This window comes from Aethalodelphis obliquidens, unplaced genomic scaffold (genome assembly GCF_003676395.1).
Source record: "Aethalodelphis obliquidens isolate GAN/ISIS:26980383/991018 unplaced genomic scaffold, ASM367639v1 scaffold11, whole genome shotgun sequence".
In the NCBI taxonomy this organism is placed as follows: domain Eukaryota; kingdom Metazoa; phylum Chordata; class Mammalia; order Artiodactyla; family Delphinidae; genus Aethalodelphis; species Aethalodelphis obliquidens.
Genome location: NW_020837955.1, coordinates 17,110,539 through 17,182,627, shown reverse-complemented (window position 1 = coordinate 17,182,627; position 72,089 = coordinate 17,110,539). Strand labels below are relative to the sequence as shown.

Sequence of the window (72,089 nt, the reverse complement as noted above, 5' to 3'; positions counted from 1 at the left end):
AGGCCACAACAGTGAGAGGCCCGCGTACAGCAAAAATTAAAAAAAAAAAAAAAAAAAAGTACCCTCATCCGTGCCCAGATGCCAAATCATCCGGGGAACAATTCTTTGAGAACGCATTGTCTGTGTGAAAAGAAAAACTTCACCGAGAAGTGGGGACCATCCAACTTACGGTGGGTGGAGTTGGGGAAGTCTTGGGTAGGAGCACAATGTGCTGCAACGGAAGCTGAAGCGAGGAGAGAGCTAAGAATGAACCCTGCTGCTTGAACTAAGGGAGAGGCGCAAACTGAACAACTTAACTGGCTTGTGTATTGAATATGCTTCCTGTGATCCTCTTCCTCAGATTAAGGTTCCAGCCCTGGGATTTGCAGGGAGGAAATTCAGTGGAGAGGAAATTAGGTGGGAAAATGGGTGTGCCTGACAATAGCAGAACTGAGTGAAAGGGCGCCACCTGGAGACCTTTTCTGGTGGTGGGAGCAGAAAAGAGGAAACGGGGTGCATCTGGGAAGCGGTCTCAGTCTGAAGAGAGGAAGAAGGTTTTCGCTTGAAACTGCTGTATAAACGGTGTCAGAATAGTGGTGTTCTGGGTTTGTAGAATGAGCTGGAAGACAACTGTGCATGTCTGAACCCTGAAGAGTGTTATTAAGTGGAAGGGGAAAGGCGGCCTTAAGCATGAGGATGGAGGAAGGGGAGAAGCCATTAGACAAATCCCAAGAGTTGGGCTCTTGGGAAGCCCCCTTGGCTGTGGTATTGCCAGTTCTCTGAATGTGCCACGCTCTTTCATACCTCTGGGCCTTTGCCCATGCTGTCTTTTCTGCCAGGAGTACTCTCCCCTCTTCTTGGGCCTGGATGATATGAGGTTTTAAGATGCGGTGGAGAGGCTTCCCTGGTGGCGCAGTGGTTAAGAATCTGCCTGCCAATGCAGGGGACGCTGGTTCGAGCCCTGGTCTGGGAAGAGCCCACATGCCGTGGAGCAACTAAGCCCGTGCACCACAACTACTGAGCCTGCGCTCTAGAGCCCACGAGCCACAACTACTGAAGCCTGCGCGCCTAGAGCCCGTGCTCCGCAATGAGAAGCCCGCGCACTGCAACAAAGAGTAGCCCCCGCTCACCACAACTAGAGAAAGCTCATGCACAGCAACAAAGACCCAACACAGACAAAAAAAAAAAAAAGATTCAGTGGAAGCTTCAGAACCTTCGGGAGTCTTTTACTGATGATTCTCAGTTTGAATTAGGGCCCCCTCTTCTGTGTCCCTTGTAACTTGGGGCTCCCATTGGACATGAGCTCCATTAAGGTAGAGATTGTGTCTGTCTAGCTCACTGTAACACTCCTAGTGCCTAAAACTTGTAAATTGTTAATAAATATCTACCGAATGAGATCTCTCTGTTGTAGCAGTTATCATAGGTATGAAAATTGTGTAGACTTCTCTGTCTCTCCCACCAGACTTTAACTCCCTGAAGGCAGGGACCATGGCCTACTCATCTTGGTATCCCCAGCACAGTAGCTCAGAGCCTGGGAGGGAAACAGAGGATGGTTTACCAATACTTGTTGAATGAATACAAAAGGGGGCAGTCTGGGGGTACATGTAAGCTAATCAGCTAGTTAGTGATTCTAAGTTCTGGCTCACAGTAAGATCACCCGGGGAGCAGTAAAAATACTGCTGCCTAGGCTCCACACCAGACCAATCCAAACAGAATCTCCTGGGTCCAGGCATCGGTATTTTTAAAAAGCTTCATAGGTGAATTAATATTGGGAACCTCTGGTCTAGGCTCTAAGGGAATGTCAGAATCTAAGGCAGCCAAGAGAACATTCCAGAAGAGAGCCCCTTTCTGCTGGAAAGGGAAGGGTTTTAGTTCTCTTCCAAAACTGGGTAGGTACTAGAGCAGAAGAGAATAAAGAAGCCTAGAGTCTATCCTAACACTCAGTGGGTTCTCTATAGGAAAAGAACTGAGGTAGCCAAATGAGCTCTGCTTTTAAGAAATTAGGGCATTTCCAAGGATAATCTTTACCAGAAATCCCAGGGCCAGCAGAATCAGTATTACCTGGGAGCTTATTAGAAATGCAGATTCTCTAGACCCCACCCTCCCAGACCTATGAATCAGAATTGGTATTTGCACAAGATCTCCAGAGGATTTATATGCACACTGAAGTTTAAGAAGCATTGTTCTGAAGTAGGTATTCCCAAAGTGTGGCTGGGGTACCAGCATCATCTGGGGTAAGGGATGGGGTGGAGTCGGGGGGCTTGTGGTTATCACGCTTTAGTTTGCATCAGAATGACCTAAAGGGTTTGATAATCTCATATTGCTGGGACAATTTCCAGTCCAAATGGAAAATAGTAAACCCATAAACCCCCTCATTCAGTAGGTCTGGGTGGGGTATGAGAATTTGCATTTCTAACAATCAACATCATCCCAGGTGATGTTGATAGTGCTGGTCTGGGGACCACACCTTTGGTTATTACAAATAAGCCTGCTATGACCATTCACGTACACGTCTTTGTATGGACATATGCTTTCATTTATTTGGGGTAAATATCTAGGAGCAAAATTGCTGGATCATGCGAGAGTTATGTTTTAATTTTAAAGAAATTACCAAACTATTTTCCAAAGTGGTTGGACCATTTTACATTCCCACAACAGTGGACAAAAGTTCTAGTTCCTCCACATTTTCACCAACCCTTGGTATCATCTGTGTTTGAATTTTAACTATTCTAATAGATACATGGTAGTATTTCATTGTGGTTTTAATTTGCATTTTCTTAATGTCTAATGAAGTTGAGCATCTTTTCATGTGCTTATTTGTCATCTACATGTCCTTGTGGTGAAGTGTCCAGATCTTTTGCCATTTTCTTATTGGATGGGTTAATTGTTTATTATTGGGTTTTTTCTTATTACTAAGTTTTGAGAGTTCTTTATTTTGGATATAAGACTTTTATTATATACATGATTTGCAAATATTTCCTTTCAATTATCATTGTCTTTTCATTCTCTTAGTAGAGTCTTTCAAAGAGCAGAAGTTTTGTTTTTTTTTTGCGGTACACAGGCCTCTCACTGTTGTGGCCTCTCCCGTTGACGAGCACAGGCTCCAGACGCACAGGCTCAGCGGCCATGGCTCACGGGCCCAGCCGCTCCGCGGCATGTGGGATCTTTCCGGACCGGGGCACGAACCTGTGTCCCCTGCATCGGCAGGCGGACTTTCAACCACTGCGCCACCAGGGAAGCCCAGAGCAGAAGTTTTAAATTTTGATAAAGTCCAATTTACCAATTTGGTTTTTTATAGAATGTGCTTTTGGGGTTATATCTAAGAAATCTTTACCTAACCCAGGGTCACAAAGGTTTTCTCCTATGTTTTCTTCTATAAATTTTATAGTTTTAGGTCTTACATTTAAAGCTATGGTCCATTTTTCGTATACAGACCTCCAATTTTATCATCATCATTTGTTGAAAACACAATCTATGTCTTTAATATCTCTCAACATCGCTTTGTAGTTTGCAGAGTATAGTTCTTTCATACCTGTTGTCAGATTTATACCTAAGCATTTTATATCTTTTAATACTCTTGTAAATAGTATTGTTTATTTAAATTTTAATTTCTGATTGCTCATTGCCAGTATGTGGAAATACCATTAATTTTTGCGTATTGATCTGGTATCATGCAACCTTGCTAAACTCATTAGTCCTAGTAGTCCAGACCACATTGTCCTTTCCATATTTCTATAAATATTCTGGAGCTTTGTTCTAGGATTTGGTTAAATCACTTGGGAAGAGCTTAATGTTTTAGGGTCTTGTTTTTAAGATTTGTTATGTAGGACTGGGGCAGTGTTCAGCCTAGGACTAATTAGTCTTTACTACAGAGCGGTATCCTTCTGTGTACTCTTATCCCCCCACCCATGAATCTTGAAGTTTTCAAGTCTGGCTGGTGAGAACAGACACTCTTCTTAGCCCTATGTGAGTGCCAGTCCATTACCTCTAACCTTTTTAGGTGATTCTCTGGCCTCAGAGAGTTTATTTATATGTATGTGCTGATCAGTCCTCAGCTGAGTACTCAAATGAGAACCTTCTGCAAACCTCTAGAACTTCCTGTTTCTGTGCAGTTCTCTCCTAAGAACTCCAGCAGTCTTAGTCTCCTCAGACTCTCAGCTTTGTTTTCTCAACTCATTGAGTTTGCCTGGCTCTGCCTGGGCACCCTCTCTGTGCTATGGCCTGGAAACTCTCTCAAGGCAGTAATCTGGGGCAATTATAGTGGTTTACTTCATTTGTTTCACATCTCTCAGGGATCACTATCCTTCTTTGCCTGATATTCAGTGCCTTTCAAACAACTGTTTCAGATATTCTGTCAATTTTGGGCGTTGTTTCATGTGGGAGAGTAAATCAGCCCTTAATCATGGCCAATAGTTTGCATTTAAAATTTAAAGCATGCTTTTATCCTGAAAAGTATTTATATATTTTATAGAATTAAAAATAATTGGCTTATGTATTTCTCAACTAAAACTATAGTTTTCTTCACCTGAAAACTGTTCCTAAGTGAATTGCCCTTTGCTTTAAAAGCAACCTCACTGCTCACTCCAAGATGTTAGAACAGAGCTGCATGTGAATATAAACCAAGCTGTATTAAATCACTGTGTGTGTATTTCACAATGATTGGCAAAACACAACTGTAGTTCTAGGTACAGCCACTTGAACTAGAGCAGCAGCATTAAATCTTCGCCTCACTCAAGTATGGACATTCTGTGGTTTGCTTTACAGCTGACATGTCAAAGACATTATGAGGAAGAAGATGAAACTCAAAGGTAACATTTATAAACATATGCTCCCTGCTCTTAGATTAAGTGTCCCTGAAGACTTCAACCTAAAGTGAACCTCTGTAAGTCAAAATCCTGATCATGCACATGCTGATGTCTTCTATTTGGATAGCAGTGGGAATTGTTAAGTGACTATGTGACGATAGTTGAAGCACAAGCATTTATTTGAGTGTTGAATAGGGGGAGGTGCAAAATGTGAAGCAGTAACAAACGAAAACTGCCTGTAGACATAGAGGAATGACAGGGATATATTCAGTCATGTATTGAAGTATTAAAATGTAAGTACACTCTAGAAATAACACAGATTCTGAGGCCTGGATTCAAATCCTATTGGTGACAATTATAGCCGTGTAACCTTGGGGAAATCGCTTTACCCTTCCTTAGTTCCCACAGCACTACCTTACAGGGCTGTTGCAAGAATTAAATGAAATAATATGTGCAAAGCACTTATAATAGTGCCTGGACACAATGAGCTCAATCTAAATATTAGTCGTTGGTTCCACCATCATTTTTTTTTTTTCCTTCATATTTTGGCCACCACGCAGCTTGTGGGATTTCAGTTCCCTGACCAGGGATTGAACCCGGGCCATGCCAGTGACAGCGCCTAATCCTAACCACTAGATCACCAGGGAACTCCCATCATTATTATTACTGTTGTTTTGGAAAATTGCATGTGCAAGGGCAGGAAGGAATGTAGAATGTGTAAAGCGCCAACAGGGAAGGTCTCCTTGAGAAGGTGGAATCTGAGCTGGGTTTTGAAATATAGAAAGAACTTATGATGGATATAGGCAGTGATTCTGGGTGTAGGAAACAGAATGAGCCAAAGTTCAAAGAAAGAAAAAAGTTGCAGGTGTGAGGAAGTCGGGCTGGCTTGTATGGTGTTGTTGGGCAGTAGTGATAAGGCAGGAAGGGAAAAAAATTACAGGGTTTGGCAACTGTTTAGATGTGGCAAATGAGGAAGGAGGTATCATGTACAACCCAGATATAAGCTGGACATCACAAGGTTCAGTCTCAAAGCAATGCTGAACTGAAAAACAGTCTAGCAACCAGAACTATTTTAAAACAAATTCAAATTTTTCTTGCCATTTTCTAAGAACACTAAAAAGCATAAATTTTAGGAACAATTCTTAAACTTCACTTTCCTCACCTGATTCTTACATTTCATCAGCTCTGGAGCTCCTCACTGTCTTAACCCCTCACTTTCCATTTCTTCTGTTCTGTCTTTTGTTCATCTCCTCCTTTCCTTCTGCCTCTTCAGTCTTGTCTCTGTTTATCCATTCTCCTTATTTTGAATCACAAAGCCTAGGGACCATCCTGGAAAAGGCAGAACTCTACTTAGAGGGCGGGCTTAGCAAAGCTATCAAAGACAATATTCTCTTCATGGTGGGTGGTAGAGAAGTTTATGTTGTGGCAGAGAGGTTATGTACCAATACTCATGTTAATACATTTTTTAAATCAACAAAGATAACACTAACACTTCAAGTCTTGGTGATAGGCTAATGGGGGTATGTATCATTACACAAATAGGGAAACCAAAGAACAGAACTCAAGATGTTGAGTTTGGAACAGAGCATGTGTTGGAGACACAGCATCATTCCAGAAGTAGGTAGGCAAAAGAAAGCTGGATAAATAGATCAGGAATTACATGGATTTGGATATGATCCTCGAAGAAATGATAGTTCAAGATGTGGGAATGAACGAGAAGAGAAATATAGAGAAAATATAGAGAAAGATGAGAGTTAAGGACAGGACTTTAGAAAATACCTACATTTCAGGATAAGAGTTGACAAGAGGATTCAAGAAAGGAGAGAGTGGTCCTGGTGTCCAGGCCTTACCCAGATGAATTCCATCAGAATCTCTGGAGGTGGAATTCATGCATTAACATTGTCGACACCTTCTCCAGCAATTCCATGTGCAACCAAGGTTGAAAACCATTGTTCTAGTGGTTTATGTGATGATACTTAATGGTTTTTATGGTGGTGGGAGAAAGCAGTTGTTAAGGAATAAAGTCCTAGTTTATTGGATTTAAAAACCAGAAACTCTAACATGAGGAACCTGGGGCTCAAAGAGATTAATTGTGTGACCTTAAGCGAGAAATTTAATGAATTTCCAACCTTGTACTTACCTCTCACGGTCTTAGACACAGACTCCTCTCCCTCGTCCTCTCTCATCCACTCCTCCCCACCCCAGCCCAAGTCCTCCACTACCCTTGCCCTGAGACTCCCAAGGCTGTTCAGTCCTTCTAAAGGCTCTCCATTCAGATTTTAGAACACATTTCTGAAAGGCTGAAGTCTCACCTGAGGTCTCTTCAGCAGCAGCAGACTAAACCACACTGTCAGAGGAAAACCCCTTAAAGGCTGTCTCATAACTTTGTGAGCCTGGGGAGAAGGTTAACCTCTAGAAGAAAATGGGGTGGCGGGGAGCCTGTATTTTGAGGTGCTGGAGGTGGAGAAGCTCTGACTTCTTCCAGCACAGCCCGCTCTGTGCTGTTTATGAATTGGCGTCGAAGTCTGGGCTGTGGTGGCGAGCCTGCCAGAGCTGATGAGGACACAGCATTTGTGGGAATTCTGTGACTCCAGAAGGCGAAAGGTCAGTTTCTTTTCATTGACAGTGTTCTTGCTGCCCGAGGGTTTATCTTTGGGAATCTTGACTGGTTTCCAGGGTTAGGCCTCACCTCTATTGTTATCTGGAAACACAGGAACAGCCCTGTTGTCGTGCCAGACTGGGTTAGACATTGGACCCCATTCCCCACGGCACTGTAATCACGCCCTCCCCCAACGAATGAAGTCCTACAGTCTTCCAAAACAGCTGGAAGAGGATTTTTAAAGATACACAAACCTGCTCATGTTCCTCTCATACATAAACATTCGGGCTTGATTTGTCCTACCCCTGTCTTTCATTTTTTCTCTGGGCTCCACAAGCCCATACCCATGAATATGATCCAACATTGGAATGCACTCTGAAGCTTGAGGACACGCCTGAAATCCCCTGCAAACACTTGTCTTTCACTCATCCTGATACACTGAAAAGATGTGCACATGTAACCCCTGAACTCACACATAACTCCACCAGCTCACAGTCACACTAAAAGTGGGTTCGAGTTACACATGTGCTTGCTTACACCTTGGCTCACACACTCCCACCTGAACGTTCGTGTACACAGGACCTGTTCATTCCTAGCAGAGCCAACATCTGTGTTCATGGCCACATTGAAAACACACCTTCAGGTTCCTAAGAAACAAATGGCAAGAGAGAAGGGAAACAGGGCAGCTGAAAGAACGGCCCTGCTCCTTCTGCTTCTGTCCTGAAGCAAAGCAACCAGCATCTTTTGGGCGAACTTGGTGCGTGGGGCCCCAGTGTAGACTTTTACAACAGGCCCTGATATGACTCCAAGGATGAAAGCAGCAATCTCCTCCCCAGCCACGTCTGCTGGGTTCTTCCAGCTGTCTCCAGGGCAGTTCTCCCTAAATGCAAACTATTAGTATTTCCTGTTAAAACATTTCTAATAAATAAATGAATACATCATCTTCTCAACCCGAAGCAGGTCTGAAAGCAGCCTAGGAGCTACTCTGAGCTAAGGATGGACATGGACCACCCAGCACCAGCCCACTGGCCCAGGGCCAGTGCTGCTTTTGTTTGAATTCCTGTATGAGTAACTGCTCGAGTTGACGCCAGCCAAACTCAGTGAAATATTATTTTTAATATTAAATAAATAGATGGTGGGGTGTGTTGATCTTCTTTTTTTCCCCCAGTAAATTGCAGCATCACAACATTAGAAACTGGCTCTTGTATCCAGATTTCCTCAGATAGCAGAAGGAAGGTTGACATTCTCTTTGACCTTCCTCATGGAGTACTTACCCCCAGGAGACAGAAAAGTCCCAGTTGGTGATGACAGGACCCTATTTGGAGTAGGCTGGGAGTTCAAATGCTAACAAAACTTGCATGGGATCATCAACCACTCTTGCTAATTTTTCTAACTTATCTATTCTTTTCACTGTACAAAAGGCACATGCTCTTTATATAAAAGTCAGAAAGCAGAGATGAACAAGAAGCTGCTGAAATCCTATTACCCAGTAAGAGACAATTACTGCTAAATTTTGGTGACTGTTCTTGCTTTTACATATTTATATGTATGTATAACAGTCAATGAATGTTGATTTTATAAAAATGTACATTGTACATATGTATTTTTTTTACACAGAATTGATCTTGGGCATCTACTTTATGTCAGTAAAATACTCTCCTAAAACTCTACTTGTAAGGACTACATAATACCCCATCACATGAACATGCCACAGTACGCTCAACCACCCTCCCACTCTTGGATATTAAGGTTGTTTCCAAGTTTTTTCTATTATAAACAACACTCCAGGGGGAAAAAAAAATCCTTGTAGCTAAATCTTTGCATACATCCTTAATTATTTTCTTAGGATAAAGTCCCAAAAGTAGAATTCTAAGACTTTGGCTACATATTGTCAAATAGCCCTCTAGAATGATTATACCAATTTACATTGCCACCAGCAGGGAATCAAAATGTTCCCCTGCTTGAAACTCTGCCATGCCGCATATTATTCTTCAAAAACAATCTTTGACAATTTGTTAGGCAAATAAAAGAAAGAAAGAAAAGAAAAGAAAAAAGAACCACCAACCAACCTTAAACATTTAACATGAGAGGTGAGCAATATAGAAGTTTTGCATGTCTGAATCTTTTTGGCAGCATGTCTTTTGCCATGTTGGGCAGTGAAGGGAAGAGACAGAAGAGGAGTCCCTGGCTGTGGTGGCCTTCAGAAAGGCTCAGACAAGCGAGAAGATGCCTTGCCATCAGGTACAACTGGAGGAAGTCAATGCTCTGAAGCTCCAAGGTGAGCCAAGAGGAGAGGCTCTCCCACAGGGGTTCCCCAAATGTATTCTCAATGAGATTCATTTATTTGAAGGGAAAAGACACTGAGGCCAAGGAGTTTGGGGAGCAGTGGGATAAGCCAGGTTAGACCAGTTTCTTCACAGCAGGATTTCTCAGAACGTATGCTAATGGGGGTGCTGAAGCTCCAAGGGGGAAACAGGTATGCAATGTAACCACAGATCCAGCTTTACCTCCTACCCCCCACCTCATCTTTTTTTATTTTCCACAAAGCATCTCATGGACCTGGAGCTTGGTGGAATACACTTTAGGAATTGAAGTCTGATGCCGCAGACTTCTTCACAGAAAGCAGAGGATGGCAGTTAGGACAAAAATGAAGGGATGGGGAAGAGAGAAAGAAGGAGACGAGAAAAAGCAGGAGAACAGAGGGAAATTAGAAAAACAGGGGGATAGTAAAGAAACATAAAGGGGAAAGGAAAGGAGAAAGGGAGGCAAAGAGGGAGGAAACATTTAAGAGAATGAGGATAAGGAAGTGTGGAGCAGGAAAGTACCACCAGAAAGACCCCTTCTTACTAAAACCACCTCCCCATTGCTTTGAGGAGAGACACAGGAGGGGCTGTGTCTTCTCTGTGCTCATCTACCCTACAGACACCCAACACCAGCATGTCACTCTCCACGCCTGGTTTTCTCTGAAGTGTGACCCATCCCACTGTCCCTTCCTCAATGGCTAATTACTTAAAATGCAAAAATTTATTTGCAAAGGAAGCTGAAAACAGTGGGCCCCAAAGTAACCCAGAAAAATAAAATAAGAAATTCCAAAAATATTTAATTACTGCATCTCTTATTATTGTGTGTAGCTTCTTGCAGTGTAAGACATGACCAAAACTAACCAAACATTCTCTACTCAGCCAGGAAGTCTAGTTGCCTGAAGAGCAGATAAAGGCAAACTGACAGCTTTTAAAGCCCAACAGGGCCTTTTACCCAAAAGGGCCTGCTTTCAAGCAAACTGAAAGCACCAAAGTGGTAAAATAAATTCCTAAAAGCTTAAATGCTGTGCATGTACACAGTGCTAAACCCCTTAGAATTCTACAACAAAAAAGATACTTTACTTAATGAAAGCTGTTTGTTATTTTTTAAAAGTCTCAAGTAACACATGCTAAAATAGAAACAGTATTTTGAAATAAACTCTTGGAGTGTTCATCCAATCTGAAACCCCTAGAGTTCTCAGAAATATGGGGTAGGATTTGAAGCAGTTGCATTAAGATTGACACCAGATTTCATTAGAACAGTGATTCCCGACACCCTTAATCACCATGACTCTGTTTTTGTTTTTTGTTTTGGGGTATTTTTTAGTATTATTCCCTGCAGTCGGTCACTTATCTCGGTTTTCCATCTGTATTTATGTCCACAATTGCTCATGGGTTCAATGCTGGACTGTCAGGTTGACCAATAACATCCCCAAATTTTCTGTGATTTCAACAAATGTAGTGACTAGCATAATACACCCTGGGTTAGAGAATGGAGTTGATACTATTCTATCCAAAAGGAAACTTGCCATTTAGTTAACCTATTTAATCCTATCACAGATAAGGAGTTGGCCCTTCATATTATTAAAAATAAGACATAAGCCAATATTACTGACTTTGTAAATGTCCCAGAGGATGAAAATCCTCACATTTGAGATTTTTCTGAAAACCTGCCAGCTTTTAATATTTGCTGCATTTTTTAGAGTTGACTCATCTTAAGCCTCTAAACCAGGGGTGGCCAGTGATGGCACATGTGCTGCTGTTCTCATTTTCTGTGCCTGTGGCAGACATCTCTAATTGACCTCTGCAACCATTCCCACTGAGTGGTTTTCTTAACACAGTGTTCTAAGCAACCAATGGGTCAGAGCTGGTGCTGAAGATGAAACCAGCTTGTCTTTCCTGCTCTACCCTGAATCTTAGGTGATTTGTTCATAAGGCAAGGATAGGGGATACAGGCTCAGTATTCCTCTGAGTAAGAAAGCTTGAGATTCCATATCAAAGATGGAAGATGTAGAAATGAGGGGAACCAAGAGATGTAGAGTCACATGAAAATAAGATCCGACTTCTCCCCCATCCCCTTGACAGCTGATTATAAATAACCCCTCCTCATCCTTTTTGCCTGTGTTCCTCTTCCTAGCACAAGTGCAAGGATCGGACAAAAAGGTATCGGAAAGGTTTGTCCATGAATGGATTAGTCTGGGCTGGGGAAAGTTCCAAAATGGTCTTGAAATAATACTGATACCACCCTACAGGGCGATAGGGTCAGAGTTTCCTGGTCTCCCAAGTCTCTCTCTCTCACATTATCTCCTTGGAGCTTGACAGCCCTGTGAGAAAGGCCAAAGAGATGTCGTCTTCCCTTTTACTCATGAGGAAAGAGAAGCTTAAAGAAGGTGAGTGATTTTGCAAGGTCATATGGCTGTGAAGGGATGGAATTGGAAAAGGAACTCAGATTTTAAAACTGAATCCAGCGCTTTTTTTGATGCACTTGTGCTACTCACATTGGGGTGTAAGCATGCCTGGATAGGTAGGGCAGGGCCAAGAGATCATTTCAAAGACTTGCTATAGGGGCTTCCCTGATGGCACAGTGGTTGAGAGTTCACCTGCCGATGCAGGGGACACAGGTTCCTGCCCCGGTCCGGGAAGCTCCCATATGCCGCGGAGAGGCTGGGCCCATGAGCCATGGCCGCTGAGCCTGTGTGTCTGGAGCCTGTGCTCCGCAACGGGAAAGGCCACAACAGTGAGAGGCCCGCGTACCGCAAAAAAAAAAAAAAAAAAAAAAAGACTTGCTATAGGGAATTCCCTGGCGGTCCAGTGGCTACTCCGTGCTTCCACTGCAGGGGGCAAGGGTTCGACCCCTAGTTGGGGAACTAAGATCCCGCAAGCCTCGCGTCATGGCCAAAAAAAAAAAAAAATTGGTATAAAATGGCACTTTTAGGAAAACATTTTTATATAAAAGAGTAAAGGCACATTATGAAGTAGAATGCAGAATTTGCATGACTTTTTACAATAAAATATAAGATTTCAAAGATATTGGCACACTTTTTCTGGCCATGCCCCCAGGCCTTTGGATGGTGTGCTTTCATTGTTCTCTGCTGTTCTGGTGGAAATGAGTGAGAAGTACTGCTCTTCACCATGTTGCCTCTCACCTTTTCTTTCCTTCCCCTTCTCCTCCTTGTTCTTCTTTGTAATCTTCATTTATTTAGGTGACGATGCCACCCTCAGAGCCCCCCAAAGGCAGCTTGCCTGTGAATCATTTCAGAGGCATGGAGCTGCCACAGTTAGGTTCTGGTGAGGCTCTCTTCCTGGCTACAAACAGCTGCCTTATCACATATGTCCTCACATGGTAGAGAGAGCAAGAGAGGCTTTCTGCCATCTTTTCTTATAAGGGCACTAATCCCATCATGGTGCTCCATCCTCATGACCTCTCTGGATGGGTTGATCCAGAGCCTGAACCCTGTCATCAAGGACTCTGATGTCCATAGCACTGCCTTCATACTGAGACTGATATAGTATGTCTGAGACTTTGTGCTTCCTAGTTCACCTCCAGTGAACATGTCTCGTTAGTTGGAATTATGGCATGGACTCATTCCCAAACCAATCACGATGGCCAGTGTGATGGGCTTTACTGATTCACTCAAACCAAAGTTCATTCCAAGAGCTGAAGGGTCAACCCATCCAAATTCCACAGCTGCTTCATAATCTGGGAAAGAAAGGAGTAGAGATGATGGGATGTGACTATGTTGCCCACTACAATTTCCTCTTTAAAACTATTCACTTTAAACTATTGACTGTGTCTGCTACACGGAAAGTTGTAAGTAAAATGAACTGTCTAGCTGACCATCTGCCTGCTTATTATGAGCTATAGTGAACATCGTAGGAGAGGGTAATAATGGAATAGACCCTTCAGAAAACACAAAGGGAAATGCTGTGAATACTAAGGCCAACACCCCTCTGAACTCTTATGTTGCGGCAACACAAAAGCATTCAAAAAAGGGACAGATGGACTTCCTTGGTGGCACAGTGGTTAAGAATCCGCCTGCCAATGCAGAGGACACGGGTTCGAGCCCTGGTCCGAGAAGATTCCACATGCTGCGGAGCAACTAAGCCCGTGCGCCACAGCTACTGAGCCTGTGCTCTAGAGCCCATGAACCACAACTATTGAGCCCGTGTGCCACAACTACTGAAGCCCACATGCCTAGAGCCCGTGCTCTGAAACAAGAGAAGCCACTGCAGTGAGAAGCCTGCGCACCACAACGAAGACCCAGCGCAGCCAAATAAATAAATTTATTAAAAAAAAAAAAAAAAGAAAGAAAGGAACAGAAGTCCCTAATCCGCAAAACTGCATTTGGGGTTCCACTGGGTCCACATTCTACCTGCATCCACTCCCTCCTCCAGGTCTGGGAAGAGCCATCTTCATTCTTCTTCCATATGGAAATTTACATCACTTTGCAAAAGACTTTGGAACATATATAGTTTAAAAGTTGAGAATCTGTTATGCTAAGTGAAATAAGTCAGTCACAAGAGGAAATATATGGTGTAATTACACTTACATGAGGTACCTAAAGTAGTCAAATTCATAGAGACAGAAAGCAGAACAGTGGTTGCCAGGGCTGGAGGTGGGGCAAATGGGGAGTACTGTTTAATGGGTACAGAGTTTCAGTTTTGCAAGATGAAGAGTTCTGGAGATGGATGGTGGTGATGGTTGCACAACAATGTCAGTGTACTTAATAGGACTGAACTGTATACCTAAAAATGATTACAGTGGTTTATGTGTATTTTACTACAATTAAAAAAATGTTGAGAATCATTTGTGGGATTTCCTTTTCTTAACCTTACTGTCAGCATAATTTTTTTTTAATTTGTATTTTTATTATAAACATCTTACTTGAATAGTCAGCAAAATATTTTTTTTCCCACCTCAGGCACCTGGACTTTTTTTTTTTTTTTTACAGTTAAATTTAGACCTTCTATTGAGCTACTCTAGATTCACAATGTTTGTGGTTTTTTTCATCTAAAATGTTCCTGGGACTTTCCTGGTGGCACAGAGGTTAAGAATCCGCCTGCCAATGCAGGGTACATGGGTTCAAGCCCTGGTCTGGGAAGATCCCACATGCTGCGGAGCAACTAAGCCCATGCACCACAACTACTGAGCCTGCGCTCTAGAGCCCGTGAGCCACATCTACTGAGCCCACGTGCCACAACTACTGAAGCCCACGCGCCTAGAGCCCATGCTCCACAACAAGAGAAGCCACTGCAATGAGAAGCCCCCTCACCACAATGAAGAGTAGCCCCTGCTCGCTGCAGCTAAAGAAAGCCTGCGAGCAGCAACGAAGACCCAACGCAGCCAAAGATAAATAAATAAATCTATTAAAAAAAAACTTTCTTTAAAATGTTGCTTTTCATTTTTACCCTCCTGATAATGGAGCTCTTTTGCAGCTCCTTTTCCCTTTCCCAAATGGAGTAACTTTAGTTAACTTTAGTGGCCGTTAGAGTTACCATAATCACACATTTTCTTGGGAGGATGACCATAGCCCAGTTGTGTTTTGGGTAGGATTCAGCAAAAGCCAAATTCTGTCACTAACTGGGGCTGCAGTCTGAGTGTCGCATCTTTCCCCAGGTGCTCAACAGTCACCTCCTCTGCCCGGTCCTTTATGGACAAGATTTCACTGGGTTGTCCCAGCTTCCCTGAGGTCTGTATATCACCACCATTATACACAGGGACATCCAGAGATGTTAAGTAACTTGTTCAAAGCTCATAGTTAGTGTCCTTGGCTCTAAAGCTTTGTAATGTCGTTCTTTCTATACTACACTGCTTCCCCTCCAGTCTTTTCCCTCTACTCCAGGCATTAGGATATTTCCACACCTGAAATGGGGATTGAAAAAGCCGGCTGGGAAGAACTGGTGGTGGAATCCCTGCAGTGAGAGATGAGTCATCACAGCTTTCTGACTTGCCTCCCACTGTCTCCCTTTCCATCTGTCCAGTTCCTCCCGGTTCCCCCACTTCTCCAGAAGCCATCACCACACCTAACCCAAAGGGCACATCGATCCTCCCCTTGAGCCAACCTGGGTAAAGGCAAATCTCCTGCTTCCCTTTTATTTTATTTTATTTTATTTTTTGTGGTACACGGGCCTCTCACTGCTGTGGCCTCTCCCATTGCGGAGCACAGGTTCCGGACGTGCAGGCTCAGTGGCCATGGCTCATGGGCCCAGCCGCTCCGTGGCATGTGGGATCTTCTCAGACCGGGGCACGAACCCACGTCCCCTGCATCAGCAGGCGGACTCTCAACCACTGCGCCACCAGGGAAGCCCCCCTGTTTCCCTTTTTTGAGCAGAAACAAGGATAGCACTTTTCAAAAGTAAAGGAACATTTACTACGAATGTAAGATAAATTGTAATACATTAGCATATGATAAATGACATGCCCACAGGCTCCATGACTGTTCTGAGGCTGACCATAAAAGGCCAAAAGGGGGCAGTGACCCAATTCCTGGAAATCCCCGACCCCTCTCCAAAATAGTTGGAATAATCTTCTCACTCATTAGCCTACGAAATTACCCAGTCCATAAAAACTAACCACCCCAAATTTTGGGGCCACTCTCAAGCCTTTTGAGACGGACCAAATTCTATGGAGCGTGCCGTGCATCTCTCTCAATAAATCTACCTATCACTTTGCCTCTTGCTGAATTCCTTCTGTGCTGAGACATAAAGAACCTGAGCTTCAGTAAGTCCTGAGACCAGGTGTTCAATTTCGATTAAAAGACAGTGAGTGGGTTCGAGTCTCAGCTCACGGGTTCAAGTCCCAATCTGAATTTTGGCTGGGTTCGAATCCCATCTGTGTTGTGTGGTTTCAGAGTTAAGAATGTGTTCAAATTCCAGCAATGCACTAGCTGGGAGACCTCAGGCTGGGCAAATCTTTCCACCCCACCAAGTCCCATTTCCCTCCTATGTAGGGTTTCAGGGAAGATTGAAGAGGTAAATGCACACAGCATTCAACAACCCCTCCCAAAGTGTTCTGTTATCAATGACACTATGAGATGGGTGTGGATACTCCAATTTCACAGATAAGGCAGCCTTTGAACCCAGGTCTGCTGTGGTCAAGGCCCAGGTTCTTTCCATCTCCCCACTGCTGTGACCCTCATGTGAGCACCTGTTCTCATACTGTCTTGCACCGTTACCATACTGTGCATTTGTGGAGGCCAGGACAGCCCTAAGTAAACAACTGTTTGAACTGAATGCATGAATGCCCATGTTAGTAAAAGGAGAGGAAATGATTTGCATTTGAGAGACAGAAAAAGCACTTGTACCAGAGGCTAACAGATTAATTCATGTAGACAGTCAGCCCTATTCATATAGATTGTACCATTCTGGATGCCTGGAGGGAGTGGGGAAGGCAGGGTGGTGGGACTGGAGGAATGGGAAAGTTGATCTAAAAAAACTCTGAATTATAAATTTTAACATTATTATTTTCAGATAATTGGAAACCTCAAACTGGGTTAAAAAGTATTATTAGAGACAGTGAAAACTGATAATATAATACGATTTTTAATAACTATATTAGTAACCATTATGTGAAAACATTCCTGTCCTATTCTATTCCAATATCCTGGTTGCATGCATACTTTGCATTATCTCTCAAAACTAGTCACTTTAAATTCCAAATTAGCACCGAGTCCAAGTGAAGGTTTTTATTGGACTGTTGCTATGGGCAGAAAGTACTTGAAAAGAAGACACTACACCTTGGATAGGAGGTGCAGAGAGCCTTCCAGAGAGCGGGACTTCACGTCTTGAAGGAGGTTTATGCTTCTTCACTCAGTCATTCACTTGATTTAGGAAGGAGACAATCAGCACGTGTAGGAACCCCAAAGGTCCCAGGTATGTGCAGTTAGTTGCGGGGTAACACCACCATTGCTGGGAAGGCTTGATGTGGTTAGGGTTCTGGATGAATTGGTGGAAAGCGAGGAAGAGAAGGAAGAACCCAGGGCCAAGGATTCCTCAGTGTGGGCATCTGCAGGTTCAGGTGGGTAGAAGAACAGACAGGTTAAAGCAGGTTGGATCACAGGTGACACAGTGAGGAAGCGCTCACGGGAGCGGCTCCCAAGCATGAATCCTCAAAATGAGTGTTGAAATGGGAATGAGATGAATCTGGGGACTTCACTCCTCCTGCAGTCAGTCTTGAGTCATTACATGGACTCTGGCTGATGTAGAAAGGGGATGGGTGAAGGCAGTCTAATAAGGTGCCTCCAAGCATGTTTGAATCCCAGTCTGTCTCAGGCTGAGTGATCTTGGTAAATTATTTAAACTTTAGGCTTCCATTTCCTCATCTGTAAAGTGGGGATGACAACAACAGTTGACAACCTGTCTCCTGGGATGTTATGAGGATTAAATAACTTGATGACTGTCACATGCTCAGCATTGTACCCAGTACCTAAGCACCTCGGTGCTCAGTACCAGGCAGTGATGATTATTATTGAACTGCAGGGGTCTAGGGCTACCACTTTTGGTTTATTAGCCCCTCAAGGGAGGGATCTATGGTTTTATCTTTAGTACTCATTAAATTATTTAGTTCACTATCACGACTGTTTATAAAATAACATTCAGCCATTTTGTAACATGGCTTCTGCTTCCAATGATGACTAATACCTGATAGCAAGCAACCTCTCTGTGGACCTAGAACCAACTCTTCCAGGTTCTTTTTTGCACCAGAGAAAGAGACAGTTGAGCCACAGCAACACAGTTGAGCTGTCATGTGAGTCATCCCTGCTCCCATTGCATATCCTTAGATTACTCCCCGAACCTCAGATCCCAATAAAAGAGCCATCATAGAAAGAAAGAAGAAAGGAATATGAAAGCAGAAGTAGAGAACTGTCTGCCTGGAGGGTTGGAAGGCATTTCTGAAGGCTCTCCAGACCAAGCACCCCACAGTCAATTAAGGAACAGTGAAGTCAAGAAGGGGACAGAGAGAAGTGATGGGAGGAAGGAAGGGAGCCCTCCAAGGAAAGGTAGGCTACAGGTTCTAAGGGGGTTCAACAGAAGCTTTGCTTCTAATTCCAGTGTTAATAACTGATCTATGCTATGTTAGACAGGCTGAAATTCTTGGGGAGTTGACAGGAGGTCTCTTCCCAGATCCTGAGGCCTCTGGCTGAGACTATCTTTTGAGAAGAGGCACCTGTAGATATTCTCATCAGATAACTAGGTTAAATTATAATAGACTTTTTTTCAACCCTAATTACTCTTTTCTACCTAGCTTTTGTAGTACTCATGTACAATATGTTACCACTTTCTTTCTCTGCCATCCCTTTTCTTTTTAAATGTTGTTTCTCTACTTCTCTCTTTCATTCAAAGTATAAACTTTTTTTTAGAAAAGTCCCTTCGTTTCCTTATTTTCTCTCCCTCTGCCTCTCCAACTCTCCATCTGCTGTCCTTTGCCCTTCTGTTTTCTGATTATTTATTTCGTTTTCTGTTTTACTTGCCATTTATCTTGCTCTAACACTGCATATGAGCCTCTACTCATATTCAGGTCTACATCTTCAGCCCAAGAGAATACCATCTCTTCACAGGGAGGAAAAACTAGAAAAAACCCAGAGCTCTGGTTCTGACCCTTCTCTTATTGTGTGGTTCTGTTATTCCTTACTTCTTTTAATTCTTACTCTCAGCACTGAAAAGAGAGAATGACCCAGGATACTACTCAGTAATGCACTCTACCAATCACCTTTCAACTAAAGGCTTAGAAGGCACAGCTTCACTATTTAAGGTGCAAGATGTTCCAGGCTGATATTATGGCACTGATATTATGCTCTTATTACAGGACTAAGTAATCTGGCTGAAGTCCAGCCTCTGCCACCCTCTACTGCCCACAGGCATTGAGACACTTTGTGATTCTGGGATTCACTTTGGAATTATAGAGATTTTGGCAGAAAGTTTCTTCAAAGTCAGTGCAGTCCATCTGGCCACGTGACATCTACGTCCCTGAATCCAGTGAAGGGAAAACTCACTACTTCCCAAGTCAGCCTAATCCATTCCACGACCAAATAAGAAAGCTAGATTTTCAAAGAAAACATTCATATATTTTGTCATGGTGATTGTTTGCTTTGCAAATTCTCCTTCCATGAATTATAGTTATTCATAACTTTCAACAGCCATAGGTTATTGCACTCCTATCAAAGTTTTTGCAAGACATTTGAATTACAGATGTGGAGGTAAAAATGTGTTTGTACTGCATGGATCCATCCTCATCAGCCTTATCATCTAGTATAATAATAATTGCTAATACCTCTATAGAATTACTGGGTGCCAGGCATTTTCTTAGCATTTTGCATATATTAAATTGAGTAAATGTAATTTATCTAAACACCGTTTCCTATTTGCTTCCCTACAGGGGCCCAGAATTTGATGGCATATCCACAAAAGAAGGAATCTAGATGTCATCTAGTCCAATCCTCAACTTTCCCCACAAGCCCCAGAGAGGGTGTGTGACTTACCTTAGGTCACACAGCTATTAGTGGTAGAGTGGGATCTCAAGCATCTTAATAACAACAAGCTCACTGTTCATAGCCAGGATCAAGAAAGGTATTGTAGGAACCTGAGACTCTCTTTCATAAGAATCTGCCTTGTTTTGTTCTACATATGGCTAATACTCTGCCGCAAGGTGCCAAAATCACCTTTCCTACCTTGTGATCTTTTAAAGTAAGTCCTTCTTTGAATTTACTTTAAGGCACTTGTATCATCTCTCCTTCCATTTCCCAGTGTTTTTAAAAACTTTTCTAATATAGCTAAGTGAATTTCTTTCCATGTCAGTGAGATTTCTGCATCAGGAACAAAATCATTTCAACCTGTCTGCCACTAACTCTCCCATCAGAACAACTGACAAACACAGTTCAGTTGACCTATTCAAGATCTGTAGGATCTTTCTCCTATGTGGCTTATGGTGAAGGGTGAGCAGGTGTCAGGAGAGAAGAACCCTGGGTAGAACATGGAGATGTGTGGCATCTTAGCTGGCTGCATGTTGAACAGAGCACCTCTCTGGCAGCAGAGAAGGGAGCTGGATCCCTGGCTGTTTGCTTCCATGGACGTTCACCTGAATTCTGCTCTTGGGACAGAACTGAAAACTCCTGCCCAAATCTGGTTGTGTACATTTCTTTCCAAGAACCCTATCTACGTTTGCAACCAGGTCTGGCAATATCAGTAGAGAGGAAGACTTTTGTCCTCTCAGAACACGGGAATATTCTACGTCAGCAGCCACTTTTTTCAGTGTTGGGTGCATCAGTGTCTGGGTTGCATAGAATATTTTAAAATCATATTTGCTTTCAAGCAATGACAGCTTTATAAACAGAATGGACATGAACAGATGATTCTAATTCAGTTATAACTAAAGCTAAGGCAATTCCAAAACTACTTTATTGTATAAAATATTGTTCAGAATTTGTGTATTGGGTTTGAGCTTCTTTTATTTTTAATACAGATTTTATTATAGTTATATTCGTTGGGGAAAAAATACCAAAGAGAGACTGGTTGATTTTTAGTCAGGGTTCTGGTAAAAGTGTGTTTTCCCTAATTGTCTGAACTTTTCTCCACTTCCATAACTAGAAAGATGGGATCTGTATGGATTTTAGGGCCACGGACATCTGCGGCTCAATCTTCATTCCACCACTTAAAATTGTGGGAGCTTGTGTATGTGACAACTGAGTCTCCACTTCCTTCTATGTGACTGATAGCACTTATCTCAGAAGCCATTGTGGGTTTCAAACAAGGTATTTGAAAAGCACATGGAATAAGTTTGCATAATGTTAGGTATATAGACACTCAGTAAATGTTAGCTTCCAGTTTCCTTCTCTCACTCTTCACTCTGTGTGTGTGTCTGTTTGGTGAAAAAAGGAGGAAGATTTGATGAGTATGAATTGGATGACTGGTCCAGAAATAAAGGATCAGTATACAATCAAACAAACACACAAAAAATCAAACACAAAACAGAAAGGAACAGAGGTGAGAAATGGAAAAAAGAAGTTTAGAAAAACGCTATCAACAATAAATATTTACTAAGAACTTCCTATTTATATGTTTAGGTCCTCCAATATATGGGACTCAAGGATATTCTTGTCCTCAAAGAGCCTAGACACTTTTTTTTTTTTTTGCGGTACGCGGACCTCTCACTGTTGTGGCCTCTCCCGTTGCGGAGCACAGGCTTCCGGACGCGCAGGCTCAGCAGCCATGGCTCACGGGCCTAGCCGCTCCGCGGCATGTGGGATCTTCCCAGATCGGGGCACGAACCCGTGTCCCCTGCATCGGCAGGCGGACTCTCAACCACTGCGCCACCAGGGAAGCCCAGAGCCTAGACACTTTTGAGGAGACAAGATTTATTCATTTGTAAAAGAGAGAATTAAAATGCAAAGGAGTTGCTACTCTTGGAGTTGAGAGGAGAAAGCAACCTCTGTATTTATGGTATCTTTCAGTCGTGCTATGGGAGACAAGGGAAGACGAGAAAATCTTGAAATGCCCAGCCATTTGAGTCTGATGACAAAAGCTGGGAATATTCTTACAAAGGGAGACCATTGGTTTTGTGAAAACTGCAGTGGTGAAAATGATCGTGGTATTCTTTGTAACAACAGAAAGTCCCTAAACAAACCTAAATGGGGCCTGGTAGTCTCACAGCCTTTATGCTAAGGGGCAGGGGGTGGGTGGACAGGCTGAAGACGTCCAGTGCATACTCCTGGTTTCCTTATTCAGCCTGAGAGACGCTGATACCCCTTGTTGAGTTACTTATCTAGATTCTCTTTAAGCTCCTTCTCTTTCTTTCCCCAGCAGATCCCTGGAGAGATGCCCTTTCAACCTCCATCTCTACTAAATGCCTTTTGGATCCCAGCAGTGGAGCCCATTGGGTGGCTGGATTGACTCAGAGCAAACTATTACTGAGGCCTGTTAGCGTTGGTGAAAAGAATTCTAGCCAAATCCTCCAGGTTAGAAGAGAAATGACAGCTCCTCCCAGAAGTATTCCCGTGGCAAAACACAGCAACCACCCTACAAAGGGTTAATCCTCTCCCCTCCCCTGCCCCCCAACTTGCTGCCAGAGATCAGCTAATCTGATAATTATGGCAACAAACACAGTTTAGACAAACAAGACCTGACCCTGAGGGTTTGGAATGAAAACATTTACTCTCTCCCTCCCCAGAGAGACTGTGCCTGGAGCATACACACAGAGAGACACTGGGAAAATACCCTTGTGCCGGAGCTACAGGGTGAAAACATCTGTGTTCCTGAGCTGCTTAAGAAGATAAAGTTAATGGGGAGAAGGAAGGGGGTGGGGGAGGTGGGAGGAGTGGGGAATGGTACAGTCGGAGGGTGTGCATGTTTGGAGCAGATGGAAAATGTACCCAGAACTGGAGATGTAAGCCAATTGTAATTGATTTTACAACAGAGACAGAGTGAGAGGAGTCTCAATGAGGCAGAATTCCAGTGAAGAACCTGGACTGTGGCTAGAGGAGGAGAAACATCTTAAACCCCCAAAGTAGGACTTATTCCTGAGAGCTGGAAGGGAAGATTATTCCAAGTAGTCCACAAGTCTAAGTGAATTTTAATATCTGCCTGCCAGGCAATGAGGCTCACAATCTAACTTGGCTGGTCGTCCTTCTCTCACCCCTAGTTTTGCTTCTAAACTGAGCAACATGGGACTTCCCTGGTGGCACAGTGGTGGCGCATCTGTCTGCCAATGCAAGGGACACGGCTTTGAGCCCTGGTCAGGGAAGATCCCACATGCCGTTGAGCAACTAAGCCCGTGCACCACAACTACTGAGCCTGCGCTCTAGAGCCCGCGTGCCACAACTACTGAAGCTCATGAGCCTAGAGCCCGTGCTCCGCAACAAGAGAAGCCACCACAATGGGAAGCCTGCGCACTGCAACGAAGAGTAGCCCCCGCTCGCAGCAACTAGAGAAAGCCCGCATGCAGCAACGAAGACCCAACGCAGCCAAAAATCAATCAATCAATCAATAAATCAACGAACTAATCAACATGCCCTTTCCCCCTTGCTGTCTGCCTCAAAACTTGTCAAGCTACTTTTCCCCTTTCTGCATCTAAAATGCTGCTTCCTAGAAGAAAACTTTCTGGGTTGCTTAAACTGGAGATTCTGACCTTGGCTTGCTTTAACTTGGAATTCCAACAGTTTCTCCTTTCCAACTACCTTCAAGTTTTGCCCCACGTAGCCATGAGCCTAATGTCATCCTAGAGCCAAATGTCATTTCTTTTTTGCACATGGCTGGTGGTATATCAGCTGGTAAACACTCCTTGCCCCTTAAAACTCTCCAAAGGATCTCTAGGCATCCAAATCCTTGGGGATTTGCAGACCATATATATGGATTACCCCAAGCTAAGAGGAGCAACTACTATGATTGATGATAGGATCAAGGTTCAAAATGAATTCCATAAGGTGAAAGATGGTCTAAAATCAATAAGAGAGGATGTGCCAGGAATGTGAAGCACTGCATTTAGGTCCAATAATCAATTTACGAGCATAGGATGGAAAGACCTACAAAACAAGTTTACGTAAAAACAAAATAAAAAAACCATTATTTTGGACAACTGGTTCAGTATGAGATAAAAATGAACCGATCTGCTTAAAGAGTGAATACAATCATGGTAGGTGTTAATAAAAGTATTGTGATCACATTAACATTTTACTGTATTCTTAGCAAGGGAAGGGTAGAACTGAACAAATCTTTTTTTTTTTTTTTTTAAGTCTAACTGTCGGCTGACCAAGCAGAGTCCAGGAGGCTATGCAGATCAATTTTCCTTTGTTTGTGCTTTAATTTAATTTCAGATTCAAGTGCCCTATTGCAATCTACACAGGGTCCACCTTGGCAATCATCATACCTTGTTCAGCTGGTTCCACTTGCCCCTGTGTTTTGAATCCCATGCAGGCCCATTTACTTGTTCCTCTGCCAGTCTGTTGGAGAATCGGAGATTCCTCTACTCCTCAAGGAAAGACACTTCTTTCCAAATAGTCCAGTCTTCTCACTGCTCTTCACACACCCCATGGTCGTTTGTTAATTTGTTCATTCATTCATAAATCCATTGACCATCCACTATGTGCCAGGCACTGTACCAGGAACTGGGATTCAACAGTGATAAGAAACGGTCCTTGCTTTCATCAAGCTTATGTTCTCAGGGGGGTAAGCAGATCCTAAACAAAAACTAAGAAAATTTCAGATAATAAAAAGGTATGAAAATTTACCCTGTACTTGAAACGCCTTCCAACTTCTGCCTAAAATTCTCCGAAAGTTACCTCCTGCTTTCTAACTCAGCTCAAGTTCCACCTTCCCCTTGGAGGGGCAGAGAACTCCTCCAGCTTTCTCCTCCCTGAACTTTTGGTGCCCAAGGGCTTGTAACACATAATTAATACTCAACTGCTCTCCAACTGTTTCCCTTACACTAATTTTGCCTCCCAGTAGACTGTAGGAGCCAGTAAACTCTTTGAAGTTATAGGCTATGCCTTCAGTTTAAACATATTCAGTCAATCTTTATCTATGATACTGTTAAAAAGGAAATGAGAAGCACAGTTTAAACATAACTTGAGGCTTTTAAGCTGATTCCCAGATAACAGGAGAACTTCTTCCAGCATCTCCGAAATCCTCTAGAATAAGAATGTAAAGTCAGGATAGTAGTTTGTTTATTTGCTGAACACACCTCCTCCAAAGAGTCCTAGATTTTGTAAGGAGATCTTTAAAGCAACAAACATACCTTGAACTGAGTATTAGTGAGATTAGAGGGAACAGCAGGAGGGAAACAGCCAACAAGCTCAAAAAGGGAAGAAAGTTAAGGACAAACAATGGCAAATTCAGAAAAATGTTTGGTCCAAAATTGAGCCCAAACAACATTTTTTTGGGCCCCTCACACTCTGCAGAAGCAAAGCGTCCTGAAAACAAAACAAAACAAACCTAGAAACAACACAAATGGCCATCAATAGAGGATTTGATTAAAGCAATAATGGCACCTTCATAATGTGGACTGGTATGCGGTAAGAATGAAGTAGTAAATCTACATACACTGATGTGAAGAGATGGCCACTTTGTAGTTTAAACAGCAAGTCTCAGAACAATACAGATAATATGACCCCTTTCATTAAAAAACTTATTTATATATGTGTAGAAAATGCATTTAAGGATATATACTAAATTGTTAACAATGGTATTTCTGGGAATGGGTTATAGGCAATGAGGTTGGGGAGACAGGGGGATTTAATAATTTATTTTTACTTTATAACTTCTGAACTGTTGTATATCCTGCACTTATTTATGGATACCCAGAGTGGTTCCTGGATTTGTACGTGCCCCTTGTGCCACGTGGAAGGACTTCTGAAGAGAAATCCTAAGCATCTGCCAATGAACTGTGCATGGCTATGTCCTAGGGGGCATTCTTGGGTAGAAGGAGAGCATGTCCCAGCCAAAGATTTGCCAGAGCACACAAGGAGAGCCATGAGGAGGCCACTACAAGCATGTTTCATGAGTTTGCTTCCTTAATGCAACTCAAGGATGCACTGAACAAATTCCATGACAAATTTGTTGTTGCTGTTATATAAATGAACCCCTGGAAAAACGTATAAATAAAACTTTTACGTCACCAGGCAGTAAGGGAAAACAATATTTAAGACATGTTGAGGTCAAGAATGTGGCTTTGGGATGATAGAGACATTTTGAATTCTAAGTTTGCCACTTACTAGCTTTGTGAACATGGGCAAATTACATCACCTCTCATTGTTTTCCTCCTCCTTCCTGTGAATCTTTTTTGGGGGAGTCTTCTCGTTCTCTTTGCAGCCCTGAAATGCTGGTGCTCCTAAAGCTGCTGTCCGAGGCCCTCTTCTCCTTCCCTTGGGTGATAGTATCTTCCTGTGGCTTTAGTGGCCACTGCGTGCCTGTGACAGACAAGTCAACGGATCAGGCCAAATCTCCCTCCTTAGCTCCATGCTCTGCCTGATACCTTCTAACAGAACCCCATTTCCTGCATGCTAAAACCCTTTAACATGCTTTACATGGTCCTTCAAAATCTGGGGCTAGGTTACCTTTCTAATCTCATTGCTCACACATTCTCTCTTCCCTCTCTGCTCCAATCAGACCAAGCCATTTTTCATTTCTTCCACTAACCGTGTCCTGTGGTCCTTAAACTCTGGGCTTTTACAACTCTTTGGTCCTCTTGCTCTAGCCTATGTGTCTAGCACCCACCCCGGCAGTTTCCCAGTATTGCACTCCTCACACTGCATTGAATGACTTGTTTACACATTTGGATCATCCACCAGATCATAAGCCCCAGAAAGCCAGGGTATTTGTCTTGTTTGTCACTGTATACTTAGAACATAACCCCCATTACTGGCACTTGACAATCTAATTATAGACATTTGTTAAATAAAGCCCTATCATTATAACATGAGCGAGGTGATATAATCTTTAAGAACTGGGCTCTGGGTTCAAACTTTAGGTCTACTGCTTAACAGCTGTGCAACTTTTGGCAAGTAATTAACTTATCTGTTCCTCAGTTTCCTCATCTGTTACCCCATCTATTAGAATGCTTCGAGGAAATGAAGCACTAAATGAAATAACTGTTTTCATTACAAAGCAAGTGCTTAATAAATATCAGATAGTTAAACGCTTAGAAAGTGCTTAGAACAGTACCTGGCACATAGTAAGAACATAATAAATATTAGTTATTATTATCACTATAATTTTTTGTAATGATAAAAATAATCTCTAATTAGTTTTAAAAGTTTAGATTTCTGTGTATAGATTTTCTTAAACCACAGCATATTTGTGTTTAGTAAGTCAGGTAGTCTAGTAGCTTTTCCCCTCTAGGAAAGTATTTAAATACTTGAGTGGAAAAGTTATTAGGGACAGTAAGAGAGCAAGGAAGGAGAACCAACTGTGTTTAGTGTTAATAGTGTTTTAGATTTCAGTTGTTGCAAAACAGTGGCTGGACTTTAATGTTTCTATGATTGTTGCTTTCCTTCCAATGGCAGTTCTCAAACTTGGGTGTGCATCAGCATCATCTGATAGCTTGTGAAACTACTGATCAACTGCCTCTATTTCTAGGTGGTTCTGGGACGGGGCCTGGGTCCGTGGACTTTTACCAAGATCCCCTGGTGATTCTGATGCAAAATGAGGTTTAAGAGCCTGTGAGCCAATAAAAAGCAATTGGTTAAAACCAACAACCACTGTGTCCAGGTGGCAGCATTGGGCTCAGCAGGACTTTGTTGGAGTTGCCTTCTGGAAAGGGCTCTGAGAGATTGGTGTCTGGGAGATGCCTCTGTTGTGAGGGACTATTGTTATGGCCAGGAGAATCCTAAAGACAAAAGGCTTCACCTCCAACAGGAACAGCTGCTGAGGACCCACTCTGGGCTTGCTGGGGGAGGCGAAGAGGAGCTCCGCCAAGAGGTGTGCTGGAAGCACCATTAGAAGCCCTTGCTGGAGGCGCTACCCTGTAGCAGCAGTGAGAATCATCTAGATAGTTTGTTAAAATGCAGATTCCTTGGTCCTACTCCAGACCTACTGAATTGGGATATGCATTTTAAACAAGCTTCACAGATTTGTCTGAGGCATGTTAAAGTCAGAGAACCATTGACAGAAGCTTGGGCTGATCCCAGTGCGTCACAGCCTCTGCCAGCTGGTGTGTAGAGATGTTTTTGTTTTGTTTTGTCATACTCCCCTTCCCAGCAGTCTGCATGGAACCTAGACTGACTTCTCAGATCTTAGATGGTCACCAGCCCTCAAAGAGGGTGTAACCCGGAAAAGACTTTTGTAAATCAAAGCATAACTTTCTTTGAGTTATTAGATGTTATGCCCTTTTCTGAGGACAACTAGAGTGGGCATTTGGTTTTCAGGAACTGTCTGGTTAAAATGATTTTCTTTAGAGAGAAATCTCCATTGTGGTAGGTGGGCCTTGTCTGGATTCCTCCTGTAGGGTCCTGCGAGGGAGACAGGGCTGTCCTGGTACACTTGGCTCCAGTGAGTGAGGTGTTTTGAAGGTGACATCTATTCTCCTTATCTGTCAAAGATAGATGAGCAGGGACTTGGTTGCCACAGGGGATGTTACCGCCTTGGTTTTCCCATCAAACTCTGTCAGGCTTTGTAACTTGAAGGAATGAAAGAGGGAGTGGGAGAGGGACAGTTTCTAACGAGCTGTCAGCAGGGTCCCACCAGCCTGCCTTAGCCCAGACTTTGTTCCAATTCTATTAGGGTAAAAATCCTTGAGTTTCTCTCAGACAAAGAGAAGTGGCCTGGGGCTGAGAGGCACAGATTCATAAGCAATTTCCCTCATTATACACTTCCAGTTCTTAATCACCATTTCAAAGAGGATGAGCTATCAGAGCAGACTTTGAGAATTTTGCCCTAGACAAGATGCACAGCCCTCATACTGTAGCTTAATCAGTGTGCTTTTCTCAGCTGCTTAAAATGGGGGAGACCTGGCTCTCAGCATGGCTGAGCTGTAGGAGACCTTTTGTCCCTAGTGATTTTTAGGCCTGGGACAAGGGAGAATTTACGAAGTGCTAATGTAGAGATCTTTCCAGAAGTGGGATCTGCTCGCACGGATGAGATATCCAAGGAACCAGAGAGGTTATTAGCGACAATGCCAAGTGTAACATCGGGGGTGTGGGGGGAATGTATCTGGAAAAGTCAGACTAACACAATTCCAGTAATCCCAGAATCAAAAAGCTACAGGTTTAATAACAAAAACCTTGGTGCCCTAGCAGTTTTTGTTTGGTGCAGGAATTATAGATTTATTTTTTGTCAGCCACTCTGCTACTTATTATAAAATTATGCATTTAAGATTATAATATTAAAATAATAATTAGCTTAAATAGTCTGTAATCCAGGATTACAGATGGTATGACAACCAGTAGCCCTGGAATGCACTTGGAATAGTTACACAAGTAGTGCATGGACACATTCTTGTAAAATATTTAGAAGTTTACACAGCAAAAAGTCCCTTTCCCTCCCATTCCTCTTCCCAGAGGTAAGCACTGTCAACAGTTCAGTAAGTATATTTCAGTCATCTTTCTGAACATTTACATACACATGTATGTACATATGCACACTCATCTTTTCGCATGAGATCATATATATTGCTATGTAACTTAAAAAAAACCTGAATAGTACATATATCTTGGAGATATTTTCATAGCAGTACATATGAGTCTTCCTCATTCATTTCCACATTAGCACAGTACTGCATTATCGGGATGTGCCCTACTTAGGGAATCACTCACTGACTGGTAGACATTAAAATTGTTTCCAATATGTCTGCTATTACTAACTTTTAAAAATGATGTATACCCATGCTGCACTGCAGACCCACTGATTCAGAATCTTTGCGAGTAGGGCTTAGGCTTTGGATTTTTTCAGAAAAAAACTGGAAAATTCTAATGTGAGGCAAGGATTGAGAATCATGATCTACACATTAAACAAAATAAAACAGAACTCTAGAGCATTTTAAGATAGTACAATCAATTATTATGGAAGTAATCAGAGACAGTCAAATAGTCACTGATTAATTTTTAATCATTTACTCTGAAAACACCTTGAGTAAATCAAGTTATCCAAGTGAAAATAAATATGATATTTAATAGCTGCATGGCATTTTTATCTTTGGGAATGCTTTCCTTTTTTAATCTCAGCATCTTCAATTCAAAGCTGTGAGCAAGGTGGGCCAGGACATTTTACAGTCCTGGAAGCTGATGGGGGTAAAATGATGCTTCTCAATTTTAAAATGCTTAGGAAAAATCTGGGAATCTTCTTAAAATGCAGATTCCAACTTAGTAGGTCAGGGGTGGGCCTGAGATTTTGTATTTCTAACAAGCATGAAGGTGACTCTGATGCTGTTGATCTGAGGACCACACTCATTAGTAAGCACCTGGATTAAAGGTAGTGAGCTAAATACAATGGAGAACTCAATTCAATAGAAGAAACTGGGTGTCACTGAAATGATGGACACTTAGCATGACGAAGAAAGGAGTTAAAGGAGAAGGGAATATAGGGTGGAGACGGATGGACGGCAAAGAAGCTCTTCCTCTACATCAGCTAAACAAGGATGGCTTTCATCTTGGAATCCCATGCCCTAAACAGGGGCACATCCTGAATATGGCACTAAAAGCATTCCAAGCCTATTGGCTGTCATACCATCTGTAATCCTGGAGCTTGCCCAATACTATTTCTTGTCTCTGTAACTTTCCCTTCTGGGGGATCCTGATGGTAGCCCATGGGTCCTGTAGTGCTCATCCCACTGCCTTTCACCTTGTTTACAACCCATTCCTTCCTGGGGGGACCAGAGGCTCCAATTCTGAACTTGACTTGTCTCTGCACACCATTTACTCTCTTGGTTCAGTGGTCTTCCAGAGGAGACTTTGCAGCCCAGCACTGGCTGCTATCTCCGTCAGACATGGAGGAGACACCGTAAGTCTCTTGGTGATATCCACTCACCAACTATGACAGTTCCATCTTCTTTGGGCAGTGCCTGTCATCAGTTTTCCTCTCACTCTTTAGAGATTCCTGTCCTGTGTAGGATAAGAATAATAAACATATAAGTACACGTTTCTGATTCTCCCTTCTCTTGATATCTGTTTTTATTTAATAAAGATCTATGTGATTCAGAATAAATTTTTTACTAGTTTTACATTTCTCAACTGAGTCATAAAGATAAAGATACTTATCTTACTAATAGAAACTAGATTTTTTTAAATGCTGTTTTTGCGCTTTTATCATTTGGAACAAAAGAGCTAGAAGCACTAATAAATAACAAAGGTATTATTTTAATGGGCCATTTTCTCTTGAAAACATTGGCTTCCAAAACATATTCCAGAAATTTAAGATTAATATGTGCAAGCTGTAGGGTCTAAGAGGTGCTGCTGGGGTGGGAATTAGAAGGGGAATGCTATCCACGCTGGAGGGAACATTCTGAGGGGAAAGAACTGGCCTCAACTAGATGAATTCCCCTTATTAATATGCTTTCACGTTCCTTTTCCATGAAAGGACAAACAGCACTTACCATGGCTGTAATTTTAGTAATTTTATTTGTGCACTGCTTTTATTGTCTGTCTCCCCCATTAGATTAGAGAATTCGTGAGGACAGGGACTTTGTCTTTTTGTTCACCATGTTATCTTTTTCTATTTTGGCCGCACCGTGCGGCTGTGGTTCTTAGTTCCCTGACCAGGGATTGAACCCAGGCCATGTCAGTGAAAGTTCCGAGTCCTAACCACTGGACCACCAGGGAAGTCCCTCACCATGTTATCTTTAGCACCCAGTGCAATGCCTGACACATAGTAGATGGTCAATAAATATTGATAAAATGAATGAAGTGAATGGAAAAAATCATGAAGAAAATTATGAAGAAAAAGAAACAGTGGTATTATGTTACGAGATGGAGTTTTAATGTAACTAAGGTTAAAACTATAATTAAAAGTAAAAAAATAAAAGGCTCTCAAGACTACAAAGCTGATAAATGGAATATTGCCTGCCATATCAGTAAACAAAAGATGTCACAGTCATCAGCAATTGCAGCCACAGCCAGTGGTGAGCTGGTGAGCCCTGAGGAAACTCAGGAAGGGAAAGTGTACCTGCCATCTAGCAGCCATCAGGCTGCAGCTACTCCCTAGGGTGAGCCCTGAGGAAACTCAGGATGAGAAAACACAGGATACTGGCCCCAGTTAGCTGAAGTACATATCAAAGGAATGATTTCAGTGAGCCCAGACTCTTGCATCTTCCCATACATAGAAAAGCAATAAATTCCTTAACTTGAGATTTCTAGTTTTCTTTAATTAACAGTAATCATTTGTTCCTACTACCTGCCCTTTGTCGCAAAACTCCTATATATCCTAGCTCCCCGCTCACCTCCTCAGAGCAGTTCTCTCAGGGTTATTTGAGATGCTGCCTCCTGGGCTTGAAGCCCTAAAAATTCCCACCAAATAAAACATTACTCTCAACTTTTAGGTTGTGAATATTTTTTCAGTCGACAAAGCTTAGCTACGGAAGAAGGATTCCTGATTGGAAAAGTTGGAGACCCATTGCTTTAGTCATGTGGAAGATTAAAACTCACACCTTATCCCTTTAAATAATTTTGACATTGTTAGGTCATTTTTCTTTGTAAGCCCTATGCCTCTTCCATTTCTAGAGCAGGATGTTTCTCTGTTCCAAACTTGGAACACTTGTATGGAAATTAATATGATGCCAGAAAGCAAATACAGTGACTTCACCACAGAACAAGGACCTCCTGTGGTCTTTTTAAACTCAAGTAATGAACCAGTAATACATTTTAAATGTTTTTTAAAATATGCTCTACCTTAAGGAGAAGTTGTGGGATTAAATTTTGGTATGCATTAATATAAAATATTCTGAAGTCCTTGGAATAAAAGCACAATATAATATCTAAAACCAGAACATCTCATGCATTCTTTCACTCAATAAACTTTTATGACACCAGAGGCCATATGGCACAGCGGAGCAGGGACCCTGAAGATAGGCTGTCTAAATTCATATCCCCACCATTTTATGGTTGTGCCATTTTGGGCAAATTGTTCCAGTGCTTTTTGCCTCAATTGCCTCATCTGTTAAATGGAATAATAAGACAACCTACTTCCATTGTTACTGTAATTTGAGTTAGTTTTTATTGAGCACTTAGAACAGTACCTGCCATATAGTGAGCACTATGTACATGGTTTTAAATAAACAAACTCCTGTAATGTGCCAAGCAGGTACTAAGCACCAACAGGCTTCCAGGAAATTAGTGAGCTAGTATCTACTGAACACTTGCTATGTATCAAGCACTGATCTGTAGGCAGTTTTGTATCCATTTTTATGACAACTCTGCTGGAGATATCATCCTCCTTCATTCCTTCAGCCAATATTTACTGAGTGTTCACTAGATGTCAGGAGCTGTTTTTGGTCCTGAGACACAATGTCTTGGGATTTATGTTTTAAAAAATTACTATTTTACTAACAAGTGATTTTCAAGAGCTCCCTCGATTTCCAGATCAGCTCAAAACTGTAGTGTGTCCCATTAATCTTTATTAAAACATATTCTCATAACTTCTGAAGTTTTAAATTACTACATTTCTAGAGCTTTGTAGAACTATTTTCCTCCCTCTGTCTGTTCTACTTAATTACCATTATTAGAGACTATCTTAATTTTGTATTCTTGTTGTCTCTTTCAAATGTTATTTTTTCAATAAAAACTTGATTTTTTAGGTTATAAAATAACACCTTTGTTGGAAAGTATGTCATTGTTTATTTCTCTATTAAAGCAATGCTGCAATGCATAGTTGTATATGACTGTCTCTCTTTGTAAACTTGTATAAATGTCTTTAGGATAGATTCCTAAGAGGAGAAATTGCTTGGTGAAATGGTATACACATTTTGACTGATATTGCCAAAATGCATTCTAAGAAAAGGGTTTATCGAGTGACACTCTCACCAATAGTGCATGAAAGTGCCTACCCTACCCTGCACTCTCAATGACACTATTTTATCCATATTTATAAATATTTTTGTCAGTCTGATGGGCAAAAATGGATTAATTGGTGCGGTTTCAATTGTATAATGAGTATGATTTTTGGTCCATTTATTGGCCATTTGTATTTATTCTTTCCTGATTGATTTCTCTATATCCTTAATTCATTTTTATATCAATACAATGAAACGCTGAGTATCTACTGGATGTGACTGATAAGCAGGCTGCAAATATTTTTTCCAAGTCATCATATTTTAATTTATGGTGTCTATCGTCAATGTTTTTCTTTACGGCTTCTGAGATTGTGTCATGATTGGGAAAGTCTATTCCACCCCAGTACTGTTTCAAAAATCTCCACTATCTTCCCTATTTTGTTTGTAGTTTAAATATTTAAATTTCAAAAAATTGCTACAGTGATAGCAATAATGATTAAAAATAGTACTTAATTTTCAGTAATTAACAGAAGTCACATATTCTGGAAATCAAATAATAACAGTTTCTTTTAACGTGATAGTTTTCTTCATGTAAATGTTTAATTATATGCTAGACATAAATGACCTGTGAAAGCATTTTATAGAGGCACCTCTCTTTTCTGGCATATATTCCCATGTTTATAGAAAATGGCTGAGAAAATGGTTACAGAGAGACCAGGACAGAACCTCTCTGAGGGGAGTGAGAATTTAAAACAAAGTAGAAGTCTTTCGATTACCTTGTTCTACACATCCCTATCCGCAGAGTGAAAGTCCTGTATTTTTTTCCTGTTTTTGCCCAATCAACAAAGATGTGCTTTGGAAAGCAGGTGATTTGGAAGATAGTTATTAAGAATTAATTCTGGATGAAAAAGTTACAGAGATCTGTTGTATACAATGTGCATGTAGCTAAATCTACTGCGCTATACACTTTGAAATGGTTAAGATGGTAAATTTTACGTTATATGTTTTTTACCATAATTAAATAAAAAGAGTTAATTCTGCATTAGAGTGTATTTTTAAATCAATCAACAAATATTTGAGTGTCTATTATGTACCAAATATCTTGTTGCGGTGCAGGATACCAGGAAATATAATTGGTGGTTTCAGTTCTCAAGGAACTAAGAAGCTATCAAGTTGGAGAAAAAAGTTAAGTATGCATGAAAATGTACAATCTCAGGCAAGGTAATGATACCAAATGAGGAGAAGAGACACAAATTCTTATAGGAGTTTAGAAAAAGCAGGAATCTGACTACAGTGATAGAAATATTTGTTAGGTACTTAAAGGGCTTTCAAAGCACTTTGACATATATTTTCCAAATTGACCCTTTTACCAGATCTAGGAGACATTATCTCCATTTAACAGATGAGGAAACAAAGGCTCAGAGGTCGTAATTTTTCCAAGTTCACACGGCAGAACTGGGAACTAGACTCATGTCTTCCAGTTCTTACTCCTAGTGGGATTTATTTAAGTTGGCACTGAAGTTTTGCTGCCAGAAAGTTTTGAGGGTTACAGCAGAATCCAAATGTGCCAGGGACACTATGGTTATGTATTAGCTAGAATTATGATTATTCTCTCCTCGCTGTCATCCTGCCAAAGAGCATCAAGTAACTTTTAATACAAAATAAGGGATTATTTTTTTCTTGCTAGTTACTGCATAGAGAAACTCAAGTCAAACTGCAATTGAATGAGGACTAACATGCAAGACTTTAATTTCACCACTGTATACACACAGCCATTTAGCCAACTGCAGTCCCATGACAGACATTCCTTACTCATCATGTCTGACATCATTCTTTAAAGTCATAATACATATGGTACAGGTCTGATCTGACCCAGGTGTGACAGAAAGGAAAACTAACACAGAGAGCAGAATAAAATCAGTGAATTCAAATTTAAAAGCAGTTATCCGGGCTAAGACCATATGACTTACACACATTTTTAAAACCACATCCTGCTAGTTCAGTGGACTGACTTCTCCCCAGAAAGTGCAGAGGAGCATTAGGTCTGTTCATACAATAACCCTATCTGATTGCCTAGGGTCAAGCTACTGTTTATCTCTGTCAGACACAACCCATATCCTGAACAGAGCCCATATCCTAAAACCTGCGTTTTTCACCAATTACTTCAGGGCAATACAGGATCTGACGTTATTTCTACATAATCACCTAAACAAGAAAAATACTCTAATTTTTTGTTTTTTAAATATTAGGTAAAAGTAAACGCACAGACACAGTGGTCAAGAGCTTTGCTTTTCATTTTCCTTCTCGTTGAGTGCTCAACATTTTGCAAAAGAAGGGCAGTGCTGCCCTCTACTGCAGGATGTTGCAATGTTCACAGTACACTTCTACATCCACGCATCACCCCGCACTTCACCCCAGACATGTCGGGTAGAGGAAGACAATCTATTACAAGGTTTTACACTACCCCTTTAGGAGCTGTTTAAAAGAAATGTGTTCTTGGAAAATACATTGAATTTGTTTCCTTCATTATCTCTTCATCTACCTTCCTCTTGTATCAAAGCATAGGACTTTTAGGACATGACCTACCAACAAAAAAAAGGATATTACAACTTGGGGGGGAAGAAAGCTTAAGACATTGCTCTAGAGGTAAGAGGTTGTGTTTTGATGCATTTAGGGAGAAACGGGGCAAGGGGAGGAAACTTTCTTCTGACTTTAAGGTCTGTAGCCTTCTGGTCTGTCATTTGGTGCGTTCTCATCAGCTTTTAGCTAGGGTGATCTATTTCCTTCTCTGTATTTCTCTGACTGGAGATGACAGTCACCTGGGCATGTTAAGAGAGTAGTGGAATAGGGTGTCTAAAACACTCTCTACTCTTCAGAAAAAGATAATATAGAAATACTAAGGGCTATTATTAATATAGCTACATTTTAATTAATTATTAAATGTCTTGTTACCTTTAAATTGCTTTGAGATTTTACAGATCTCTACAAAGATTTCTTGAAGGGTTGAAGATGTTAAGAATTATGTTCTGTTTTCTTTTCCATTACAAAAAATTTCAGAGTACATGCCCTCAAGAGGCCACGGCAGACAGACTTTAAAGACAGTCTAACCATTACCTTATAGCTACCCAGGAACTAAATTGTAATCTTCATGATAATAATTTCTACAACTGTGTTAAATTCGTGTGTGTGTGTGTGTGTGTGTGTGTGTGTATCAACACCAAGAAAAACATCTTTTTTCCCCCAATTTACAGATAAGAATACTAAAACTCAGACATATTAATTTACTCAAACTTTCAAAACTAGTAAGAGGCAAAACCAGAATTTGATTTCAGAATTTGATTGAAAGCCTAGGTATTGTTCTACTATGCAGCTGATCAACGAACAAACTAAACAAATCTCAAAGGCACATGCTTGTAAACAACATCTGTGATGATGACAATGATGATAGTTAACATACTGAGTACTAAGTGTCCAGTACAATTCAAAGCATTTGAGAGTCAATCATTTAATAACATTAAATCATTTAATCCTCACAGCAACCCCATGAGGTAGAAATATTATCTCCATGTTATAAGTAAGGAAACTGAGGTATACAGATGAAATCTAGTCCCAGAGGCCACGCTTTTAACCATTATGCTACACTGCTTCTTAAGTAAAGTACAAAAATTATATAGCACAACAATTTCTAAATGGTGCCCTGGAACTTAGTTCTATTAATAAGTAGATAAAGCCCATCCATAGTTGTCAGTCCTGTTGATATCTGTTATACAAAGGCCTCAGCAGCTTTAAAAAAAGTTCTGCCCATGTAGGTGCCTAGTTTAGAACTAACATTAGACCTTGTCCACCGCAGGCCTCACTAGACATGCCCTTCTATGAAACAGGAAACAGCAAGAGACCTTCACTTGGTCCAATCCATGTGTGCAGGTGGGGAGACAAGTCATACATAAGGGAGGGAGGAGAGAAGTGAGGGAAGAGATGCAAGGGGAGATGGTTCCACCAAGGCACAGCCAGGAAACAAGCCAGTTAAGCTGAAGGGAGTGGTTGATAAGCGATCACTTTCCTGACCAAGAGTAAACTCAATCCAATCAGAAGCCAGCACCAGCTTAGGGACTCTACTCTTACTTTCTTGCCCACGATTTGGTCACACGGTGACTATCAAACAGATCTCCTCTAACAGCTTTGGTTTTTTTAAATTTTTATTGGAGTATAGTTGATTTACAATGTTGTGTTAGTTTCAGTTGTACAGCAAAGTGACAGCTTTGGTTTTTAAAGAAACTTTTGTTCAATGCACAACTCAGTTTCTAAATAATATCCTACCCTTAGTGACAACATATACCCAAACATAACCATTCCAAAGCGCTTTGTGCTTAAGTACAAAGTGTGATAAACTCCTCCCTCCCTTGTTGCTAAGCATAGACCTTCTGGGTATCAGCGGCAAGATTAAGTACAATAAGCAGGTGTGGATTTGCTTAGGGGTCCATGCAGTGCCCGCTACTGCCCTGGCCTGCCTCTTATGCTATGCGGCAGTGCTGCCTAGCCCCAAAGGCTTCAGATTTCCAAGCGAGTATATTCTAAAGGAATTCATTCCCGATCAAGCTGTTGCTATGTGGTTCCTACGTCCTCCCTTCCAATTCTTTTGGAAAAAAAAAAAAAGGCAGAAGGGAGATGGTAGGGACAGATAGTCATAATGAAGTCAGGAGCCAGGGGAATACCTGCCCCTTTTCCTTCTGATCCTTACTGCCCTTTCCCTGGACACTCACTTTACCTGGCTGCCTACTAGTCTGGGCAATGTTTGCCTCTCAAGAATCTTTTGCTTGAATTATCCATTCAGCAGGGAGGCTGTCTTGCAACCATTCTAAGTCCAAGTGTTAAAATTAGTGATGGCCTGGAAAGCATTTTGTTTACTTCAATACAGGCATTTTGCTTACAGGGGCAGGCTGCAGGGCTCAAGATAGAAGGCTACTGAACTTAAAGTAATCTCCAAGAAACATATTCCCAAGGAAAAAAGTTTGAGACTTGCATCCCACATAATATGCAATCCCTTCCCCCAACACCCAGTAACTGTTTGCCCCTTTCTAAAATTCAGAACAGATAATTATGGGGACATGAAGAAAAACTGCATATGGTACTTTCTATGCCCCTGTCAGCACTGACTTGGTTATGGGGCTGCTTAGGTTGCCAATAAATATTTATTTGGACTTAGCTAAGTTGATAATGTTTAGGTAATTTAGGGTTGTTTTCCCCCCAGGGAATGACGTAAGGCGTGACCATGACATTGTTGGCCAACGCTGTGAAGATCATACTTTTAAATCAAACTTTGGTAAGGCTGGGCTATATAACATCTCACTCAGCAGTTGCCCTTTGCCTCTGCTTATGGAAGCACCGAAAGTTCATTGTCATTTCACCTTCAGTGTTGAACTCACAATCTTAGAGGAAAGTGTTGTTAATGAAACACTGTTGACAGTTATCTTTAAAACCAGAGGCTGTTTCTGAAAAGAAGTAAATGATACAAAGGTTGGCAGGTGTTGCACAAAGGACTTTTGGCTTATGTTTGTTACTTTGAATGAGATTCATTTTGAGATTTGTCATATTATCCAATGAACAGAGGGTAAGGTATTGCTTTTTTCTGAACCAACAGAACTGACTCCTCCTGCCACCATTTATTGAATACTTACTAAGTGCAAGAAACTAAGGGAGACTAATACAGGGTTAATATCTCTAGCCAAAGGAAGTTTACCATCTACAAGGGGTGTGCATCTGTGCAATGATGACAATAGCTAACATTTAGGGAGTGCTTACTATATGCAACTAAACACTTCATATGTATTAACTCACATAATCCCCACAACGACCCTAAGAAAAGTACTATTAACTCCACTTTATGGAGCAGGAACAGAGAGGTTAAGTAACTTGCCTAGCCCTGACCAAGTTAGTAAGTGGTAGCATTAGAATATAAACCTAGGTAGTCTGGCTCCAGAACTAGGTTCTTAACTGGGCATTTTGGTCATTTTCCACAATTGTAATATTGCCAACAAGGGTCAGAAGCACAGGAAAGAGAGAGGGATTTTAACCAGAGTGAGGGTTAAGGCAAAGCTTTAGGGAGGAGGCATTTGCTCTGGATCTTGAAGGTCAACAGATGGAGAGAGGGACTGGGGAGGAAGGAATAGCCTGACTAAAAGAAGAGACAGTCTGAATACCAGCCAGCTGACGACAGCAAGATCTGGTTGAGTGCCTGCGTGGGAGAAAAGCTGGAGGGGGAGGCCGCGCCCAGATCCGTAAGGTCCGTGAGGACCAAGCTCTCTCGGTAAGGAAAGGGGAGCAAAAGCTTCAAACTGTAAGAGCGGCAGAAAGGAATTCCTGGACACTTCCTCTTTTAGTAGGATGGCCCCCTGTCTGAAACCAACGCAGGTGGCCCACCCACATTTCTCTCAGGGGGAAACAGCCGGCCGAGATGGTCAAGGTCGTCCGCGCGGGCTCCGGGGCTGCGCGTCCTGGCCGAGGACTCACTACCCGTGCGCAGAAGCGGATTTGGCTGCCAGCCCGAGCCGGGCCAGACTGGGTCAGGAACGTGCGCACTCCCGGGCCTGGCAGGGAGAACAACAGCTCCACGGGTACCGGAAGGGCGGTCCTCCAGCTACCTGCCGCCAGCCACCTCCCGCCAGCTACCTCCAGCTTGTCTCCGGGCGCCTGAAGGTCGAGAAAGCTGCCTCCGCGTACGCCGCTCGTCTCCTCCCCTCAGCGACCCAAGGAACAACGGCTTCAGCGATAGGAGCACGCTCTGCCAATCAACTCTATCCCCGCCCCGTCCCAGCCGGCGTACGTTGCATTGGTTTCATCAATACCGGCCTCCGATAAGATTCTCTTCTTGGATTGGCTAATACCATCCTGTTCCTTTTGCGTCAGAAACTCGCTATTGGTTAACTGCGTTGCCAAGTTCCGGACGCGGCTCGACCATTGGAGGCCGCGGGCCCGCCCCTGTCGGCTAGGTGAAGGTGAGAGTCTCCTCCAGTCGCGGCGGTTGGACCGGACCGAGCGGCTTCAAGCGCAGAGTGGAAGCTTTCGGCCGACTCCAGCTTTCTAGCTATGGCGCCTCCATCAATCTTTGCCGAGGTTCCTCAGGCCCAGCCGGTCCTTGTCTTTAAGCTCACTGCTGACTTCCGGGAGGATCCGGACCCTCGCAAGGTCAACCTGGGAGTGGGAGGTAAGGATGCAGTGCCCGGGAGTGTGAGCAGCCTGGGAGTGGAACGGGCCTAACCCTGGCTGTGGGGACCGTAGGAGATAACCAGGTCCAGCTTAGCTCCGTCGGAGAGGAGGAAAGATCCATGAGGCTTAGTTCAACCTGCCCATTTTACAGATGGGCATATGGAGTCCCTGGAAAAGGGAGATGTATCAGTGTACACACAGAAAAGGTGTAGCAGTCAGGGCACAAACTCAGTTTTTCCGATTCCGCATTGTGTGTTCTTTATTCTGCATCCTTTCGCCTCTTAAGAAATGGGGCGGCCAGGGATTGAAAGGAGAGGGATAAAAATAGGAAGTCTTATAGGCTTGGAGTCCTGGCTGCTGGGGAATGGAAAAAGGAGAACTCTCAGCCCTAGGGAGCTCTGGTCTGGGTCGGTAAATGAGGTATCAATCAGGTAGTTTACCAAGCCTTGTGCGGGGAAGACTGAGTCTTGGTTTTGGCCCCAAGGAGATTAAAATCAGCAGGTGTTAAGTGATGTAATAGAGATATAAAATGCTTCTGAGACAGGTTAGTGCTCCCTGGGGATCTGGGAAGAATGTTCTGGCTCTCACAGATGTGGTGGGAATGGTAGAAATGGTGGTAGAGATGGTAGAAAAGAGAGGAAAGAGTGTGGACAGTAGAAGCTCACTTTCCACACATCCTTGTCATCATTTCTTGCTTGTATTTCTTGGACAGCTCAGAGCATGGGCCTCAGTTTTTCCTACTGCCAAGAAAAAGATTTGGACTGAAATGCCTCTGAAATTCCTTTAACTCTTATCTTAATCTTATCTGGTGAATTTGTTATTTCTGTCACTGTCATTTGGATGTTTGAAGCCGCACCAACACTTACTCAACCACATAGAAAGATGAGCCAGGGAGAAGAGAATGAATAGGACAATGTTCTGTGCTAGGTTTTTAAAACCTTAGGTTTCATTGGCTCAATTACCCTTGAACTATCTTACAGGATTTGGGTGAGGATTAAATGCATTTAAAGTGCTTAGAACAGTCTCTGGCACATAAGTAGGAGTTATGTAAGTATTAGCTGTTACTGTAGTTGTTTTGGCATTTCTTTGCATAAAAGATATTGAATAAAAATTTTCAGCTCAAGAACTGCAAAATGAAATAATTTCTGACATTTGTTCAGAAATAAATTGCTAATGCATAGAAAAAGCACCCTGCCAGCCGAGGCCAGAAGTGATTGGCTCAGAAGCATATTCTGCAGCCCGGATAGTGGTCAATTCAACTGTGAAAGTGCCTTTGTCATGTTTTCCTGGAACCGAGGAATTCTTTCTCTTTACTACAAGCAAATGATTTATGCAGTTAATTGCATTTAGTGCTTAGGATGACTCTGGAGGGTTGTTTATTACTATTACTGTTTTAGAGGTAAGAAAGCTGAAGCCCAGATTGATGAAGCATTTTGGTCGAGATCACATGGCTGTAGTTGGTAGAGCTGGGATTCTAGGCCACATTTCTCAGATCCCTAGGTCTCTGCCCCCTTCTCTATTGGGCACCTTCAGGTGGTCCAGAGGGAGCCAGTGTATGGTAGTGGAACAGCCAGGAGACCTGGGTACAGGCCCAGGCCTGCGGTCCAGTGATGTGACCTTGGGAGTGTTATTTACATCCCCGGACCCAGTCTGTTAAATGAGGAGCCAGAACGGAATGACCTCTCTCTAAAATTATACTCTAAGATTCACTAGCATGTTACATGACTGTAGTATAGAATAATAATGTTACTGGCTTCATCAGATGACTGAGAATTAAATGTGTGAAATATAAATGAAAAGTGTTGTATAAATGTTATTTTTGATGATCACTGTGACCCGTCTTTTTTGTGGATGGCAGGTGCTCAGATAAAGGTCTCATTAAAGTATAGTAGAATAAGAAGTCTCTTTACGGCTTTTGTATGTCCTAGCTCTATTTATACACATCCCGAAGTATATCCTTTGTGAAGGAAATGTATTGATAATTAATCTCTGACTTTGGTGAAGATGCCCTTTTTTTTTTTCTAAGTTAAGATAAAGCTTAATGGAAGTTAACCAGCTCAAGTTCTAATGATGTTGGACATTTAGAACAAACTGCAACTATAATCTCATTAGCTCATTCCTACTTGCAGATAGTTTCCCCAGAGATTTTCTTCTTGCTGTGACTATTTGCATAATTTCCATATACTTAAACAGAGCAGAGCATCACATTTTTCACTGTTAAATATGATGCTCTTCGAGTTGACTGTTTTAGCGCTTCGTAAAGTTTCAGACAAGTGACTTTAGGGGCAGGGGAGATATGAGTTCATTCAGCCTGATGCAGCCTGAAGCAGGACATTTCTACATAGACTCCAGTCTGTTCATCATGTAAACTTAGCTTTCTTTTGTTCCAGGTAGACTGTGCTTGCTTTCATATTTGTTGTTGTTTTTAATATGGGTTCTTAGCATCTTCAAATAAAGTTGTGGGAGAGACGTGCTGTATCAGGTGTTTCTGAGTACCCCCGGTCCTCTCCGCAGGGCCCTAGTTGGAGAAGGGCCTTAAAGAGGCATATGTGCATGGGCTGTTGGGTAGGGATGGATGGTGGAAGTGGAGATCTTAGGAGGAGGAGGAGGGTGATGATTTGATCATCTAATTCTCCGTGTTCTTCTGGAAATCGAGACTCACCTGCAACCTGTGTGACTCCTCTAAAAGAGCTGGTCCTCAGGGAGAAGGGTGTGGTGTGTGGAGCTGAGGGGCGTGCTGGTAGGTAGAAAGGCCCCTTGCACAGTCAGTCCTCTGGGACCTGCTGGCTTCAGGCTTTCCCTAGACATCTCTTGCTCTTTAGAAAAAGCACAGGGATCCATGAACTTAATATTAATAGTATGACAGCCTAACTCTTACAGTTCTTGTGATCTTGGGCGAACTTTTCTGGCCTCAGTTTGCAGATCCCGAAAATAGAGATCATAATATCTATTTTGTGAGTTGTTATAAGAATTAAATGAAAGTAAAAAAAATATGAAGTATTTAGCACAGTGCCCTGTATGTAGTAAGTATTCAGTAACTCCTTGTTATTACCATGGCTTCAGCCACCGTCCATGTCTATAATTATGAAATCTTTCTTTCCATCCTGGACTTCTTCCCTGGATGCCAGACTCATATTCGCTACAGTTTGCTGGACACGTTGTACAACCACTTCAAATTCAACGTGTTTAAAACAATGCATGGATTTCACCCTCCCCTCAATCTTTTCTTTTTTCTTCTGCTTTGCTCTATATCTTGGTTGCCCTCTCCCCTGCACCACCCCCACTAGTCGTTATCCAGACTAGAGAGAGACTTTGGAGGTTGTTGGTGACCCTTTCATCAGTCCCATGTATATTTATTTGGTCACTAGGTTCTGTCTTTTTTACCTCATAAATTTATTTTGAATGTCTCCCCTTTTGTTTATCCCCGCGGCCACTGCCGCTGCTGTGATTCAAGATTTCACTATTTCCTTCGTGGATTATTGCAGCAGCCTCCTGACTTCACTGTCTGCTTCTGTCCTCCTTCCAGTTTATTTTCCATCATGTCACTCAAATGATTCTGTTAAAATGTACAGCTGTCCACGTCACTCTCTTGCTTAAATGCTTTCAGTGGTTTCCCCATTGAGACAAAGTTCCTTAGAAGAGACCCCAAGACTCCCTGAGCCATTCCTTGCTGTTTCTCCATGGATCTTACCTCCGAGCCATGAACATGCAGATCCTCAAGAACCTCATCTCTTCAAGCCTCTGGGGGCCTTGCACAAGTGTTCCCTCTGTCTGGAAAGTCCTTTTTCCTGTCTTTTAAACTCTTATTCATCTTTTATACTTCATCTTCCCTGCTCACTTACAGGAGAACTAAGGACTCTATGCTCTATGTTTCCTGGAGGGAGGCCAAGACAGTATCTTGTTTTATCTTACCCATCTCTGTGTAGCTACTTCTAGCCAGTACCTGGTTCATGGTGGATTCAATAAGTAGCCGTCAAATGAGTGAGATAATGAAAGAATGAATGAGAAACTCATGGGTCCAACAAAACAGGAATAAAACCCCTCTGGGAGAGCAGGAATAGTGGTTGTTGGTAATGCTTAACCTCATTGCTCCAAACGCCCAAGAGTAACTGCAGTTCTCCTTCAGTAGGGCAGTGAGACAAGGCATTGGGAATAAATCTAGAATTGAATCTGGGGGAAACTGGGCAGTGAAGAAGGAAGCAGAGGTGTGAATTGGCCATTTTCTCTTTTGTCACAATATGGACACAATGCCTCCCTGCCTCCAGTCCTATCACAGGATTTTTTAGAGTTGCACAGAGTATACATTACTGGTAAGAACAGTGGTACTATGGCTTTATCTTTCATATTTTATTTATTTATAATACATGATTTACAAATGACATATCATAAATATAAGTAGCATAATTATATATTAACCATCCAAACACAGATGGGAAGCATAATAGAACTAGTTTTTCTACAAACACCCATATTCTTGTACATCTAAACAGTATCCCCTCTGTGTAGTGTAGTCCATATATACTGCTATTGCTCAAAGTTTTCCGAAAACCCTGTTTTGGAATGGCCTTCAAAGCATGTTAGACCCATGTAGGAGGCCATCTTTTTATAGCTGTTCTCCATTAATATTATTCAGTCCATTCACCCACCTACTTTGCTGGACATAATACAAGTACCATTTTCAAAAATTAAATTTACTTTCAAAGGACAAAGATTTGGCATCATTAAGGATATTCAAAATAATGAGATGTCTCCTCTAAAAACAATTCCAAGAGAAGAATTCCAAGAATATTTTGAACAATGGTAGCATTGTGATCATAGATGGGGTGATCTACTTCAGGGAAAACGATTACTTGGGAGTCATTATTTTGGTATCTCTTTGAAAAACCAGACCAAATCTCAACTGATAAAGTAGACTTTTTGAACTTGTTGAGAGGGAGGGAATTTGGTGGGCCAGGGGGTCTAATGTGAGTGATATGACAGTATTGTGAGTCAGATTCATCTACCCAGAGACTGGTTGTTGGTTAGTGGCTGTCAGTCTGGAACTCTCTCCAGATTTTTATTCCTAGCTTGATGTGCTTTTCAAATTTGCAGATGACACATTCCTGGAAGGTAGGGTTAGTTGATGGAGTAGACGACAGATGCAAAATCAAAATATCTTATAAAGTCTTATTTGTTGTCTGACTTTTTTTTTGTTGTTGTTGTTGTTGTTGTTGTCTGACTTTTGATCTAGTAATTTTATATCTAGAAAAAGTTTTCCTAAGGAAGCGCTCATGAATGTGTAAAGTATAAGAACATTAATTACAATGTTTATTTTAGCAAATAGTCAAAAGCAACACAAATAGTTAATAAATTATACATAGAAAGGAATATTGTCTAGCCACTAAAATTGTGTTGTAAATGGCTCATATATATGAAAAATGCCCAGTTGCATCCTCGATAAGAGAAATGCAAATTTAAACTACCCTGAGATAGCATTTGGACTCTTAAATTGGCACAAATTCACTCAGTGGCTGTGGCTGTGGGGAAGCAAACACTCTTGTACATTGATGGCAGTGATGTACACTGATAACACCCCTGCCCTATGGCACAGATGTACACTGATAACACCCCTGCCCTATGGCAGCGATGTACACTGATAACAGCCCTATAAAAAAGGCAATGTGGATATATCTGTCAAAACTACAAATACACAAAGTATGCTTAAAAGTAATATATTTGCATTTAAACTTTTCATTGATTGCCACCAGTATTCTTCCAATCAGTTGTTTTAACCATATTTGTCCTACAACCATGTGTTGTAAAATGAAAATCAGTTGAAAGTAGTAAACTAATGTATACCCTCATAAACAACAACAAAATTACACATACACGTACTTCTCAACCTACTCTTCCATTTTCAACCCTGCCTCTTACAGCTATATTTACATACATGTAAGATGACATATGTACAAGGTTCACTGAAGTATTATTTTCTAATAGCCAAAGATTAGAAACAACTCAAATGTCCATCGACAGGAGACTCACAAAACAAATTATAGTACATTTATCAGTTATGCAGCTCTAAAAAGAACAAAGACAGTCTGTGTGCACAGACTTAAATAGTTAATGATGATGAAAGATATTCATAATATATATTTAATAAGTGGAAAAAAGCATGTTGAAAATTCTATATAAAAAATGACACAATTGATAAAAGAATATACTCATGTAAAATAAAGTTTAAAAGGCTGTACACCAAAATTTTCATACTCCTTATCTCTGAGTGCTGGAATTACATGTTAATCATAATGTTTATTATTTTCTTTCTGGGCTTTTCTAAATTTTCTACAGTCAACATGTGTTGTTCAGTAAACAGTATCAACCACCCTAAAAAAGTGATTTAAAAAAAAAAGGGATTAATGTTGAGCAGAAATCAACAAGATAAAGAAGAATTACTTAAAAAATTTGTTTCACTGTCACTTGCCGAAGTATAGGCTTATTGGAGACCTAAACAGTCCAGCAGAAGCAAATCCCTGTCAGGAATCCTGCTCAGAGAAGTCATTGGCTTTGATGCAAGCCAAAGCAGCTGCCCTCTCAAGCTATAATCTCAGTGATTATAGGGTAGTATAGGAAAAAAATCAGTGACAGGATAACTCAAAGTAGACTAAAAATACTTTTAGCATAGAAGAAATGCTTAGAAATTTGCTGTAATCAAGATTAAAAATTATGAAACAGGTAAACTTAGATCCATAAAAGTGTGAAGCAGAGGAAGTGAGTGGTAGGAACAGTCAAAATGGTAAACACTGACTGATGTCAAAAAACAGCAAGAGGACAAAGATGTGTTTAAACTTGTTGTTCGATGATTGTGTAACCAGTTGTGGGACTCTTCAGTCACAGGTGTTTCCTCGCCATTTGTCTCATTTCTGTTCTTACAGGACAAGAGGAGGAGGTGGGCCTCCCTCTGCCCTCCTCTCTCTCCATGTTTATGTTTGAAGGTGCAGCGTTCATGTGAAGTAGCACCGAACCCTTTTCTTGGGGAGATGCAGAAGGAAGGCGATTACTGGGCCAGTGGTCGTAGAGACCTCAGTGCCCTAGTGATATTGACATAGCATTTGTAAGGTATTTTTAATTTGCGGAGTGCTTTTGCGTGCACTCTCTCACTCGATCAGGCTCTTTGATGTCCCAGTTTTATTTCAGCATTCTACTTTTTGGAGGTCACATATTTAAGAACTATAATTTCCGTAAGGATAGGAAACTGTCCTTCTGCCTTCCCAGCACCTAGCCCGGTGCCTGGCCCAAAGCAGGCAGTCAGTAAGTGAATGAACTTTAATTTCCCTCACAGTTCTGTTTGGATTGGAAGGTGGTAGAATTCTCCCTGTTCACAGCTCCGAATTCTTCCTTGGACGAAGCCTAAGACTCCTCCATTTTATGTCTCTTTCCCGTGTCCCAGCTTATCGCACGGATGATAGCCAGCCCTGGGTTTTGCCAGTCGTGAGGAAGGTGGAGCAGAGGATTGCTAATGACGGCAGTGTAAACCACGAGTACCTGCCCATCCTGGGCCTGGCAGAGTTCCGGACCCGTGCTTCCCACCTGGCCCTTGGGGATGACAGCCCAGCTCTGCAGGAGAAGCGGGTGAGTTTTGGGTGAGGATCTATTTTTTTCTAGAAACTGTGAGGGTAAAAAGTGGTTAAAAATTAGGTGTTATGTCTATTGAACTGTCAGTGAATAAGGGTTTAAATAGTGTGACCTCAGGGACTTGATAGCACGAATAACATGCTTTTGTATAAAGCACAGCTTCTTCAGTTGTTCACTTTTGCCCAAGAGATGATTGGATTTCAGCTGCTGGGTTTGAAGCAGTTAATGGAAGTGCCAGCCAAGGGAATTTAATGGAATGATCAAGAGATTAGGGTCTGGACCCAGCTCTGCCACTACTTTTGACCAAAGGCAAGTCATTTGCCCCTCTAGCCCCTATGTCTCATCTGTATGTTAGGAAAAGACTAGTTTATGGTTCATGGTCCCATAAGGAGCATTTGCATAGGGGATCATTCAAGGGGCCTCTGAACTCCCTGAAATTTTAGGCAGAATTCTGTGTGTATGTGTATTTCTGGAGAGAAAGTTCATAACTTTTATCAGATTTTCTGAAGGAACCTATGGCCCCCGAAAGTCCAAGAGCCACTAGTCTAGATGCTCTCTGAAGATTCTGCCAGTTCTAATATTTGATTCTTCTAGCCTTGATCTCAGCTTCTCTTCATTTAAATGCTTCCTGGTATGTAGTCTATGTATAACTAGAGATACATGGAAGAGAAATGCATTTGGGGAGAGTCTGTATGTGGCAGAAAGTGGTGTGATAGAGATTATCAGTGTTGTAGGAATTCAGAGAGACTGACAAAGGCTGGAAATGGGACTTGAGCTGAACCTTGGGGAATGAGGCCAGGACACTGGTTCTCAACTGTGACTGTATCACCTGGGAGGTTTTAAAAACATTCTGATGGCTGGATCCCATACCAGACCTGTTAAATCAGAATCTTGGAGGGTACCACCTTTCTCTGCCCTTTTATTACCTTTCCCTACAATTCCCTTCCCTTCATGGGTATTTTTTAAAAGCTCCCCATGTGACTGCAAAGTACAGCCAAGGTTGAGAACCGCAAAGTACAGAGGAAGAAAAAGGAGGGGTATTTGTTTGGAGCAGTAGGAGTCCAGGGACAGAGGTTGGAGGTGAGCAGGTCTAGGTTGTAAAGAGACCTACCTACCTGATATGGGCTGGGAACATGCTGGATAGATCAGGGAGGCTGATTTTGGCAGCCAGGGCAGGGGAAGCCCCTTGAAGTTTTGCGCAGAGAAGTTACCCAATAAGAGTGTTTGAAGAAGATAAACCTGGCTGGATGAGTAGGAAAGGGAAGAGCTCAGGTTTTTGCAATAGTCCGATTAGGTATTGTGCAATTTAAACCAACTTCCCTTATTGCTCTGCTAGGCAGTGTCAGCCCCGCTGAGCAGCCTTCATGCAGGTACAGCCTTCATGCATGAAAGAGACCACATCTTGGAGTCACTGATTTATTTCCATGCTGTTACCCAGATGCCGTGATAAGCAGAGTGGGCAGGGTAAAATGAAGGCTGCACACAGGCACGTTCTTATGTATATCAGGAGACCTGGAGGCTCTGCGTGAAGGTCTTGGAACTCAGATCAATGGTTAGATAAGTAATTAACTTGATGAGGGTTTTGTCTGGATTGGTATAAGAGACTGTAACTGACTTGCCTCTAGGAACAGAAGGAATATGGGTAGAAATGGTAGACTTTAGAGATTATGGGTGACATTGGGAAGTTGCTCTGAAAATCTAGGGTTTCCACTGAGGGAGAGAGAGAGTCCTGATGAAGTTTGAAAATGGGGAACTTTGGCGACTGGAGGTGATCTTCTGAGACGTTGTTGATAAATTAGTTGGAATTCCATTGCTGACAAATGAAAACAGAGGTTCTGTGTTGGGGAGCTTCTTCCTCTAAGACTATACATTTCTTATATGATGCTTATTAACTATGTTGGCAGATAGATGCTTGTTCCTCTGCCCAGGAACAAAATGCTCTATTCCCCATTTTGATCGCTTAATACTGAGGCTTGGGGCTATTGCTTGTGGCATAGAGCCCTTCCTCTTAGTCTAGTTCATCCTGTGTTATGTTTTTGATCATAGAACAAATTTAAATGGCAGTCTGTAAATATTTGAAGATTTTTACTTTTTACTTTTTGTGTGTGTGTGTGTAATGGTTTAGGATACCCTCTTGGCATCTACAACACCCTGGGTACCAGTTCATACTGAGCTCTGAGCACTTGCTCTTTCCCTGGACCATCCCCAGGTGACTATCTTAGCTCAGCCCACCATCATCTCATTTGGATTCTTATAATAGCCTCTTGCCTCTAGTCTCTTCCCCATTCTAGTACATTCTGCACAGTGCAGCTAGAATGATCTTCCTCAGCAAAAAAAAAAAAGAGCTAATTGTGTCACCTGCTTCCCCTCTCACAGACACACAGTAGCTCTTCCATTATCTACAGGGTAAAATGCAGACTCTGACCCGGGCATGCAGCGTGTTTTGTAGCCAGGTGTCATCCTGTTCTTGCAGTTACTCTTGCTCCCATCCTCTCAGGGGCCTGCCATCCTAAGAGCCTGCTGTTTTCTAGACCTTCCGAGCCTTGCCGTGACTTGGCACCTTTGCCTCAGCTGTTCCTTCTGCTAGGAATGCCCCCTTCACTTCTCTGACTCCCCAGTCCCCACCTCCAAGTCCTTCAAGGCCTGAGCAAGGGTCACTTCCATGCTGAATCCTGAGCTCTCTCAGGCAGAGCTAGTTGTTGGAGTGCTCTGAGTCATCACAGGACTGTGCATCGCTTGGGAAAAGCAGTACTTACTGTGTTTAATGTACAATTTTGTAAGCCTGTCCCTCCCGCAAGACCCTAGGTTCCTCCAGGGCAGGGGTGATGGCTTATTTACCTACTTAAAAAAATTTGTGTGTGTGTGTGTGTGTGTGTATGGTGTGAAGTATGGTTCTTTTATTTATTTATTTATTTGGTTGTGCTGGGTCTTAGTTGCGGCCCATGGGCTCCTTAGTTGTGGCACGTGAACTCTTAGCTGCGGCATGCATGTGAGATCTAGTTCCCTGACCAGGGATCAAACCTGGGCCCCCTGTACCGGGAGCACGGGGTCCTATCCACTGTGCCACCAGGGAAGTCCCAATGGTTTACTTATTTACCTCATGAATCTTCAGCATTTAGCTCCTAGCCTGGCACCTCAGAGATCTCAGATGTTTTAATTCACTCATTCGTTCAGTCAGCAGATGTGTGCTCACCACTAGGCACTGTTCTAGATGCTGGAGCACAGTGGTGACCAAAACCATTGCCTGGCTTACAGTTTTGTTGGGAGAAACCAACAGTAAACATAATAAATAGGAACATTATATAGTTTTTTGAAAGATGATAAATGCTACAAAAACAGAGGAGAGGAAGGCATATTAGGAGTGCTGAGGGTGGGAGTGAGAGTGGATACAGTTTTAACTAGGGTGGTCATGGTAGAAACAGAAATGACATTTGAGCCAAAACTTGAAGGAGGTGAGGCATGAATGAAAGAATGAACCAGAAAACAAACAGTAATCATGTCCTCTCTTAGATTTTTCTTCTCAAGATTTTACATTACCAGGTCCATCAGCCATTTTGAGGAGACCTGTTTTCTAGACTCGTCACTGCCGCCTTCTGCTTTTCCATCTTCAGATCTTAGAATCCAGACCAAATGTCAAATTGTCATCTCCTGCCTGGTAACATTTCAGCTTCTGAAATTACTGAGCCACTGCAGGTAGGAGGGCTTGTGGCGCATGAGATGGCGTCCCAGTTTCCTGCTCGGACCGTTGCCTCTGGGAGACTTGGGGCTTTCTCTGTGGCTCTCACCTTGTCAACACTGTCTTCTTCTTCATCTAGTTCAGCCCATGTTTCTTTAGTGCCACATGCCAGATACCACATGAATTGCTAGGAGCACCCAGATCAATGCATCATAGCCTTGGCCACAAGCAACTCCTAAATAGCTCTCCTGCTCCTCACAGGGAAGTCATTACATCAGCAAATTGTGATCTCGGACAAGTGTTCTAGAGCCCAGCAGGGATTCCTTCAGGCAATTCATGGCTAAATTGGGAATACAGATTGCTGGCATAGCTTTCTGCCAAGTCTTACTGGATTTCTCTTGTTCTGGATACTCCTGTTTAGCCACCCAGGTTCAGTTGTCTGGCTCCTTTTGAAGTTTGTATTTATTTCCTTTGCTATTATGATTTTTTTCCTTCATCCCAAATACAGGATTTTCTTGAGCTTTACAGCTATTTGCCAAAAATCAGTTCAGAGAATGACCGAATTGACATATTATTGATTCACCAAAAATTCGTTTCCGCTAGTTGCTGATATAGTTTAGAGCCATCTGTGTTTCACTGAAGCCATCTAGTGTACAATATATTTTTAGAGGGAATGATAATTTCTTGGGAATTTAATAGGTCAAGTGTCATATACATCATGAATATCAAGAATTAGTTACAGGGGCTTCCCTGGTGGCGCAGTGGTTGAAAGTCCGCCTGCCGATGCAGGGACACGGGTTCATGCCCTGCTCTGGGAAGATCCCACATGCCGCGGAGCAGCTAGGCCTGTGAGCCATGGCCACTGAGCCTGCGCGTTCCGGAGCCTGTGCTCCGCGACGGGAGAGGCCACAACAGTGAGAGGCCCGCGTACTGCAAAAAATAAAAATAAAAAAATAAAGAATTAGTTACTGTTAGTGAAGTGGGTTTATCTCTTCCAAACACATTTCCAATCTAGTCTACTGACTTTGTGACTTCTTTTAGTTAATGACTTTGCTTTTTGGAGTGGGAGAGAAAGGGTGGGGTTAAAAGCTGAGCACAGGAGAGGGCAGACAACAGAAGCAAGAAGAACTACAATCCTGCAGCCTGTGGAACAAAAACAACATTCACAGAAAGATAGACAAGATGAAAAGGCAGAGGGCTATGTACCAGATGAAGGGACAAGATAAAACCCCAGAAAAACAACTAAATGAAATGGAGATAGCAATCTTCCAGAAAAAGAATTCAGAATAATAATAGTGAAGATGATCCAGGGCCTCGGAAAAAGAATGGAGGCAAAGATCAAGAAGATGCAAGAAATGTTTAACAAAGACCTAGAAGAATTAAAGAACAAATAAACAGAGATGAACAATACAATAACTGAAATGAAAACTACACTAGAAGGAATCAATAGCAGAATAACTGAGGTAGAAGAACGGATAAGTGACCTGGAAGAGAGAATGGTGGAATTCACTGCTGCATAACAAAATAAAGTAAAAAGAATGAAAAGAAATAAAGACAGCCTAAGAGACCTCTGGGACAACATTAAACGCAACAACATTCGCCTTATAGGGGTTCCAGAAGGAGAAGAGAGAGAGAGAAAGGACCAGAGGAAATATTTGAAGAGATTATAGTCGAAAACTTCCCTAACGTGGGAAAGGAAATAGCCACCCAAGTCCAGGAAGCGCAGAGAATCCCATACCGGATACACCCAAATAGAAACATGCCGAGACACATAGTAATCAAATTGGCAAAAATTAAAGACAAAGAAAAATTAATAAAAGCAGCAAGGGAAAAATGACAAATAACATACAAGGGAACTCCCATAAGGTTAACAGCTGATTTCTCAGCAGAAACTCTACAAGCCAGAAGGGAGTGGCATGATATACTTAAAGTGATGAAAGGGAAGAACCTACAACCAAGATTACTCTACCCAGCAAGGATCTCATTCAGATTCGATGGAGAAATCAAAAGCTTTACAGACAAGCAAAAGGTAAGAGGATTCAGTACCACCAAAACAGTACTACAACAAATGCTAAAGGAACTTCTCTAAGTGGGAAACACAAGAGAAGAAAAGGACCTACAAAAACAAACCCAAAACAATTAAGAAAATGGTCATAGGAACACACATATTGATAATTACCCTAAATGTGAATGGATTAAATGCTCCAACCAAAAGACACAGGCTTGCTGAATGGATACAAACACAAGACCCATATATATGCTGTCTACAAGAGACCCACTTCAGACCTAGGGACACATACAGACTGAAAGTGAGGGGATGGAAAAAGATATTCCATGGAAATGGAAATAAAAGAAAGCTGGAGTAGCAATACTCATATCAGATAAAATAGACTTTAAAATAAAGAATGTTACAAGAGACAAGGAAGGACACTACATATTGATCAGGGGATCCAAGAAGAAGAAATAACAATTATTAATATATATGCACCCAACGTAGGAGCACCTCAATACATAAGGCAAATGCTAACAACTATACAAGAGGAAATCGACAGTAACACAATAATAGTGGGGGGCTTTAACACCTCACTTACACCAATGGACAGATCATCCAAAATGAAAATAAATAAGGAAACAGAAGCTTTAAATGAAACAATAGACCAGAGATATTTATAGGACATTCCATCCAAAAAGAGCAGATTACACTTTCTATTCAAGTGTGCACGGAACATTCTCCAGGATAGATCACATTTGGGTCGCAAATCAAGCCAAGTAAATTTAAGAAAACTGAAATCATATCAAGTATCTTTTCTGATCACAGCGCTATGAGATTAGAAATGAATTGCAAGGAAAAAAACACAAACACATGGAGGCTAAACAATATGCTACTAACTAACCAAGATATCACTGAAGAAATCAAAGAGGAAATCAAAAAATACCTAGAGACAAATGACAATGAAAACACGACGATCCAAAACCTATGGGATGCAGCAAAAGCAGTTCTAAGAGGGAATTTTATAGCTATACAAGCCTACCTCAAGAAACAAGAAAAATCTCAAGTAAACAATCTACCTTACACCTAAAGGAACTAGAGAAAGAAGAACAAACAAAATGCAAAGTTAGCAGAAGGAAACAAATCATAAAGATCAGAGCAGAAATAAATGAAATAGAAACAAGGAAAACAATAGCAAAGATCAATAAAACTAAAAGCTTGTTCTTTGAGAAGATAAACAAAATTGATAAACCCTTAGCCAGACTCATCAAGAAAAAGAGGGACTGGACTCAAATCAATAAAATTAGAAATGAAAGAGAAGTTACAAGACACCGCAGAAATACAAAGCATCCTAAGAGATTACTACGAGCAACTGTATGCCAATAAAATGGACAACCTGGAAGAAATGGACAAATTCTTAGAAAGGTATAACCTCCCCTCTTCCTCCAGAACCAGGAAGAAATAGATAAAATGAACAGACCAGTCACAAGTAATGAAATTGAAACTGTGATTAAAAATCTTGCAACGGGGCTTCCTTGGTGGCACAGTGGTTGAGAGTCCGCCTGCCGATGCAGGGGACATGGGTTCGTGCCCCGGTCTGGGAAGATCCCACGTGCCATGGAGTGAGCCATGGCCACTGAGCCTGCGCGTCCGGAGCCTGTACTCTGCAACGGGAGAGGCCACAGCAGTGAGAGGCCCGTGTACCACAAAAAAAAAAATAAAAAATCTTGCAACAAACAAAAGTACAGGACCAGATGGCTTCACCGGTGAATTCTATCAAACATTTAGAGAAGAGCTAACACCCATCCTTCTCAAACTCTTGCAAAAATTTTCGGAGGAAGGAACACTCCCGAAATCATTGTATGAGGCCACCATCACCCTGTTACCAAAGCCAGACAAAGATACTCCAAGAAAAGAAAATTACAGACCAATATCACTGATGAATATAGATGCAAAAATCCTCAACAAAATACTAGCAAACAGAAACCAACAACACATTAAAAGAATCATACACACCATGACCAAGTGGGATTTATCCCAGGGATGCAAGGATTCTTCAATATATGCAAATCAATCAATATGATACACCATGTTAACAAATTGAAGAAGAAAAACCATATGATCATCTCAATAGATGCAGAAAAAGCTTTTGACAAAATTCAACACCCATTTATGATAAAAACACTCCAGAAAGTAGGCATAGAGGGAACCTACCTCAACATAATAAAGGCCATATACGACAAACCCACGGCAAACATCATTCTCAATGGTGAAAAACTGAAAGCATTTCCTCTAAGATCAGGAACAAGACAAGGATGTCCACTCTTGCCACTATTATTCAACATACTTTTGGAAGTCCTAGCCACAGCAATCAGAGAAGAAAAAGAAATAAAAGGAATACAGATTGGAAAAGAAGTGAAACTGTCACTGTTTGCAGATGACATGATACTATACATAGAGAATCCTAAAGATGCCATCAGAAAACTACTAGAGCTAATCAATGAATTTGGTAAAGTTGCAGGATACAAAATTAATACACAGAAATCTCTTGCATTCCTATACAGTAATGATGCAAAATCTGAAAGGGAAATTAAGGAAACACTCCCATTTACCATTGCAACAAAAAGAATAAAATACCTAGGAATAAACCTACCTAAGGAGACAAAAGAGCTGTATGCAGAAAACTATAAGACACTGATGAAAGACATTAAAGATGATACCAACAGATGGAGAGATATACCATGTTCTTGGATTGGAAGAATCAATATTGTGAAAATGACTATACTCCCCAAAGAAATCTACAGATTCAATGCAATCCCTATCAAATTACCAATGGCATTTTTTACAGAACTAGAACACAAAAACTTAAAATTTGTATGGAGATACAAAAGACCCCAAATAGCCAAAGCAGTCTTGAGGGAAAAAAATGCAGCTGGAGGAATCAGACTCCCTGACTTCCGACTATACTACAAAGCTATACTACAGTAATCAATACAAAAGACCCCGAATAGCCAAAGCAGTCTTGAGGGAAAAAAATGCAGCTGGAGGAGTCAGACTCCCTGACTTCCGACTATACTACAAAGCTATACTACAGTAATCAAGACAATATGGAACTGGTACAAAAACAGAAATATAGATCAATGGAACAGGATAGAAAGCCCAGAGATAAACCCATGCACCTATGGTCAAGTAATCTATGACAAAGGAGGCAAGGATATACAATGGAGAAAAGACAGTCTCTTCAATAAGTGGTGCTGGGAAAACTGGACAGGTATATGTAAAAGAATGAAATTAGAACACTCCCTAACACCATACACAAAAATAAACTCAAAATGGATTAGAGACCTAATTGTAAGACTGGACACTATAAAACTCTTAGAGGAGAACATAGGAAGAACACTCTTTGACGTAAATCACAGATCTTTTTTGATCCACCTCCTAGAGTAATGGAAATAAAAAGAAAAATAAACAAGTGGGACCTAATGAAACCTAAAAGCTTTTGCACAGCAAAGTGAACCATAAACAAGACAAAAAGACAACCCTCAGAATAGGAGAAAGTATATGCAAATGAATCATCGGACAGAGGATTAATCTCCAAAATATATAAACAATTCATGCAGCTCAATAGTAAAAAAACAAACAACCCAACCCGGAAATGGGCAGAAGATCTAAATAGACATTTCTCCAAAGAAGACATACAGATGGCCAAAAAGCATGAAAAGCTGCTCAACATCACTAATTATTAGAGAAATGCAAATCAAAACTACAATGAGGTATCACCTCACACCAGTTAGAATGGGCATCATCAGAAAATCTACAAACAACAAATGCTGGAGAGGGTGTGGAGGAAAGGGAACCCTCTTGCACTGTTGGTGGGAATGTAAATTGATACAGCCACTATGGAGAACAGTGTGGAGGTTCCTTAAAGAACTAAAATTAGAATTACCATATGACCCAGCAATCCCACTACTGGGCATATACCCTGAGAAAACCATAATTCGAAAAGACACATGTACCCCAATGTTCATTGCAGCACTATTTACAATAGCCAGGCCATGGAAGCAAGCTAAATGCCCATCGACAGATGAATGGATAAAGAAGATGTGGTACATATATACACTGGAATATTACTCAGCCATAAAAAGGAACGCAATTGGGTCATTTGTAGAGACATGGATGCATCTAGAGACTGTCATACAGAGTGAAGTAAGTCAGAAAGAGAAAAACAAATATCGTGTATTAACGCATATATGTGGAACCTAGAAAATGGTACAGATGAACCGGTTTGCAGGGCAGAAATAGAGACACAGATGTAGAGAACATACGTATGGATACCAAGGGGGGAAAGTGGCGGGGGCGGAGGTGGTGGTGGGATGCATCAGGAGATTGGGATTGACATGTATACACTGATGTGTATAAAATGGATGACTAATAAGAAAAAAGAATAAATTAATTAAAACAAAACAAAAAAACCCCCCAAAAACAAAAAAAAAAGCTGAGCACAGGAAATATAAAAACTATGCTTGGGAATGTCTTTACTGATATCCACATGCACCTGTCACATATCCATGATAACTTTAAGTCCCTGCTTTAAGGGAGACCTTGCTCATTTGTATAGGAAGTATCAACATTCCTATACAAAGTGCTGAGGTATTTGAAATATGAAATAATGAATAAAGTTGACATTCAGCTTAGCTGATGACAAATCCATAAAAAATGAATGTACATTTAGGTTACATCACCTTGGTCGAGATTTGCGTAAGGAATCCAGGTAGGTCACAATGTGAAGCCCAAACCTTTAAGGTAATGGGAAGCAACAGGTACACACTGCTATATTTAAAATAGATAACCAACAAGGACCTACTGTAATAAATGAATGAATGAATGAATGAAATTATTAACATAAAAAGAAAATAAAGTAATGGGAAGGGACCAGTGCTCAGGGGGACCACTTTGAAGAACCACATCTGATGCACAGTGACCTTTTCCATCCCAATCCACTGCCTTTGCTCCTCTCTGCAGTGGATGCCGTGCTCAGTTCCTCGTTTTCCTGAACGTCAACTTCGCTTCTGTTTCATGTTTCAGGCGATGTTCTTTCACAGATGCTCAGATCTCTGAATATAAATAGAGCAGTGGGGAATAATAGTGATAATTGGTATTATTGCCTAGTTCCTAGCTTAAAGGGAACTTCTGCTCGTGATTCAGTGTTCTTCATGAAGCTGACTTACTCATCATGGCTGGATCTTATTTTTTTTTCTTTTTAGTTATTTTTAGGAAGTCTCATTGCTTCTTTTTTTACCAAGCATTTATATCAGAAATAGCTCTATTGTTTTCTCCTGTTATGATGATCATTTGGGTGATCATTTTCTCTATCTAGCAGCATGACAAATTTTATATTTCTTTTCTCTTTTTTTTAAAATAGGAGAAAATCAAAGTTTAATAACATATATACATGGGAGAGGTCCAGGAAAACTGACTCACTCCTATATTTGTTAATAATCGTGCATTCGTGGGATGACTAACTTGACCAAGGGAGTATTTTTATATGCACTATTGGATTCATACTGTTCATCAATATTTAGGAAGTTAGTATCAATATTCATGAAACAGGTCTCTTTTTTTCTCTTTTTTTTCCCTTTGTCATCTTTCAGCATTGGTGTTGACGTTAGTTTTTTTTTTAAAAGATTTTGGAAGCTTTTCTTCTTTAGGAAGATTTTTTTTTTTTACTTCTTTATTGTGGGAAATTTCAAATATATACAAAAGTAGTTAAAACTGTAATGAACAAAACCCCATGGATCCATCAGCTAGCTTCAACAATGATCTGTATTTGGTCAGTCTTGTATATTCCCCCACCCTCCCTGCCAAAACTGAATTATTTTATAGCAAATTACAGACATCTAAATATATATTTTAAATTATTAAAAAATTTTCCAAATAATACATGAATACATTCTCCTTATTTTTTAAAAAAACAACTTGTAGATTAGGCCAAAGTCCCTTTGACCACTATTCCCACATCCTAGGCCCCTCCCCAGAGGTTGCTGCTGTTATTACATTGGTGTGTGTCCTTCCTTTTCAGTAGACATTCTTATGTGATCTTTCTCTTTCTTTCTCCTTTAGACATATTAAGCAACACGTAATTAATGACATTTCTCTACTGAAAGAGTTATGCTAAAACCTAATTAGAAGTGTGAAGGGGCAAAAGCAAAGATGTTTAGGCAGAACAACAGAAGTAGGGCCTAGTGACTAGATGTAGAGTGAGAAGGCCTGGTTTTATACCCACCTCTGCCGCTCACCAGCTGCGAATCCCTTGGTGAACCACTTCTCTGAATCAATTTCCTCATGTATAAATTGGGGATCTAGAACTTACTTTACAGGGCTGTGTGAGGGTCAAACAAGAATGTGTGTGAAGGTATTTTGTAAACGGTAAAACGTAGGACTTTTATTATTGCCCAGGTGAGGCCATTTTAAGATAAGAGGAAGCTTCAGGAGAGGAGAGTAGTATTTGCATATAACCTTTGTTCTGTGAGAACATTTCTAAGGATTAATAAGCCTTTGTCATAGCGATGAGAAAGGGCATTGCAGACTGATGATAGCAAGCTCGGAACATTATTTTACCGGCTTCTGTTGGAGGGCAGTTTTGATCTTGGGATGGGTGCAAAGGGATGGGTTTGCTTTGCAGGGCACACTCTAGTGTGCCCGAGGTATGTCCTAGGGCCTAGGTATGTCCTCCACCTCTGTGTTCAGAGGGATACTCCTTTGGGGGTCAGACTTCCAGACTTCCTGGGTGAAGATCTGACCTTTCTGCTGAGTAGCTGGTAACTTTGAGCAAGGTGCTTCACTTCTTAGCCTTAGTTTCCTCGTTTGTAAACATGGGCAAATAATACTTTTTCATGTAGTTATGACATTTTATAGAGATAACACATTTAAGGAAGTGCTCATCATTACCATATTTTCCCTAATATTATCTGACCTCACCATTAAATAACCAGTGACCCTGCTTCTTCTCTTTCAGGTAGGAGGTGTGCAGTGTTTGGGGGGAACAGGTGCACTTCGAATTGGAGCTGAGTTCTTAGCGCGATGGTACAATGGAACAAACAACAAGGACACGCCCGTCTATGTATCCTCACCAACCTGGGGTGAGTCCTGTAGCTGTAGCGAGAGGAGAAACAGAGAAGCCAGAGGAATTCTCACATACTGTGAGACAGCTATATTGATGGGGTCCTGTGGAGGCACACAGCTCAGACTCTGGGGAGTGTGTGTGTTTTGGGAGGGCTGGTGGTAGCAGAGGAAGCCTTCCTGGAAGAAGTGGTTTCCGTGTTTAGACTTGAAGGATGAGGATGGGTCGGGGCTGGCAGGGAAGGAATTATCCTCATGAGTCTCACTGCTTACACTGAAAATGTAACCCAGCCCTGGATCAACTAACATGAGAATGGCTTGAGCAGTGGATTATGGTAGTACATGGGTAACCTGATGCTTAAATTCAGATTGGGACTACTTTATCCCAAGACTCTTGGTGAACTTGTGTTTTAGTGTATATTGAGCCTTCCCAGAGGAGGAAGGTCCCACTGTAGTAGGATGTAAGTCAGCATGACTAGACTGGTCAAACTTGTTGTTGGTCACAGTCATTCCTCTCAATCTTAACCCCTCACCTCCATGTCACCCAGTGGATGTTGAGCCTGTGAGGGCCCTGGAAGCTGCCTTGAGTCCCTTCTGTTCATGCCTCCTTGTGTTTGTAAAACATTTAACATTTTACCCCTTTGCTTGCAGAGAATCATAATGGTGTCTTTATTGCCGCTGGATTTAAAGAAATTCGGTCTTATCACTATTGGGATGCAGCGAAGAGAGGACTAGACCTCCAGGGTTTTCTGAATGATCTGGAGGTGGGTTATTAGAAGAAAAAGTAGACAGAATGCTATGACGTCAAGAAGAGCAGGGAAAAGTCTTTGGATCAGTTGATAGGTGAGAGAGTCTGAGACACCCTACTCAGGCCGGATGGTGGTTTCTGAAATGGCACGTAAGGAGGGCGTACCTGCCCTCTGTGCCCCTGACTCTGCCCCCCATGTCCCTGCTGGTGTCAGAACTTACATAGCTTCCTTCTCTCCAGAAAGCTCCCGAGTTCTCCATCTTTGTCCTCCACGCCTGTGCACACAACCCGACTGGGACTGACCCAACTCCAGAGCAGTGGAAGCAGATTGCCTCTGTCATGAAGGTAACTGTCTTTTCAGAGCATCTCCTAAAATAGTGTGTATTAGTATTTGATGTATTCAACAGCAGTACCTATTTACAGAAGAATTTGGAAAAATGGAGAAAAGCCCAAAGAAAAAAATAAGTACTAACTATAAATTCTATTACCCAAAGAAAGCCACTGTTAACATTTTGATATACAGAATGTCAGGCTCTTTTCTTTTTAAATTTTTTTTTAGTGTAGTTATACATGACATGCATGGCTATGTCACAGTACAGATTGATTAAATCAGTTGATGGCCATTTCGTGCCCAGGTTTCTTACTCTTGTGAACAATATATGTAATAAACCTCCTTTTTTTTTTTTTGGCGGTACGCGGGTCTCTCATTGTTGTGGCCTCTCCCGTTGTGGAGCACAGGCTCCGGACGCGCAGGCCCAGCGGCCATGGCCCACAGGCCCAGCCGCTCCGTGGCATGTGGGATCCTCCCGGACCGGGGCACGAACCCGTGTCCCCTGCATCGGCAGGCGGACTCCCAACCACTGTGCCACCAAGGAAGCCCCAAACCTCCTTTTTATTATTTCTTTGGGATAACTTTCTACACTGGAATTTCTAGCTCAAGGTGTATATATTCTTCATTAACATGTTTAAAGAATACTTCTTGATAAACTATTATGTACCAGGTGCCATAGGGGGACAATAGAGAACAAAGCAGAGGTGGTCCCGCCCTCAGAGCATACAGCCGGTTTGGGGAGACAGCCACGTACTGTGAGATGTTGATGGGGTCCTATGGAGGCACATAGCCCAGACTCTGGGGAGTGCGTGCAGTTTGGGAGGGCTAGTGGTAGCAGAGGAAGCCTTCCTGGAAGAAGTGGTTTCCGTGTTTAGACTTGAAGGATGAGGATGGGTCAGGGCTGCAGGGAAGGAATGTTTCCTGCAGAGGGAAGAGCACCATCAAAAGCCCAAGGCAGAGGTCATGGTCCATATGAGGAAGTAAAAGTAATTCTTGGTACGGGCTGGAGTTCCAGGGGAGGGGGCGAGTGAGTGATGAGGCTAGAGAGGTAAATGGGGGCCAGGTCCTGTGCTGAAGCCTCGGACTTTATTCTGAGGGCAATGGGGAGCCCCTGGGAATCTTTGATGTCATGGAGTGACATGATCAGATGTGCCCTTGTTGGCAAAGCAGCATTGTGACACTCTAGGACAATATACTTAAAAAAATAAGGTTTACCGAAGTTAGATTTGTTGGTTGGTATTTAGGTGAACAGAGAAACAGATGTAAAGTGGAGTTGGATGCAGAAAGGAAAGAGGTAGGAGAAACGGACAGGGTGGGACATTCCTTCCAGGCACCAGTTGGGGAAGGAAGGCCGGTGTCTGAGGTTGGTTCCAGGAGGATTTCCTGCCCTGACTCACTTTCCTTTCTCGCAGCGCCGGTTTCTGTTCCCCTTCTTTGACTCAGCCTATCAGGGCTTCGCATCTGGCAACCTGGAAAAAGACGCCTGGGCCATTCGCTATTTTGTGTCTGAAGGGTTCGAGCTCTTCTGTGCCCAGTCCTTCTCCAAGAACTTCGGGCTCTACAGTGAGTGCTCTTATGAGTTACAGCCCAGCTGCCCCAGCCTCGCCGCCCCCGGAGCCCCAAGGCTGATTCTCCTCCTTCCTTTTAGATGAGCGAGTGGGGAATCTGACCGTGGTTGCGAAAGAACCTGATAGCATCCTCCGGGTCCTTTCCCAGATGGAGAAGATAGTGCGAATTACGTGGTCCAATCCCCCTGCTCAGGGAGCACGAATCGTGGCCCATACCCTCTCTGACCCTGAGCTTTTTAATGAATGGTAAGGGGCTCAACGCCGATGGGCGAAGCGTGGGGATGCAGAACAGCGATTGTCCCATTACATTTAACTGTCTCTTCCTTTTATGCTGGCAGAGGCAGGACAAAAATACTTGAACCTCTTTTGAGTGTCAGTTATTATTTCTGTAAAATAGGGCTGACACTTACACATGTGTGTAACAGAGCACTGGGAACATAGGAAGGAGGCCCTCAGTGAATGGGAGTTGCCCCCACTCTCCCACCACCCAGGCTTCCTCCCCTTAAAGTTGGGAAATACAGGGAGGAATTTCTGATAAAATAGAATATCTAACTTCAAGTTAGTGCAACAATTTTGGGGCTCTTCATTCTTATCTAATTTATATACTTTTTGTCTTATTTTGAAACAGTAATTTTTTTGTAGTAGCTAAATCTGCAATCTCTACTTAATTACACCTGATAAAATACATTATCCTGCCTCAAGCAGCACCTAGCTGAAGTCTGAGTTAAAACATAAGTGGTATTACAGCCAGTATACCTAAGACTAGCCATAAACTCCATCAGTAAATAAAGTCCTTTCCTTCTGCCTAGTAAGTCTATCTCTCTGGTCTCCTTATCCACCCATCCAGGCATCCACATACCATAATAGGCAGGTTGTGATCATGTTTTCAGCTTACAGATTAAATTACATTTAAAAAATTTTTCTGTTTTCGTGTACCATCTCTCCTGTGTGGATTGGTATTCATATTGCTGTCCACTCAGGACAGGTAACGTGAAGACAATGGCTGACCGCATTCTGACCATGAGATCTGAGCTCAGGGCACGATTAGAAGCCCTCAAGACCCCTGGAACCTGGAACCATATCACGGAGCAGATTGGAATGTTTAGTTTCACCGGGTTGAACCGTAAGTGGCCCCACCGCCTCGAATGCTCACTGTTGGACACAGCACTCCTCACAGCCAGTGTTCTTGGGCTTGGCTCCCTTAGCTGTTGCCCATTTGGTCAGCTATGACTTTGGACCAGAACAAGTTAGATTTTCTCAGTGTGCCCCGCCCATCTCCTGGACTGCTTGGGTCTCAGAAGAGCATTGTGTGGTCTACCCTCCAGAACATAACTCAGATACTTTCATTTTTATGGGCTTGGGAAGTAGCTCAGAGCCAGCTGGGAAGTAACAGGATTTGTACCTTGGAGCCTTGATTTATGAAACATCTTTTATAAATGCTTAGGCACCTTTTGGGTTTTCCTTAACCTTAAGTATAAATATTACATATGATTATCGAAGGACCTAATTTCTTAACAGGTCTTTCGTAGTCTCCAAGCATTGCCTAGGTTACAACATTCTCTTTTCACTTCATAAATAAGAATTTAGATTGGTAGTTGGAATTAAAAGTCAGTTGACAGTCTAGCAGGCAGACATGCACGATCTTGGTCAGCCGTCAGTAGGGTGTATCAGTGATTGGCCATCCCGTCTGATGATAGAGGACTCATTCATTTAATAAGTAATTCCTGAGCACCTCAAGCCAAGCCACTGGTTGCATGGTGCAGATATGACCTCCCTGTGGAGCTTGTGGCTGAGTGGCTCAGGGGACAGATGTGTGCCTTTGGGTAGTCAGTAGAACCTTAGGTACTGGGAGGTACTATAAACCAGGGCCATCAGAGTGCCTGTTTGAAATGGGCTCAGAAAAAAGCCAAAAGAAAGGTGGTAGAGACTGTATATTGCAGACTCACTGAAACACTTTGGGGTAAAATGAGGCTAACCAAGAAAGTAAATGGATAGTTCAGTTAGCCTTTGGTGTCCTCACAGTTCTGGAATGGGGAATTAATTCACTTAATTAAGGAAAATCATCCTTATACAATTTTTAAGATATTAAGTGTAATGGAAATGGTGTTTAGTAGTAATATTCTTTTTTTTTCCCTAGCCACATTTCTTTTTTTTTTAAAATAAATTTATTTATTTATTCATTTATTTAATTTTTGGCTGCATTGGGTCTTCCCTGCTGCACGTGGGTTTTCTCTAGTTGCTGAGAGCAGGGGCTACTCCTTGTTGCGGTGCGCGGGCTTTTTGTTGTGGTGGCTTCTCTTATTGCAGAGCAGGGGCTCTAGGCACGCGGGCTTCAGCAGTTGTGGCTCACGGGCTCTAGAGCGCAGGCTTAGTAGTTGTGGCATACGGGCTTAGCTGCTCTGTGGCATGTGGAATCTTCCCGGACCAGGGCTCGAACCCATGTCCTGTGCATTGGCAGGTGGATTCTTAACCACTACGCCACCAGGGAAGCCCTCTTTTTTTTTTTTAATTTATTTTTTTATGCAGCAGGTTCTTATTAGTTATCTATTTTATACATATTAGTGTATACATGTCAATCCCAATCTCCCAATTCATCCCACCACCACCACCCCGCCACTTTCCCCCCTTGGTGTCCATACGTTTGTTCTCTACATCTGTGTCTCTATTTCTGCCTCTATTTCTGCAAACCGGTTAATCTGTACAATTTTTCTAGATTCCACATATATGTGTTAATATACGATATTTGTTTTTCTCTTTCTGACTTACTTCACTCCGTATGACAGTCTCTAGGTCCACCCACATCTCTACAAATGACCCAATTTTGTTCCTTTTTACGGCTGAGTAATAGTCCATTGTATATATGTACCACATCTTTATCCATTTGTCTGTCGATGGGCTTGCTTCCATGACCTGGCGATTGTAAAGAGTGCTGCAGTGAACACTGGGGTGCATGTGAGTAGTAATATTCTAAAAGCTCACAAGGTGGGGATGTCTTCCCATGAAGTATCCATATTGTCCCACTCTCCAGAGTAGGCAATTAGTTTTATTATGAATTGAAAAGTGGTGAGAATAGACCTGGGCTTATAACATAAAGTTATACTTTTAGAACTTGGCATTATTTACCCTTTTTAAAAACAGGGTTTGTTTTTTTTCCTCTCGACATTTTATTAGGAAAAATTTTAAACATACAGAAAAGTTAGAGGACTTGAACCCCATGTGCCCGCCACATAGTTTCTACAATTCTCATGTTGTGGTACTTCCTTTTCTACATTTTATCTGTCAGAACAGGGGCTTTCATCCTGAAATATTTTTAAAATTGGGTATGCCTATATTGGCCTTTTTCTAGGGAAAGAGTCCCTAACTTTTACTAGCTTCTCAACTGTGATACTCCCTTTCCCCACAAAAGTAGAGAAGTTTCATTTCTATTTAAGAAAACGGGGCGGGAGCCCTGTAACCACAACATCTACCTCTGGGGCATAGGCTTTACAAGGTGCTGTGCCCGTGGCTCTGTTGATGTGTGAGGTTAGGCGCTCTCTCCTTGGATGGCTGTAATTCACATAGTTAAAGCTGATCAGGGCTACTGTGAAGGTGGCTTTGTTTGGAGGGGCCCAAAGGTAGCACTGAGTACAGGGTCTAGGTTTTTCACTTCCATACAGAGGCAGTATAGTATCCTGGCTAAGAGCTGAGAGCCGGGAGTTATACTGCCTACCTTAAAATTCCAGATTCACAGCTGACTAGCTGTGTGACCTTGGGAAGGTCATTTAACTTCCATTTATGCCATCTGTAACATGGGGGCGATAAGGTTATTATCAAGATTAACTGAGCTAATATAAAGTGCTTAGAACACTGCCTGGCACCTAATGTTTGCTCCTCTGATGATTATGATTTTATTACTGTCTTAGTCTGCTTGGGCTGCTATAACAAAATGTCATAGACTGGGTGGCTTAAACAACAGAAATTTATTCCTCACAGTTCTGGAGGCTGGGAAGTCTGAGATCAGGATGCCAGCATCAACAGGTTCTGGTCGGGTTTCTCTTCCTAGCTTGCAAGTGGCTGTCTTCTTGCTGTATCCTCACATGAAGGGAGGAGGTGAGGGGGGGAGAGAGAGAGAGAGAGCTCGTGCATGAGCAAGCCTCTCTGGTCTCTTCTTATAAAGGTCACTATTCCCATCATGCATGCTTACCCTCGTGACCTCATCTAAACCTAATTACCAGCCAAAGGCTCCACATCCTAATACCATCACAATGGGGCTTAGGGTTTCAAAGTATGAATTTTGGAGAGATACAAACATTCAGTCCATGACAATTATTATTATCCTGATCCCTCAAATTGATGGTGCCTTAAGGGTGCTAATTACTTAGGGGAAAAAAATCAGCTAAAATTCTCTCATGGATTTGCAATAAAGCAAAAAAAGCTCTAGAGATTGTGGCAGAAGGGAAGTACAGGCAGTCCCTTCCCATTTCATACAGCAGCGTTTCTGCAGACTCATGGGAAAACCCTCCTGTGTGTGTGTGTGTGAATGAGAGCTGAGATGCGCCAGGCGCGAGAGGTCTCTGCAGTGTTCAGCCTGTGGGTTCGCACACACAGCATTTATCCAGCAATGCTCATCTCAGGGCCTTGTCCAATGTACTGTGAAAATGAAACGTCAAAGGGAAGTTGCTCTGGGTGCTCAGGCTTAAACAAATAGAGGTGAAGGAAGAGATAAACAAAGCAGTTCTTAACCAGTTTTTCATATTAATGGATTGTTCTTAGGTCTGTGGGTTTGGTTGAGTGGATAGGGTGTCCCGGTGAACGTAACCTCCAAGGTTTGGTTGGGAGGTAGTCCCAGATTAAAATTCCCATCAGGAAGAACCGTGTTAAACTTGCTGGGGATTAGGAAGTTAGCTCATAAGAGTAGTTTCCAGAATCTGCTGAGCGTATTTCTCACTGTGTCAGGTGGACAAAATAACTCCTATTGTTTTGCTTCTCTGTGTTAGGGGGAAGAAAGGAAATTGTCATTGTAATGGACTCTCTGGACCTCCATTACTTAAAGGATTCCTACTGCTCTGATTATGTATCTCTTTTGGTTTTCAACAGCCAAGCAGGTTGAGTATCTGGTCAATGAAAAGCACATCTATCTGCTGCCAAGTGGTCGGATCAACATGTGTGGCTTAACCACCAAAAACCTAGATTATGTGGCCAGCTCCATCCATGAAGCAGTCACCAAAATCCAGTGAAGAAACACCACCCAAACAAGCACCACCAAAGCGGTCCTCTGTCTCGTGTATTCCCTGCCTGCACAAACCTGGTTGTATACATCACAACTAGATTAGAGACTACTGAGGGACAGAAAAGCTGTTCTGGTGAGGCGGTTTCTGTTTAAGCTGGCCCCACGGGAAGAGAACATGTCTTGAAAGGAAATGGGGATCTGGGATTAGAGCCCGTTTGGAGGCCAGAGCAAATTAAGGCTTTTATTTGAGAAGAATAAAAAGATACTTTGATGATGAAATGTAGATGTCTTGCCCCCTCGCTGGAAGCAGGAGTATTGCCCATGTCACTTGTGTGCTCCTCTGTGTTGCTTTACTCTGTACAAATTTGAGTCCCAAAGATCAAGTTGTCTGAAGAGCCAAGTGTGATTGTGGGTGTCATTTGTGTCATTAAAACTCGTCATCTCGATCCAGAGTGTCTGTCTCCCTGCTCTTTCTGCATGGTTGTGTCCCTGTCCCTAAGCTTGAGTTCTTTAGAGTGACCAAGTTAAGAAATACATTTATATCTCACCCACACATTTAACTGACATGAAAGTTTCATAAAACAGTATTTACCCTTGCTATGTGTAATGCATTCTGATATTTTCTATTCTATTCTATTCTATTCTATTCTATTCTATTCTATTCTATTCTATTCTGTTTCACTAAAGTAATAAAGTGAAAGTGCTGATTGAGGCCCATGGACTTGATTTTGTCATCTGCTAATGGGTTGTAACCCATGATTTAAAGTGAATGCTGGGGCATAGAGAATGGACTTGAGGACATGGGGAGGGGGAAGGGTAAGCTGGGACGAAGTGAGAGAGTGGCATGGACATACATACACTACCAAATGTAAAATAGATAGCTAGTGGGATGCAGCCACATAGCACAGGGAGATCAGCTCGGTGCTTTGCGACCACCTAGAGGGGTGGGATAGGGAGGGTGGGAGGGAGACGCAAGAGGGAGGGGATATGGGGATATATGTATGCATATAGCTGATTCACTTTGTTATACAGCAGAAACTAACACACCATTGTAAAACAATTATACTCCAATAAAGATGTTTAAAAAAAAGTGAATGCTAGAGTGGGATTTACCCGTTGCCAAAGAAAAAACTAAAATGTATTCCTGCAATCTGCCTCCCTTTAGTGAACTCACCATAACATAGCCCTTTGACAGTTTTGTCCTTCAGAGGCCAGCCATCTTCATATGTTACTTAAGAAACTGAACTTCATGGATTCATAGAAGGGTTGACATCACTCAGGGTGATTCTAGAACCCAGTCCCTCCCACTGTAGTTGGAGTACCTCTTAGTCTATTGAAATGATTAGAGCCACTTAAACATAGATCACATTTTCCAGGGAGTCCAAGGGACTCTCCAAATGATGATTTAGTAGAATTTGAGTTTTACTTAAAACAAGAGGGTCTACTAATTGGTGTCTTAAAATACTGAAAAGTAATTCTTGTTATGTTAACAGGATCTGCCCCTTTTTAGGATGCCTTTGAGTTGTTATAAAATCCTACAGTCTTTTTTTTTTTTCCAGACTGGAAGAATATATTTGCCATGTATATAATAGACAAAGGATTACTATTCAGAATTATAAAGAATTACTGTTATACAGGATTACTATCTGGGATTTTTTATTTTAACTTTTAAAATCCTACAAATTAAAAGAAAAATACAGATAACCCAGTAGAAAAATGAACAAAGGATACGAACAGGTAATTCAGAGGGAAAACTCAAATCAATTATAAACAATGAAAATGTTCTGAACATCGCTAGAAAAAATGGAAATGTAATGAAAGTAACAGGATACTATTTTACACTTAGATTGGGGAAATGGGAAATATGGTACAAATATGTTGGAGAGCAATTTGGCAACATTTTGAAAAGCTGAGGATGTGTGTACTTTACAATCAAGGAATCATATGCACTTTATGTATGCACGTTAGAGAAACTCAACTTGTGCACCTGGAGAGAGCCATGAGAGTGACCAGGGCACAGTGTAACAGTGAAGAGATGAAAACACAAGTGTGCATCAGTAGGGGGTACATCAGCACCCCACATCCAGTACAGTCACAGGACTGGACATGGCACCAGAGCTGTGTGTGTCAGTGAGGGTAAAGCTCACACATGATTTTGAGTGGATGAAAGGTGAGATGAGATGCCATTTATGATACCATTTCTCAAAATGTGCTGCATATTGTAGTTGCTTATGAATACATACATATGTAATAAAAATTTTAAATATAGGTAGGAAAGGTACACATCAATCTCAGGAAAGTGGTTACCAGTGAGGAGAAACGGAGTGAGACGGTGAGGCGCTTAACCTGTAACTGTGATATTTTCTTTTAAAATTATGTATCTAAAAGAAATATGAGGAGAGGCTTTATTAATAAAATTAACATTTACTGAATACAATTTGCCATTGTCAGGCACTATTGTAAGCCCTTGTATGTATCGGTTCACTTAATCCTCAACAATAAATCAGTGTGGTAGGTACTAATGTTATCATCACCCTTTGCAGAG

General features: G+C 41.9%; 1 protein-coding gene and 1 long non-coding RNA gene across 3 annotated transcripts; one reads left to right on the top strand and one right to left on the bottom strand.

Annotated features, from left to right (window-relative positions):
* Positions 1-25,012: 25,012 nt before the first annotated feature.
* Positions 25,013-40,916, bottom strand: LOC113623291 (uncharacterized). The gene is made up of 4 exons (XR_003433868.1): positions 40,508-40,916; positions 31,131-31,204; positions 26,415-26,578; positions 25,013-25,300 (listed from the first exon to the last, which is right to left on the bottom strand). It is a non-coding gene; the product is annotated as an uncharacterized LOC113623291 (long non-coding RNA).
* A 131-nt stretch (positions 40,917-41,047) lies between these two features.
* GOT1 (glutamic-oxaloacetic transaminase 1) lies at positions 41,048-70,139 on the top strand. Of its 2 annotated transcripts, none has more exons than XM_027112271.1 (9): positions 41,048-41,287; positions 48,719-48,900; positions 61,585-61,708; positions 62,340-62,452; positions 62,677-62,781; positions 64,180-64,330; positions 64,416-64,581; positions 65,316-65,458; positions 69,412-70,139. In XM_027112271.1, exons 1-9 carry the CDS (start codon positions 41,170-41,172, stop codon positions 69,549-69,551), a joined length of 1,242 nt encoding a protein of 413 aa, XP_026968072.1. In that variant the 5' UTR covers positions 41,048-41,169; the 3' UTR covers positions 69,552-70,139. The 2 variants fall into 2 exon arrangements, with proteins under 2 accessions (XP_026968072.1, XP_026968073.1); XM_027112272.1 differs by having other exon boundaries at positions 41,086-41,287; positions 69,312-69,530.
* The last annotated feature ends 1,950 nt before the right edge of the window (positions 70,140-72,089 follow it).

Excerpts from the sequence above, each read along its gene's own strand:
- GOT1 (XM_027112271.1), top strand. The coding sequence starts at position 41,170 with ATGGCGCCTCCATCAATCTTTGCCGAGGTTCCTCAGGCCCAGCCGGTC. Across the intron at positions 41,288-48,718 it reads GGTCAACCTGGGAGTGGGAG|CTTATCGCACGGATGATAGC; the intron begins GTAAGGATGCAG and ends CCCGTGTCCCAG. Across the intron at positions 62,782-64,179 it reads AGATTGCCTCTGTCATGAAG|CGCCGGTTTCTGTTCCCCTT; the intron begins GTAACTGTCTTT and ends CCTTTCTCGCAG.